This window comes from Leptosomus discolor, chromosome Z (assembly GCF_034619465.1).
Source record: "Leptosomus discolor isolate bLepDis1 chromosome Z, bLepDis1.hap2, whole genome shotgun sequence".
Lineage (NCBI taxonomy): Eukaryota > Metazoa > Chordata > Aves > Leptosomiformes > Leptosomidae > Leptosomus > Leptosomus discolor.
Window position 1 is genome coordinate 8,979,685 of NC_141419.1, and position 70,948 is coordinate 9,050,632.

The window sequence follows — 70,948 nt, forward strand, 5'->3', positions numbered from 1 at the left end:
ATCCAGAGGGCACAGGCCAGCTGGCCCCGTGGGCCATGGGCATCCCCTCCCTGGCCCCGCAGCCTGCTCAGCCCGGGCAGCCACCCTGCCCTGGGCTTCTTGGCAGGGAGTGGCAGGGAGGGAGGAGGACCACGGAGGCTACCCCTGGGGAGGTGTGGGTTTGGGGGCAGGGGCAGAGGGGAGGCAGCCAGCCCCAGGCAGGGCAGAGCAGGCCTCATCCAGGCACTCACAGCCAGGAACTTGTTGAAGGTCTGCTGCTTGGTGTCTTTCCAGTTGACCCGCATCAGCATCCTCAGCACTTTGCGGACAAGGCTGGGCTCAGAGACCAACATCCTCCACATGGTCCTGGCAGTGCTGCGGAGCCAGAGCACAGTGTCAGTGTCACCTCGGCCGCCCCCTGCCTTCTGCCTGGGCAGGCCACAGGAGCGCTGAGCTGCGGCGTGAAGCCGCTGATGGGCTACGTACCTGTCACAGTGCGGGGAAGTCTCCAGCAGGCTGGTGACCACCTTCTGAAGGGACAATTGGGCCACTTGGAGAAGGGCAGACTTCAAGATGTCCCGGAGCGGCTGCTGTCTGATGTGCTGCAGCTGCATATGGATGGTCTGCACGATCTCATCCATCTGGCAGAGGCAGGGGGGTGGAGCAGAGTGGAGCTCAGCTATGGCCCCAGCTGCCACCAAGAGCTGCTTCCCTCCCATCACTCTTTGCTGGCCTCAAAGGCCGCCCGTAGGGTGCTGCCCAGCCCTGGCAGGGGGAGCAGGCAGCGGGGAACAGCCCCCAGAGCATTCACGCCCAGGGCAGTCTGGCTGCACTCTGCCTACCTGGTCCACCTTCGAGCAGCTGCCTTTCAAGACGACCTCCAGCATGTGGGCAATTGGCTGGGCATCACAGACCTGCGGGTGCGCTAGGCCCTTCAAGACTGTGAGGACAAAGTTGCTCCTCTCGGTCTGGAGGAGGCAGTTCCCAAATGCCTGAGGGAGAGAGGGAGGGAAGACGTGTCACACGAGTGCCCTGGTAGCAGGGCACAGCTGAGCAGCTGGGGTGGCTCTGGAATGAAAAGCTGGGTGCGGGGGGGAAGGGGAGTGCTGGCCCCCTGCCCCAGGACAGCCAGCAGCGGGGGCCGGCAGCAGGGGCTGGCCTGGGGTGACTGCAGCCATTGGGGGTGTGGAGGGGGAGCTGTAGAGGCGGTGGGATCCTGCAGCCTGATCGGTGGGAGGCCGTGCCACCTCCCATGATGGCTGGTTCACTGGTGCATGAGAGTCTTCTGCCAGCCCCGTGGCCAAGACCCCCAGCAAGGGAGGAGCTCCTTACCATCTCCCTGTCAGCAGGCTCCGTGGGCCAGGAGGTGCTGTTGGTCTCCCAGCCCAGATGTGGCTTTGGATTCTGGCGTACTGCCTGCAAGGCTGGACAGAAGGGAAAACATGCAGTGAGCGGCGGGAATGATGGAGAGCTGGAGACAGCAGGCAAGGGTATCAGGGAGATCTCGGTGCCTGGCTCTCTGCTCTGTGGAGAGCTGGAGAAGTGCCACGGTGGCAAGGGGTCCATTTCCAGGGGGAGGAGGGGAAACCGCCTCTTTGGCTGCAAGTGGGCAGGAGAGATGGGTCTGGCTCTCTGCTCAGCAGGAGAGAAGCCCCAGGGTGCTGCTGCCACAGGCTCTCCAGGCCAAGGGTTGTTGGGATGGGCCCTGAGCCACCACTCCAAGGCGGGCTGCGTAGGCCCTGGGCTTGGCGCAGCACGGCTGCTCCCCTGCCCCAGCCTTGGAGGAGTTTGCTGCTCTTTCCTCTAGCAGAGGAGGGCGCCGAGGCAGGGCGGCCCCTCTCCTGGGCCCTTGGGGTTGGAAGGCCCCAGCATCTCTTACCTTGTCGCACCAGAATGAACTTGTGGAAGTTATGCAGCGCCTCTTCAGCTCTGCTTCTAATCTCCTGGTCCTCCTCAGCAAGTGAGAGGGTGAGGTGCCCCATCACCTGCCCCAGGAATGACAGAGGCTCTTCTTGGAAGAGGAAGAAGTATCTTTCTTGGAAGCGTGAGACCTGTGGTAGAGAGGAAGGAGCAGTAGCAGGGCTGGGCTGTGGCAGATGGGAGGAAAGCCCTAAGCTGCGAGAGCAGGCCCCAGGCTGAGTGCCATGTGAGCCAGAGCTCCAGAGGGCTCCACTCTGCGCTGCACCCCACAGAGACCCAGCCTGCGGCCGCCACGTCAGAACAAGGAACATGCTGCCTCCCAGTGAAGGGAGCCCTGGCAGGGTTTTGCCTCCCTTCCCTGTCTGCGAGGCAACAGAGTTCAGCCTGCCTCCCCTCCCTTACCTCCAGCATCCAAGCGGGCTGCAAGAACCGGCTGAGGCTGACGATCCTCTCCATAGCCCTCCTGCGCTGAGACACATCATGGGATGATGTGAAGGGCAGCAGGACCTGAGAAGGGAAAAGCTTCTGGTCTTCTGTGGAAACGAGGGCGGCTCTCAGAGTGGTGGCTTTGCCAAACGGCTGGCAGGGTTTACACAACGTGCCGCCAAGGCTTCCCCCACGCAGCATGAAGGCCTGGGACGGGGTCTGGCTGCCTTGGCGACGGTTGCCAATAGTGGGTGACCTGCTGCAGTCAGGCAGGTAGCCGGATCCCACCTTGCCCCCAGCCACCCCTGCCCCTTTCCCCACACTCCCCCCAAATCGGCCACGTCTCCCCTCTCCAGGAGGACAGGAACCTCCAGGGGGGCCTGCAGCAGGGGGGCTGAGCTACAGCCCATGGGGAGGCCAGAAGGAGAAAGCTTCAGGGCTGGGGTCCTCTGGCACCGTGGCCGTGTCCCAGCAGATCTGCGCCCTGCTGCCACCTGGGTAGGAGAGTGTGAACGAGGCGGGCGGCCAGGGCAGCAGCTCAGCAGTGACAGCTGCCAGAGCAGGGGCGCGGGAAGGGTACTCGGACTCCTTCCCCGACGTTGGTTCTGGGCTGGGGCATGCACCCTTCGGAAGGTCACAGCTCTTTAAGGCAAGGAAGAGAGCCCATGACCGAAGCCTGACCTGCAAGATACTGTGCACTCTCTGGATGCAGGAATTGGGCGACTCCATGTGCACCAGCACCTCCAGCACGCTGTCCAGAGTTTGCAGGATCTGGAAGGGGGTACAGCAGGTAAAACGCTTGTCCTGGCCCTTCTTCCTTGCAGGAAGCTGACTTGAATGCCTTCCACCTGAGGCGGGCCTCAGCTGCTCTCTGCTGCCCGGGAGAGGCCTCAGGCTCTCCCCTGGTCTTCTTCTCTTACCGTCTTCCAGCAGCCAAAGCCAACTAGGAAAATGTGCACAGGGACTGACTGGCAGGCTCTCCATACCTCACCCTGCGCTTACCTGTCCATTGAATGAAGCATGTGGGCTGTCCATCTCCTCTGCTGGCTTGAGAGAGAAGACGCTGCGGATGCAGCAGCAGAAGTGCTGGTCCAGCTGGCCTGCCATGTCTTTGCTGCAAGGAGAGAAGGTGGCGGTTGGATGCCAGGGCTTCCACATCTGTGAAGTAGGCCGGCCACAGATGTCGGGGCTGGCAGTCCCAGGGTGGTACATGTATGAGGCGGGGAAGGGATGCGCGGAAGCATCTCCTCACTCCCCGCTGCCGCTGAGCCAGGGATGGAGGCAGTCCTGGCTGCTGGAGCCTGATCCCCTTTCTGCCTCCTGCTTTTCCCTTCAGAGCCAGGGTCTGGGGCAGGTACCTCATTGCAGTGACGGCAAGCATGGCTTGCTGCCACATCACAGCATCCGCACCGGCAGAGAACTTCTGTCGTAGCTGGAGAGGGAGAGCATGGTTGGGATGGGGCACGGGAGCTGCCAGCTCCCACGGAGCCCTGTCGCACTCCTTGCCGTGCCCAGACACCTAAGTGTTGTCCTCAGCGCTGGGCCGGTGGTAGGCCAGCATTGCCCCCCTCCCTCAGCCCCACTGCGGGTCCCCTCACCTTTATTTTGTTCACCAGCTCACATGCTGATCTATAACTGGGCAGGTACCTGCCCTGCAGCCAGGCTCTGCAGAGCGAGCGGATGGAGGCCAGGAACCTCAGCTTCGAGGCCTCTTCCTGACAGTCGGGGAAGAAAAGAGGGAGAGAGGCAGGGTGAGGGGACAGAGTCACGGCCAGCAAGAGCAGGGGCTGGATGGACTGCAGCGATGGCACAGGGGGCCAGGAGGGGAGCAGCTCTGCACAGCCAGCAGCCCTCCAAGCACCCGGCGCGCCAGCAGCAGCCAGGGCAGCACCCAGATGGGAGCTGCAGGCAGAGCCTTGCTGACCAAGTGTGCAGTCGCCCTTTTGGTGCCATTGAGAAAGGCTGAGAAGTAGTCCTGGGCTTCCTCCTCCTCGCACTCCACCTGGCAGCTGGAGGCGGTGGCAGCTGCACCTGATGAAGAACAAGAGCAGGGAGAGCTGTAGGCAGGGCAGGAGGAAGAGGGAGGAGAGGGGCCCTCTCTCCAGCCCTGCGCCCACTGCCCTATGCACAGCAAGCCCCGGGCTAGGGTGCTGACCTCCCATCTCCTCCAGGATGCCGCTGGCAGCAGGGCAGGAAGAGTCCCAGCCCTGCAGCCCAGCTGCCTCCCGCCAGCCCAGCTGCCTCTCCCTGCCCGGCTCCGTGCCCTGAGGCAGGAGGTGGTCCCCTGGGGTCCTGTCGACACCCACTCATGCCAGGGATGCTGGGACCCTACCCTCATTCTCCTCCGCATGTACGACGAGGAAGCTGGGACCCTTGTCCTCCTCCAGATATATGGCAGCGATGCCGAGATCCATGTCCTCCTCTGCATGTATGACCGGGCTAGCAGAGCCTGAGTCCTCGCTGGCTGGCTTCTGTTGCCCGGGGTTTTCTGACTGCTGATGGTCCTCAGTGGCCAGCCCAGCCCTTTCATCGTCTGCCAGCCTGGGTGCATGGCTGCTGCCAGGGGAATCGCTCACCGTCCTGCGGGACAGAAGAAGGGGTGAGGATGGGGAGGGGGCAGCCTATGGCAAGTGTCCCCATGCCAGTGCTGGCTGGCTGAAGCAGGGAAGTGGTGGGGTAGAGGAGCTGGGCAGGGACAGTGAGGGGATTGCCTGCAGGATGCTGGCCCAGCCCCGTCCCCACATTCGTTCTTACCAGGGTGCAGATGGTGGAGACTTGAGACCCACCCTGGCCCCGGTAGTTTTGTGTTTCAGGGGCCGCAGGGAAAGTTGTTTTCTGCGTGCAGGGCCTCCTGCACGGGCTTCTGTGCGCTTCATATCCTCCGCTCAAGAGAGTCCAGAATGACTGTGGGGCTGCCTGGCGCTGGGCATTTCAAGGTGCCACAAGGCTGTGTCACAAAGGGCCTTTGTTTGCTGTAACCCGGGGTCTCCCAGGTTGCCTGACCCTGTCGCCAGCTCTGGCTGCAGCCTCCGGGCCCTTCCCCTGCCGCAGGTGGGACGCCCCAGCTCCGGCACTTGCCCTTCAGCTGGAGGCCTGAAATTGGCTGTGCACTCGATGGGCTTCCTCCTGCACCCTGCCACCACCCTGAAATCTGTCCTGGATCCCGCCACGGGCAGGGACACCTTGCACTAGATTGGGTTGCTCAGAGCTGCCCTTGAACGTTTCCACAACACCCACAGCTTCTCTGGGCAACCTGTTCTAGTAGCTCACCACCCTCAAGGTGAAGAATTTCTTCCTGATATCTAATCTAAATCTACCCTCTATTAGGGTCAAATCCCTTGCCCCTTGTCCTGTCACTTCTGAAAGGCTGAAAGTGATCCCTAATCTGCATCCACAGAGTGCCTCTTTTCATACATTTTGGATTCAAAAAGAGTGGGTTTGGACCAGGCAAGTCAAAAGAAAGTGGAAATGAAACTACAACTCTTCCTTCTCAGTCAAAAAGTGGAACAAAGTTGTAAGGTATTCTAGGAAGTCATGTGTTCCTGTTTCCATTATTTATTACAGCTTTACTGTTTTTTTTTTTCCTAACAATACGGACACAGAAAAGCTTGTTTGTGAGATACTCATCACAAAATAAATAGATCAGGTGCTCATGAATACCAATGAAGCCTGACTGCGGTGAACCAGGAGGTTGTACTGGACACCCAGCCACCTCCTTCCCTGTCTCCAGGCCTCTAGTTATGACTGCAGGTCCCTCTGCCCCTGTGCGAGAGGCCAGTGGCACTGCTGGCTGGGGTCGGACCACTGTGGTCTCTCTCTGCCGCTCCTTGTTCCTCGCTGTTCCCTTCCACAGCTCCTTCCTCCGTGCCTGTTCTCTCTGCTCTGGTGCGGGCCCAGTGCGGGCCATGTCCCTCAGAGCGTTCCTGGCACTGCAGTGAAGCCTCTGATGGCAGGGGTGGATCTCACAGCTGCACGTATGCCTAGCTAGAAGAACTCTTCACACAAGCATCTATGTTTCAAGAGGAGCTCAGCAGGCAGCGCAGTATCTGGGAATGTTTGATAAAGTGCCTTCGAGTCCATCACAGGCCTACATTACCTGAACGCAGATGTTCTACTTGTTAAACACACAGAACTAAAAAAACAGTTGGTGTGATAGATGTGTTTTTCTACTCCCCAGCTGCAAGTCACTTGAGCATGTTTACAATCCTCCTCGCCAATCTTACGTTATTCTCCCACACTGGACCTGTTGATCATCAGCATGGATGATCTAATTAGCGATGCCAAGATTGGCTGCAGTGATTGTGGCCTGGTGGAATCCAGTCTTGAGGGGTACGGGCCAGGTGAAGAGTAGAGTCAGAACCTGAGTTTTAGGAGAGCAAACTTTCAGTTGTTTAAGGAATTAGTGGGTGGGACCCTGTCCTGGTTTCAGCTGGGATAGAATTAATTTTCTCCCTGGTAGAGGGTTCGGTGCTGTGTTTTGGATTTAGTATGACAATAACGTTGATAACACACTGATGTTTTAGTTGTTGCTAATTAGTGCTTATCCTCAGTTAAGGATTTTGCCGTTTCCCATGCTCTGCCAGTGAGGAGGCGCCCAGGGAGCTGGGGGGAGCATGGCCAGGACAGCCAGCCTGACCTAGCCAAGGGGATATTCCATACTACAGAGCGTCATGCCCAGTGTATAAAGTGGGGAGGACTTGGCCGGGAGGGGTGGATCGCTGCTCGGGCATCGGTCAGCGGGTGGCGAGCAATTGCCTTGTGCATCGCTTGTCTTTCCCTGGGCTTTATTTCTCTCCTTTTGTTATACTCCTTTTTGTTTCTAGTATTATGATTGTATTTATTATTGTTATTATTGTATTTTATTTTCATTATTAAACTCTTCTTATCTCAACCCACAAGTTTTAGGGTTTTTTTCCCCGTTCCTCCTCCCCTGCCCGGGGAGGAGGAGTGAGCGAGTGGCTGTGTGGTTGTGCTGGTTTGCCTGGACAGAATCACAGCCCAGCCATGCTAGGCAGGCCATTGGCAGCTTGGAGCCAGCCAGGGCAGCTGACCTGAGTGAGCTACAGGCGTAGCCCATCCCATAATGTCATGGTCATTATAAAGGTGGAAGGTTTGCTGAGGAGAGAGAGCTCCTGTGGGGTCCCTGCAGGGTTCTGGCTGGGGTGGTTGCTGTTCCTCCTCCTCTGGCCTCTCCCTGCTCCTGAGGACTGCTCTCCTGTTGACTGTGATGACTGGATACTCATTTGGCTGAACACCTTTGTAGGTCTTGGTGCTGTTTCATTAAATCTGTTTTTGCTTCAACCCAAGGGGTCTCCTCTCCTTGTCCTGATGCCCCTTTCTGGCTGGTGAGGGGTTGCTGGGTGACAGGGCAACTGTCATAGTTTAGCACTGGATACCAGCTAAATGTAGACAACTGTGCTTAGTTGTTGGCTGGAGTTAAACCAGGACAGACCCCCAGGGAAACTCCCCTCATGGCCAGAGGAGCTGAAGAGGGCTGGCAGCTCTTTAAGGACATTCTCTTAGAGCACAAGTGCTCTCGCTTTGCACGTGTAAGAAATGGGGCGAGGAGGTCAGGAGACCAGCATGGCCCAGTAAGGACTTCCTGGTCCAACTAAAGGAAGAAATGCCCAGGCACTGGAAGCAGATATCCTGGGAAGAGTATAGGGATGCTGCCTGTTTGGGGTTAGGAAGGCCAAGGCACAGTTGCAAGCTGAATTTGTCAGCGGGATGCAAAGAACAGTAAGACTGGCTTCCACAGGTGAGTTGGCCAGAAAAGGAAGAATGTGCACCCCCCACAACCTCCCTCCCCTCAGAAATAGGGCAGGAGAGCTGGTGACAGCCCACGTGGAGGAGGCTGAGGTACTGAAAGATGGTTTTGCCCCAACAGCATTTGTGCTGAGTGGGGACAGAGGAAGAGAAGGGGAAAGAAAAGAAAAAGGGAGAAGTTGAGTCCCAGGTTTGTTCCCTGCCTGTCTGCTCACGCCACACAAATCCCACAGGACGGTCCTCACGGCCGTGAGAATGGCTGCCCTGGAGATTTTCTGATGGACGTGTACGGTGTAGATTTTATTACGGAGCTCGTTTACAATAAAATTGACTAATTGGATGTAAACGCACTGCCTTACCTCCGGTGTAGTATTCCACCAGATCCTGCTGTGTCCAAAGCCTGTTCACACACGGTGCTTGGCACAGCAGTCCTTAGCGTCGAGTCTTAACAGGAACGGTGCTGCATGTGAAGGACAAGATGAAGAAAAGAACTGTCTGTGATAGACTAGAACCCAGTGCTGTCAGCCGCTCCCAGTAGCCCCTTCCCGAGTCACGGCTATAGCCTCGAAGAGAACCAGCGCCGCCCCCAGACCCAAGGCCTCGCTCGCCTTTCGCTCCTCGGCGAAGGGACCGCCGCTACACCCCAGCACCTCTGACCCCCGTACCCCTCTCTACCCTCCGCCCTGGCGCTTACCGCGCACTCCACACACGTGGATGCGCCTCCTCGGCCCCCTCCCCGGGCGGCTCCAGCTCCCAGGCCGCGCCGCGGCCCCGTTACGAGCCCGCCGGGGGCGGGTTCCCCCGCCCGGGGAGGGGGGCGGTGAAGGCCGGGGCTGCCGGTCCCAGAGGGCCTGGCCGGGCTCCACTCCCCGCGCCTCAGCGCCAGGCCGGGACAGGGGAACGTTGTAGCTTTCGCTTTCGGTCTCTGGCGGCGGCGGCGCTGGTGGCAGCGGGGCCGGGGGCCGGCGGCAGGTAGCGGGCGGAGGGCGGCTGCGCCGCCGTGCCGCCTGCCCCAGGGCTGTGCCCGGTCGCGGGGAGTCCGGCGGTTTCTGCCCGCCGGGGGTTTCTTCTTCCCGCCGCCCTCAGGCCCGTCTCCCGCCGTGGCGGCGGGGCTGCTGAGCGTGGCCTTGGCTTTCGGCGGGGAGCGGGGCGGCGAGCGGTTCCCCCGGGACGCGGTGAGGCTCCTCCAGCACGTCGTCCCGCTGCGTTACCACCTCCTCATCCACCCGAACCTCACCACCCTGAGGTGACCTTCGCGGGCACCGCCGCCATAGAGGTCACGGTCACCCAGCAGACCGACGCCGTCGTCCTGCACGGCAAGAGGCTGCGCGTCACTGGGGCTGCCGTCGAGGCCGGGGGCGGCGGTGGGGCGTGGGCGGCGCGGGTGCTGGAGCACCAGGCCCTGGAGCAGGTGGCTCTCCTCGCCGCCGAGCCGCTGCAGGCCGGGCACAACTACACACTCAGCGTCCAGTACCTCTCAAACCTCTCTGAGTCCTTCCATGGCTTTTATAAAAGCACCTACAGGACCCCGGAGGGAGAACTCAGGTAATCGTCGACTCGCAGTCACAGAATCACAGAACGGTTTGGGTTGGAAGGGACCTTAAAGCTCATCCAGTTCCAACCCCCTGCCATGGGCAGGGACACCTTCCACCAGACCAGGTTGCTCCCAGCCCCGTCCAGCCTGGCCTTGAGCACTGCCAGGGAGGGGGCAGCCACAGCTTCTCTGGGCAGCCTGTGCCACTGCCTCACCACCCTCACAGGGAAGAATGTCTTCCTTGTGTCTAACCTAAATCTGCCCTTTTTCAGTTTGAAACCGTTACCCTTCATCCCATCACCGCGCTCCCTGACCAAAAGTCCCTCCCCACCTTTCCTGCAGCTCCCTTTCAGCACTGAAAGGCCGCTCTAAGGTCTCCCCAGAGCCTTTTCCAGGCTGAACAACCCCAACTCTCTCAGCCTGCCCTCACAGGGGAGCTGCTCCAGTCCCGTCAGCATCTTCGTAGCCTCCTCTGGACCCACTTGAGCAGGTCAATGCCTGTCTTGTGCTGGGGGCCCCAGAGGTGGATGCAGCACTGCAGGTGGGGTCTGACCAGAGCAGAGCAGAGGGGGAGAATCACCTCCCTCAACCTGGTACCTGTAGTTAATTTGTAAAGGTGAAATTGCTCCGTTTTCACATATTGGGGGGCGTGTGTGTGTGTGAACACTGCGCATAGGAAGGTATGTGACCAAAACCCTTGCTTTTTTTCCCCACTTAGAGTGCTTGCAGCAACACAGTTTGAGCCGACGGCTGCACGAATGGCCTTCCCGTGTTTTCATGAGCCGGCCTTCAAAGCCACGTTTTCCATTAAGATTAGGAGGGAACCGAAGCACGTTGCACTGTCCAATATGCCAATTGTAGGTGGATACTTTTAACGATGTGCTGTTGATTGACGATCTTTGAAACGGGAAAGCAAAGGAGAACAAGACGTCCTGGCAATTACTGTTAATGGCAACGGTGGTCTGAACCCTACCGCAGTCCTTTGGTGAGAGTGTGTGGTGCTGTTGCGGGTGGTCTTGCCTCAAGGTTGGAAAGGAATGAAGAAATAGATGCGTTGTGTGGGTTCCTGCTTCTCAGCAGAGGTGTGAGAATGGGCAGCACAATGTAGTCTCCTTAATCTTTATTTTACTCACAGAATGCTTTTCATGTTGATCTTTGATTTTAAGATTAATGATGAAATATGTATGAATAAATACACGATTCCTCTGTATTAACTTGTCAGATAGGCAGGACCTTCTCTGTTAAAAAAAAAGCAACCAACTTTGGACTTCAGAAAAACTTCTGAGTGAAAGGGCTGTACGTGTAATAGCTACAAATATTGTTGGCGATTATAGATACGTACACATCTATTGAGTGAACTAGGTCTGTACATTTGATCTTGCTTCGGGTACAAGAGATTTTTCATAATTTCTTCCGTACTTTCTGGTTTGCAAGGAAACTAACCCTTATAAATGAAGGAACAGCACCCTCCATGGCCCGCCCAAGTACCTTTCAAAAATGGAACATTTTGAAAGTTGGTAAAAAAAAATGAGTTCTTTTGTAGATAAATGGGTAAAATAATGAATAAGGAGTGGGCGCCGGTGTTACCATTGTGTGGCTAAACGTGTTCCAGGTGTGAGTGAGTTAGCTAAGGCTGCTGTAACCAAGAGGGGGAAACGGACACCTCCAACACGTGAGTCCTCTTACACCAAACTAGGTATCTGCGGTAACCGAGTTGCGATTTGGAGGAGTCCGTTTCTCTCGTGTGTGAGAACGGCTGCTGAGATTCGTACCAGTTCTCATCAGCCGAAGTTGTGTGAGGTGACTTGGATCGGTCTGCTGGCAGACACAACAGAGCCGAAGCACTGAACAGGGTTTTCATTTTTCTGGTTTTAGCAGTGTAGAAGTAATGGTTATGAGTTACTGCCCATACATACACACGTGCGTGCTTCCGTGCTCTGTGTGGAAGAGTGGGCATGGGGGTGACTTCTTTCCTGTCTTTCTTTGAAATGCAGTATCGTTGAAACGTAATGTACTGCCTTTAAAACGTGGTGTCTTTAAAACGTAGTACCTATAAACTGAGAAGAAACGCGACTGTTGGTGCTGGGGTCCTCACAGGTAGAGCCACTGGGTGGTGAGCTGTGCTCGGTTTTTAGGTGAAGTCTGTGAATCTGACTCCCTGGCTCGTTGAGGACCATTTTGGTACCACTGTCAAGATGAGCACGTATCTCGTGGCCTTTATTGTTTCGGATTTTAAATCCATCAGCAAAATAACTGATCATGGAGTTAAGGTAACTCTGCTTCATTTTCTGAGAGCTCTTTTGTATTTAAGTCTGTATGAACACATAATGGTTTACTTTTCAGTTAAGTCACTGGATATCTTGACTTTTTACAGGAACAAAAGGAGAGAAAGAAGTTGGTTTTGTAATTAGATTATTGGTTTCCCTTCAGAGCTTTATTAGTTTCTGAAGTTTTTGGTAACGGGCTTGCTTTCTATGCATTGGTAACATGGTTTGTTTCACATAAGGTCATACAATTAAAGGCAAATGAAATACAGTTTTCATGGAGAACGAGCACTCAAATAAAGCTGTGTCAGTTGAACGACTCTTAAGGTCTAGGGGTGGAAATTGCAGAAGTCTTTGTAGGGGCATAGTGGTTCCGGTGGCCAAGTTTTAGGACTCGTATCCCTGATTCTGATAACATTTTTCTGCAAATGTTTTAATAACTCCTGTATGAGAAGTGTTAGGTGTGTGCTCTGGTTTCCCTTTTTATGGTCATTCGATAAAGAACGACTTCTGTCAGCTTTTGGTGCTGGTACTGAAGTGCTGCTGCTCATCTGCTGTAGATTTCTGTGTACATGGTGCCAGACAAGGTCAACCAAGCCAGTTATGCGTTGGATGCGGCAGTGAAACTTTTAGACTTCTATGAGGATTAATTCAGCATTCCATATCCTTTACCTAAACAAGGTAAGTGTTAAATAACCTAATGTATTCGAGAACATTATTAAGCACAGAGAGTAAAACAGCACAAAATCAGTAATTTAGAGTATTAAGGCAGGGCCAGGCTGGGCTCACAGGCTTTTAAACTGACTGCTTTGCAGAACTTAAGGGCAGACTAAAAAGCTCCACTGGGAACTAAAAGTCCTTGTCTTTTGCCTAAAACTTTGTTTTAAAGTACGTTTTTGCTATGGTATTTAAGAGCATATGTGATACGTGTGCCTGTGTGGGAGTAGTCATAGAGTGGGAGGAGCGGGTGAGTGAGTTCTTTCTTGAGTAAAATGATACTAGTACAACTTTAATGGTTTTTGTCTAGATTTAGCAGCTATACCTGATTTTCAGTCTGACGCTATGGAAAACTGGGGACTGACCACGTACCAGGAATCTGCATTGTTGTATGACCCTGAAAAGTCCTCAGCGTCTTCTAAACTTTGGATTACTATGGTAATAGCCCACGAGCTGGCTCATCAGGTGAGATTCGGGGAAGAATAAGGAGTCTGAGTGGGCCTGCGGAGGGGTCGGGGTTGATGGGTGCTGCGTGGGTGGCAGGGGATCTTGGAGGTAGAAGCTGAAAAGAGCTGCTTTGGCTTGAGGGTGCTCGTTGGTGAATCACGGGGACCGTTGCTGGTGGAGGAGTCCTGGCAGGCTGCATGGACGCAGGGGGCTGCAAGCATCAGTGTCTTTGTTCAGTTCAGCAGCTCCAGTGCTGCGGGGCCTTTGCACCATTGCCAGCCCTTGAAATTAATTGCAGTGCACCAAAACAGAGGCAGGAAAGTTTGGAAGGGTTAGCTGTTTCCTGTGTGGCTCTCCTGCCAAACGTGGTTTCTTGGAAGGTGAGTGGAAGCCAGTGTTTTAGCATATTGCTATGAAAACCAGAAATGTAAGGGGAAGAGGCCGGAGCAAGCTGTATCACTAAAAGAAGGTCCCTTCGAGGTCAGTAGCATATTACAAATGCAGTTTCACCCAGGTCAGTACCAGCTTTTGTGATAAATTGCATATTTAATCTCAGAAGTGCCTTTTTTTTTTTTTTCTCCTGCAGTGGTTTGGCAACCTCGTTACCATGGAGTGGTGGAACGATCTGTGGTTGAATGAAGGGTTTGCGAAGTTCATGGAGCTCATCAGTCAACATTGCCCATCCAGAACTGAGAGTTGTGAGCAGCAGTTACTGTGTTTTTATTTTATAACTGCCTTCTAAATCCGCTAATTAGTCAGGATAAAGTTCAAGCAGATTTGTGCTGTGAATGACTTCTAAATTTCTGTTTGAGAGGATTATCTGATGTTAACTCTGAAGGGCAGGAATGTTGATTTAACTATATGTGAATATTTTCAGGGACTTATGATGGAAGTTAATGATTGCAGTGAAAATGTATTCTTTTTTAAAGACTTTCTAGACTTCCAAAAATGTAAAGAAATTATTTTCTCTTATTTCATCAAATAGGGTCAGACTTGAAAACACTAAAGTCCTTCTGCTAGCTTTAGCACAGGTCCAATAAATGAAATTTTCTACCAAAGTGAGATGAACAATGCATCTGGTCAGGATTTTGCCATAGCACTACAGAGTCATGATAACAGGGAAATTCACCTTCTTTTTTTTTTTTTTTAAATTTGTTTTATGGTTAGTGACCACTCTGTCATCAAACCGTTGGAATGTGCGGGTGTCTTTTTGGAGTTATTTCTAAGTTTCACTAGCTCAGCTATTTAGAATCATAGAAGAGGATCACAGAATGGTTTGGGTTGGAAAGGACCTTTAAAGGTCATTTAGTGAGCCTCCCTCTGCAGAGAGCAGGGACATCTTCCACTAGACCAGCCATTTCAGTTAGTTCAGGACGCTAGAACTCCTTTGGCTGTCTGTATTACTGTTTTGGGGCTTTTTATGCTCTGGAATAAAAAGAAAGTTGTTTTGCTTTCTTGGTATGATTTAAAGAACATGTGGAATGGACTGAAAAGTGAATGAATAGGGGCTCAGTGGTCACTGGGCAAAATTTATTAGTAATATTTGGTTTAGCCTCCTATTAGGAAGACTATTTCTTAGGGAGGTGTTTTGATGCCATGGAGGTGGATGCATGAAATTCGTCCCACCCTATCTCTACTCCTGTGGAAGATCCAGCTCAAATTTTAGAAATGTTTGATGGTGTTTCTTACAACAAGGTAAAATACAAAACTGCTGCTGATTCCCGTTGTTCTGCTTGTCCAATACAATTGCACTCCCCTGATTTCACCCCCACATATAAGATGTCTCAGGCACATGGTGTTAATGGTGTTATGACTTGAATAGTTCCTGGTCCAGAACGCCTGCGGGGATTCAAATGGAAGTTGCCATTTCTCAAACGAGGAAGCCTTTACTTCCGTCCGTTCTGTGTGAGTTTAGTCTTAAATCATTTTGTGGGTTTTTAACCCAAGGAACATTTTTTGCTGGAGCATTATGTGGTGCTGGCTTGTACAGTAATTAGGATATAATAACTTACTCCATCAGAGATATTTTTAAGAGTAGTGATCAGAACAAATCAAAGTACTGTGTCAATATACATAAAACCCAATTATTTTTTTGATCAGAGACCTACCAAAGTGAACTGTTACGTAGGTTAGTGGCATGCTGCAGTTTTCCTGAAACGAGCATCTTGCCAGCTAAGGAGTAGTTTTGTAAACACTTTGTCACTCTTTTTTTTCCAGGGATCTTGTGTATTAAATATGCTGAGGGACTACCTGACTGCTGATGTGTTTAAAGCTGGACTTGTGCAGTACCTGCAGAAATACAGCTACCAGAATACAAAAAGTGAAGACTTGTGGGACACCATGACAAATGCAAGCATTCCTTATCCTCTTGGTTTTCTTCAACTTCCGTAACTTCTCGTGAATAACGTGTCTCTAGTATATTACTGAAGACTCTGACCAGTACTAATGATTATGGCATCAAAGAGAGATGACCAAACCTTTTTTGTTTTTCCTTTCAGATTTGCCCTACAGTAGGTGCTGACCAGAACGAACTACAAGGTTTTTGCTGAAGAAGCCACCAGTCATCTTCAAGTGCCGTAAGCATCTGGGCTTTTACCTATCAGTATTTGGGAGTTTGACACGTACCTGTGTCCCCTCAGGTTACTACTCTGTTCTGTGGCATTGATTGGTGCGCCTTCCCAAAACATTCGGTGCCACTTGAGCATGGTTCTAGGGAGAGCGTAAGTTTCTTCAGTTCCGCTGGAAGTCTGGTTTTTCTGAGAGGGGGCAGAAATCCTACCCCAGTGCCCAGGGCTGACTGAAGACCAGCAGTACTTCAAGAGATGTCATTAACTATATGAAAGCATCCACAAGAAAAAGTGGCTGGAGATGTCATGACATCCAGTCTAAACATACCTATGTAGAGCTCACAAACACCCAGCAGCTTGTACGGAGTTCTTACGTGCCCGTCGCTGTTTCACTGTCCATGTACTCCCGCCTTCCTCCTTACATGTCTTCTCTTTCCCTTGCTAAAAACCAGCACTGGACTAAAGGAGAGACTCTTGATGTGAGGGTAATGATGGACACTTGGACGCTGCAAAAAGGCTTTCCCCTCGTAACTGTCACGGTGAGAGGGAAGAACGTCTACCTGCAGCAGGAGTGCTACGGGAAGGGAGCAGATTCTCCTTCATCCCCAGGGTAAACAAAAGGGGGAAATCTCAGCAGGCAAACCGAAATACTCTGCTATGGCCAACAGTCCTGCACGATAAGAGCTTTGACTGTTGTTTCCTGAGGACTGCTCCCTGAGCTGTGTGGTCTTGAGTCTTTCTCTGTGTAGCTCAGGATCAGTAGTACTCGTAGGCCCTGTTGGACGCTGCGTGCCTGCCCGAGGTGCCAGGAGCTGCAGAGCTGCAGTGGCTGGGAGGGCTGGGTGAGCCTGCACTGGAGATGTGCGGGTGGAACTGGGCTGGAAGGTTCATAGTGTCGCAGCTTCAGTGATGGTGATCCCCCGAGCAGCTACGTGAACGCTAGCTAGGTGCGTCTGGGCCTGCACGGCGCTCAGAGGCGCAAGTGCAGCCGCTGGTGTTACTGTGTGGGCCACGATGGTACTCGGCGGTTGGACTGGGGCAGGTTGGAGAAGCTTCTGCAAAGTTCTTGCATTAAACTAAGCACTTCTGTTTTGCAACAGGTACTTGCGGCACATTCTACTCACCTACCATACCAGTAAATCTGACACCCTTCAGAGATTTTTGATGACAACTAAAGCAGGTAATTTCTTTGACTGATTAGGTGATCAATTTATTCAAAGTTTGTTTGCAAGCCTCCGGTTTTGAAGGTTTTTTTGCAGAACAGGGAACTGCAGCTACTGATGCCAGAGGAGCAAATTTTTGTCAGCTCAGTAAAGTCACTACAATGATCTCTTAATACATTCAGAAACCATTTTACTGTGTTTCTTAAATAGCTGAAATGAGAGTAAGAGTATTATTTGGTATAGTGCTAGGAAGCGTTGGAATCACTGAGAAAAAAAGGAGTTACGTTTTTGTTTCCAGATGTCATTATCCTTCTGGAAGAGGTGGAGTGGGTTAAATTCAATGTGGACATGAACGGATATTACCTTGTACACTACGAAGGCGATGGATGGCATCGTCTCATTAACCTTTTGAAGGAGAACCATATTGTGACTAGCAGCAAGGACAGAGCAAGTCTCATTAACAACGTATTCCAGCTCGTGAGGTAAGGCCTTCTGCCCAAGTCCGAAAAAAACACCAACTCTGTGTTTATGAGTGTGTACCACTGAGGAAGGACGTGTTGATAGTGTATGTAGCGTTCATTATGTCTGTAAATAGATGGACAGCAGATTCTTTTCTTGCTTACAGCATATAAAACCAGGACTTCTCTTCACTGTAGTGGGTTTATTTAAGCCTATTTATTGAAACATGTAGTGTTCAGTGAAGACACGCTAACGGAAGGATGCCAGTGTGAAGTGGTGGACTGGGATAATGTCTTTGCACCTGGAAAGATACTGGTGCCACTCGTCAGCATAGAAGCAAGGCTATTACAGTCATAAAGATGTGATGCGATTATGCTCATGGTTAGTCTTAGCGCTGTGGATGAGTTAGACAAGGCTGTGTCTCAGAGGGGCTTTGCAAACCGTTGTGCACAGCCTGGCGCAGAGAAGGAATCAACAGAAATAATTCCTGGTCTGAGCTTGCGGCGTTCCAGCAAGAGGGTGGTGGGGAGAGCTTCAACATGGTTAAGGCTGTATGAATTTGAGGTGGCAGCTCACAAGGCAGTGTCAGCAGGGCTAGTCAAGACTTTTCTTTGGACGGCAGAAAAAAGGGCTTCCTACTTTGAAAAGGTGAGAGTGCAGAAAGATTGCTCAGTGTGTTCGAGGAGCTTAGAGAAGGAAGGAAGGAGGGACAATTAGGGATGCAAATTGGGTAAAACAGGGTTCGTTTTCTACATACTTGTGTTTTGAAGGAGAGGAGGCAGGTGAGTGAGGACAAAAGAAGAACGTGTGCAGGGAGCTGACATGGAAAGGAAGGAGAAAAAAGGTTTCGCAGAAGGATGAGAAAATGAACAGGGAGAGTGAGAAAAGTTTTCTCTGCTGTTGGAAGAAACCGCCAAGATGTATCCTGGCAGAGGCAGAAGGTGGTTTGCAAAGTCAGGTAAAGACAGCGAAGAAGCAGTTGGGACTGTAGCTTTGAGGTTTACTGTGGGCTCAATACCTCCATGTCGAGCTAGGAGAGCATTGCTAAGGAAATGATCTCAGTCTTTGGATTCCTTCTGTTGGTATGCGGTTTGAAGAGCAAAAGGAAAAGTGGGGAGAGAGCAAGAGGGAGAGGCTGTGCTGGGATAACCTTGGCACATGGGAGACGGGGGGAAAAGGTCGATCTTTCCAAATCGTTCTCTTGCAGTCCCTTTTGCAGTTTGAAGATTAAATGTTAGGTTTCATAGCTTATGTACCTCCTCAGCCGCATTTCACATCAAAGAGCAAAGCTAGAAGGGATTTGGAAATACCTTTAGGTCTTTCCTATTTGTATAGTCTTCCGAAAAACATTTGGTTTGGATTTTGCTTTTAATTGTAACTTGTTTTGTCCCCTCTCTTCTACTTCCTTAGGATAGAAAAACTGTCAATTTCCAAAGCTTTTGATTTAACTTTATACCTGAACATGAAAGACAAATCATGCCCGTACTCCAGGGTATGAATGAACTGATTCCTGTATACAGGCTCATGGAGCGGAGGGATATGGAAGGTACAGAAAAACAGTTAAAGGTAACGTTTTAAGTATCTAGAACTTTCTAACTCTGCCTGTACCCTGCAAAATGCACTCTAAAATTTATCTTATCTGTATTGCTACCTTATTTTAGGAGTATATAGTCAATCTGTTTAAGGACCTGGTTGACAAGCAGTCTTGGAGCGATGAGGGCTCGGTGTCAGAGAGATTCCTCAGGCACTTGCTCCTGCTGTTTTCATGCGTGCACCAGTACCAGCCCTGCGTGGACAAAGCCAAGGGGTATTTTACACAGTGGCAGAAATCCAATGGAACCTTGAGGTCTGTGCTGTAACTATTACTGTATTTTCTGATACTCTGTTTAATTACCCTGGAGTTAATTTATGAAAACAGCTAAACTTCAGTCCTTTCCGCATGCTGAAGTTGAGCCTTCGTAGCTTTGTATCTTACACTTGAGCTTCCCAGTGCCTTCCCAGTCCGGTGCGTAACACGTGCCCAAACTAGCACACGCATTGTGGCACCCCTCAACTTGGGTCTTTAAACTGTTCTGAGAAGTGAAAATAACGTGTGTTCCCTTATTTATATGTCTGAAGATCGACCTATACGCGCTGTAAAAATAGGTAACTGCTGTTCCTGAGCTTCACCTCATTTTTGTTTCTCGTCATGACATAAGAACTCCCTGGGACACGCTCCAAAATGTCTCTGAGCAATTGTTCTGGGCAGGCCAAACAAGACCACATTGGTAACTGACTTGCATAGCCATGAAAGGAATATACAAATATAAAGGGGAAAAAAAAAAAAAAAAAAGGAATGAGGAGTCCTGAATTTCTGGAAGTCGTTCCCAAGGCAGGAACACCGAGAATGTGTTTCCCAGCCACAGGGATCACTTTCTAATACCCCCGAGGGACCAGAGTTTTTTAATAAATTGTCTGCTATGCCAGCTGATGTGTGACGGTGACATGGTTGTGTTTCTACACGTGTTCCTAAATACGACGTGGAGACTAACTTGGAATTCAGCTTGTTGTAGCTGGCCGGCAGACGTGAAGACGGCGGTGTATGCTGTTGGAGCGCAGACACCTGAAGGCTGGGATTTCCTCCTTAGCAAATACAGACTGGATGCGTTCAGCGTAGAGAGATTGGAGATCGAATTAGCTCTCAGCCTCAGCAGGAGTAAGGACAAACTTCAGTGGTAAGTAGTCACACAGGAGCAGAAATGTGTTTGGGGAAAACTTATGGACATTGGAACAGGAAGCAGAATTACTCAGAGTCTTGTTTCATAGCTTTTGAAGTTCGTGATGGATAAAACTTGACAAGAGTTAATACAGTTGGAGGAAGCAGCTGGACCTTTTCATTTCTGTGTTTTGGTGTTGGGAGTGAACGCATTCAGAGTTTGCAGTAGCAAATGAGGACAAAATACAATACAACAGCTATGCAGATACCTTATCCTTGCTTGGCAGATGCTTGTTCATGTATCTTTGTAGTTGCTTTGATTATAGGTACATGTGCTGTGCATTTCTTAGAAAAATGTGAGGTTTTCTGCCTTTAAGAGAGCTGAGTGTCACTGAGGTTTTCAAGTGTGTGCTTCAAACCGTGCATTCTGTGAACCGACCTCTGCCATTTGATGGGGGTGACGGCATGGGATGCATATTTAGCTGTGTTCCAATGTCACCGGAGACGTACCTCAGCTGCTTCACAATGTGGCTGTTTACGCTGTGCGTTGCACTGCTGTTGGGACACCTTAGTCATGAGCGGCATAGGCAGGCCTGGCTTTTCCATGGACACTTGGTGTTGAACGAACAGAGCGAGGTTCCTATTAATTTGGAAATCTTGAGTTGGCGCAAACCATAGCGTCGTTCTTACCCTTTATATTGAGAATGCAGGTCTGCCAAGTAACTGTGGTTGTGAAACAGGAAAGATGGACGAGGCCGAGGAGTCCGTTGTGAAAGGTTGGAAGTCACCAAGCAGAAATGATGTGTCAGGACCTTTATAAATGTGAACTCTCAACTGTAGTACCAAATACTAAGGGAACAGTAACTTGGTCAGCTTCGTCTACTGGTCTAAACAACTTCCACTCCTGTTACTAATTCGCAGGTTAATGGATGAAGGTCTGCGGGGTGACATCATAAGAACTCAGGATCTTCCACATATTATTGCGTACGTTGCCAAAAACCCATCTGGCTATCATCTAGCTTGGATGTTTTTAAAAGAAAATTGGGAGAAAGTTGTAGAAAAGTAAGGAACTTAAGTTGTTTTACTACTCTCTCTACCCAGTTGTACTTTAAAACTCCACTTTCAAAAAACCCAGATGTTTTCTGAGTATGGGTGATATTTTTTTGCCAGATTTGAACTTGGTTCGAATTCCATAGAGTTCATTGTCACCGGAGTGATGAGTCAGTACTCGACGAGGCCACAGCTTGCACAGGTAAGCCATTCAGATTCTGGTTTTAAAAAACAGTTGTAATAGAACTGAAGTGAAAATGTGGATTAAGTCTTAACACGGTAAAAGCATGACCAGTTACGAACATCATGTCCCTGAAAAAAGATTACAGTGGTGGGGAGTTACATTAGTGAAGGGAGAGCATCAAGTCAGCAGCAAGGAGAAGGATGTTCTTCATTTAAGCAGTGGGCTGGGATGCAGAGCAGGAATGTTGGTCTGCCAAAGCATTCATGGTTTACCTGCCTCTGTTAGTATTTTCTACCCACTCTGGACAATAGCGAGGGAAAAAAAAAGAAGTAGGTCTTCTCTCTGAGCAGGCAGAAGAAAAATGCTGAAGGACAGTGAGAAATACACCACAGCGATACATCTTTCTGGGGAAAATTCTCCGTGCTCCTGGAAGTCATACGTGAGAATCATTTTGTCTGCTTGTTCCACAACCTCTGTCGATGGTGGAAAACCCAGACTGGTCAATGCACAGGTTTAGTTACTCTTGAGAAGCTGCTGCTTTTGTTGCCAGTTTAAAATTTTCTGCTTTAGGGCAAACCACAGCCCTAAGTAATGCCACTTTATTAAACATGAAGTGAAAGAACACGAGGAGCTGTACGCTGCTTTCTGCTTAGTTCTCGGTCTTTGTTTTACGTCTGAGAGGACTCCTGGAGTGTGCCCATAGCAGCATCTCGGCCAGTGGCACGGACGTTTCTGTGTCCGACCCAGCAACGTGGCTGCACCTCCCTGGGGGACCCGTGGGACTTGGGTATGAGTCTCTGAACACCAAGTCAGTACAAGGATGAGAGAGGAAATCCAGGAACTCCCTTCCTTGTACTCTGCTTGTATCTCTCTTGTACTTTGCACAGGTGTTTGCGTCTTGTGTTGCACTCATTGAGGTAAATGATCAGAAAATAATGTATTTAACTTATATGACATGTACAGTCACTGCATCTTTTGAAAGTATCTGCCTGCCATTAACACCAACTCAAGCTGGAGGTTGTACTGTTTCCACAATGAGCCTTGTGATTAGGAGTGCCTCCTTTAACAAAAAAAAAGGGAAAGAAAAAAAGCCAGGAAGGCAGCTGCCGACACTTGCCGCAGCCACAGGGGATGCGGTGGGCTCAAGGTGTGGAAGCAGCATCCAGGTTTCCAGCGGCTCCATTCTCAAGGGCTTCAAGGAGACCAGTGGCTTCCCAAGCACTGGGGGAGTCAGAGGGTTTGGGTTTTTTTAGAAAACTGAAGGGAGGCACAGACCTCCCTGTGTACGGAAAGCTTCCGAAAATATTTTGCCATGAACTGCTCCTCCTCCAAACGGGTTGAACAAGGGGCTTGCAGGCAAAGGGAGATGACTCCTGCCAAGTTACTGTAAAACCAGCTGCCGGGTCCAGCCTCTCTCCCAGCCCGTTGCCAGTATCAGCAGGAACACCCGTTTCGGCTCGCAGACTGGGACATTAACCTGACTTTGGGCAAAGGCCTGTTGGGAAGCACAGCAGCCTCAGCCGGAGCAGGGGGTGCTCAGTCTCCCCGGTGGCAGCCACACTGAGACACTACTGTCCTGCCCATGGCTGCCACAGCGTAAATGGCTGTGAGGGTTCGGTGAATGAGCAGGAACCAGACAGACCCCACACGCGATGTGACGGCTCCTTAAAGTGCACTTCTTATAATATAATTGGATGTGTAACCTTCCTCAGCTTGTGAGACCCAGCCGCTAAGAAAGTTTTTTCCAAAACTGCTCTTGGGGAGGGAGGAAAAGGGGCTGGAAGACCCAGGGCCAGGTTCAAGTATCACAAATGTCTCCCTGCTCTTCCTGTGCACCTGAGAGACATCGCTGCCTCTTCGTCAACTGTTCTTTCCCTTTTTTGTCAACAGGTGAAAGAAATCTTCAGTTCTCTGGGGGAAAAAAGCGCACGGCTTCGGTGTGTCCAGCAAGCTATTGAAACCATTGAAGACAATATCCAGTGGATGGACAGAAATTTTGAGGAAGTCAAAACATGGCTGCAAAACAACCATCTGTACATTAAGGCACCTTGCTTGTATTTGCCAGAAATAACTGAAAAGCTGTGAAAACTCAGGCTGGAGGGGCAGCTCAGTTGTATTGATCAGTTGCGGTGGAAGGAGCTGTAGGGCAGTCTAGCACCGCTGCTCGGCATTTTCCTCTTTCGTGGCTGTGGTTTGCTGGGGACAGAATGACACCAGCCATTGCTCCCTCACCAGGTGACACCTTTAAAAGGAACGTTGTAGGCTGAACTACAGCATGGGGGAGGCCGACTGGTAGAAATCTGAAATAAATCGCTTCTGAGGAAGGGAGACGAACAGTCAAGGGAACCCACCCGCCTGCGAGCGCCGAGCCATCTCATGCCTTGTCCGAGGCCGAGGTGCACTAATGCTCTGGAGCAAAGCCGTCTTCGCAGTGCCTTTATCCTTACGGTTTGTGTTGCCAGGAAAGTAACTTACAAACATGCACCTCAGATCAAGTGTCACACAATTAACAGTCCCTACTGTAATTAAAATTGCATCTGTCGAAGTCAATGAGGAGGAGGAGGAGGGTGCCTGTGCGAGCTCTGGGGTAGCCCATCAGGGCTGGAGGTCGTTGTGGAGGTGGCTTGAGGCTGGGGCTGAGCCCCTGCTGATGTCCTGCCCCCAAAGCTGACCCTCTCCTGGGAACTCTGCCCTTTTGCTGCCAATGTGAATCCCTGGGGCCGGCAGGTTCCATATCATTTATTTCCTCTGTGGTTTTGATCTGTCTCAGTTTCCTCCACCAATACGCTGAAGCAGCCAGAAACTTTAACAAAGACTCGAAAAATGCATAACCTGGAACTAATGGTAAGCTTTGGGCTGTGCCTTGCTCTTCTCTCACCTGGAAATCAAACCGGCCTCGTTAGCCTTCAGAAAGGCTGCTGCGTTCTGCTGTCGAGGGCAAAAAGCTCCAACAGAGGGGGGCAGAAAATAAAGTTTCCTTCCGCTCACCCCTATGCTTGTGCTGTGTAACTGGTGATGGGAAACAGGAATTCTGAATAGGCTGTGCACCATGTGCGCCACATTTCATGGCAATTCGGGAATTGCTGACTGTTGCTTGCTTTAAAGTGTTTTCAGAGCTGAAAAGGTGATTTAATGAAAAATAAAACTTGTTTACATGATTCTAGATGAACTTTGCATGTTCACTTCTTTTGCTGTTAGGAGCAGTGATTTGCCTTGCTGTTCTCTGCTTTTAACGGCTTCACCTTCAGTTTCTCAACTTTGGGGAAAATTAAGCAGATTCCTACCACAGCCCTCTTCTTGCCTCTTTTTAATTGTGGAAGCATCAATTAGGCAGCGTGTATCCAAACACCCCGCGGGCCTCGCTACAGGACAAAGCCTGATACGCCTGTAATAAAGAATGGCTAACTAGCTTTTAGAAAACTGGCTTACATAAAAGTGCTGCTGACCAGCCCTTAGAGATAGGGAGGGAGGCCGATTTGTACTAACCCTTATGCATATATCCATTGCGGACTGACTAACAAACACTTCAAAGATAAGAATGAAGCAGAATCCGCCAAGCGAAGGACACCAGGTGGAATCTTCCAATTAGACTGTGGGGCTCAAGGAACACAAAGGGCTGAGCAGGAGAGATCGGGAGGGCAGCTAGCAAGAGCTGGTCCTGCAGTTTGGAAAAGACCCAGGATGGTACAGGGCATGCGCCACAGCACAAGTTCAAAAGTTCAACCCTGAGGAAGACTCGGACCTTCATCCCCAACGACCACCAAAGACCCCCAACGGGGGCGTAACTTGGGCGGACTGAGGCGGGACTATGGGAGGAACTTATGTTAATGAAATAATTAGAATAAACCAACCTTTTCTCAGAAATGTAATGAATAAACATGAAAGCTTAAATACAAGGCAAGAATCCTAACGCTTGGGCGCGCACATATAGAAGGAGCTATCCCCCGTGCTGCCCGGTGCCGCAAAAAAGAATCCCTGCTTAGTAACACTGAGTTGTTATTGAGTTTTCTCAGATTCACGCCATTTACCTCAACGTGGGAACTCCCATCGGTTGAGCTCTACGAGTGGACACCAACGAACATTTTGGACTTGAATGCGTGTGAGGGCAGTGTGCCCGAAGCGGGCAAGACTGACCTGCCAGCCTGCGGCACCCTGAGCGCCCACGGGCATGGCGGTGCTGGGCTGGGCAGGGCTCGCCTCTGTCACTGGAAGTGTTTCTTGTGTTGGCTCAGAACGACTGTTAACCCTCTCTCTGTGGCGCCTCTCAACAACGTTTGTAACTGGAATTCTTTCAGCAAAATAATCACATTTCTAAAAACTCTTCTGCTTCTGGCTTCATCTTTCAGCTGCTTTCCTACATGGTGGGACTCACTCCGCAAGTTAAATGTGGTTCCAGTTAACTGCAACAGAGCTTTGAAAACCAAAGGAGAGGGGCAAAACCCTGTGTCTCGCACTTGGTTAGATTGTGAGGGACTTCACAAAGCATCACTGACAAGTATTTTGGAGGGTTTTCTTAAAAACACATTCAGTTTTACTATGCCAGTGTTTGGTTTTTTTTAAATTATTCCTGGGGTTTCTTTTGCCTTACAATACCTGTTCAGGCAACCGTGGTAACAGAAGTCAGGAACCTCATCGTGTGGTCTTAAAAACTTTATTAGTGTGACACAGGTTCTTGGTACTGACTGCAAAGTACAGTCAGAAGTCTAAATATCCCCAACTTGACTCTCCGGGCTGTCTCTGCCCGCAACGCTCCCCACTGGAGGCAGGTTATTAGCACACACACTGGTCTGCCCTCCCTCTGCACCCAAACGGGGAAGTGGTACGTGAGGATGGGTGTGCAAAAAAATGTCCTGCAGGCGATGAAGACAGAGGAAAAGACACGGAGGCACCCGGCAGACCTGAGTCGCGACAGCCCTGTCTGCAGCGGAGGTACGAGAGGCGTCTGCTCGTGCCTGTTCTCTGGCGGAGCAGGCGAACACGACGACAGCACCGGCTCCCGCCCTATTTCTGCGTTCCCTTCCAAAGTGCGAGGGACAGAGGCAAGGACTAGGAACAGTGCAAAATGGAATTTTAAAAAGGCTGCCTGTCGACCTGAACGTCTCTTTGATCTCTGCTAAGGCAGTGTACCTCCTTATTTCCTCTTCTGTGGTAACGGTGTCCCTGTTACGCTACAATTTGTATTTGTTCAGTCCAGGAGACTCCCTAAATTACGAGATAACAGTACAGATACGATTGGAAATAAAAACCTTATCTGGTGTGTTCTTGTTTTAACTACAGTTAAGGCAGCATCCAAAATAGCTGTTTTATTACTAGATGCATGTGACGAAGCACTTTATCCCCAGTTTCTTTCTTTAGCTACCCACAGCTTACCCATGGTTTCCTACCAGCAGCTGGCTTGAGGAATGACTGCCCAGCCAGGCTGAGGATAACTAAAGCTCATTATATTCCAGAATACTGAACGCGTTCCCTGCGACGTTAAAAATGCTAGCACATACAAAATCTTCTGAGATTTACAGGCACTATGCGGAGATTATGTGCAAAAGTCTGCAGATTTTTTTTTTGGCATTGCTGTTCATTTATGAAATATATTTCTTGCAAATATAAAGCATTCTTTCTCTCTGAAAACTGAAGAAAATTACAAAAAAAAGTCAAAGTATATGAGTATGATAAAATGAATGGCTAAGGGAAAAAAACCCAAACCACCTAAACTACTGCTGGGAAAAAAGAAAATATGAAAAAAGTCCAGCAAGTATCACTGTACAAAACCCACCCAGAATAACCACATGCTTTTTGCATCAGCTTTTGTTCTTCAGGAATAATTATCTGCCAACAGAAGGAAGATGTTTCACATGGTGCGCCAAGACCCTGGGAGGAAGAAAAAGGAAAAAAAAATTAACAGTGATTATCCTCTTTAACTTGGAAAAAAAAAAAAAATTCACAAAATAAATCTGTGAAGACTCATCGGAAACCTAAGTCCCTAGTGACAGCAAAGGACCCAGGGAGTCCTGGCTTCAACGAGACGGGGTCTCACTTTACAGCTGCAGACAGGCAGTGACGATGCTCCCCTGTGAAGGCAGCCGCCAAACCTTCACGCTGCGCGTCGGTGCTCTCAGAGGAGCCAGGGCTGGCTCCGCAGAGGCTCCTCCATGGGCTCTTTACAGGGCCAGAACGCCGACCCTCCTGGCTGGTGTGTGGGTGGACGTGCCCCAGCGTCTCCTCCATGCCCCAGGAAACCCTGCAGCCCTTGTGTCCAGCACCCAGGGGCGGTGAATGACGGAAGGTTCCAACCCCTTACTCCTTCGCTAAGGGTGCGATCAAGCAGAGCACAAGATGTACAGGGTGGCAGTGGAACACCACCCGCACAGGACGAGGCTGTATTTGCGGCAGGAGAGCCGAGAGCAGAACACCGAGACCTGCCGTCCCTCTGGCTTAGCCCAAGGCTTTTTATGTCGGCTCTGGAGCCTGCTCTGGAATTAGCCTCGTGCAGAAACAACGGCAGAAGCTCGCTGCCCTACAGGTAAAAACAACCCGTTGAGATGTGCTTGGTCCTCACTGCTCTGCGAAAGGGTCTTACTAGGGAGGCAGCAGCACAAGTGCCCTGGAGCCCTCGGTCACATGAACCCAAGGGAATTCAGCTACGAGAAGTGATTCTGTACAAACTGCACAAAGGGCGTGGAAAAAAAACGAGGGCTTTTCTGCCCATGGAAAAAAAATGAGGGCTTTTCTGCCCAGGGACCCTGAAGTTCAAAGTCATTCCAAGTGTTGTGTCTAACAGTGTCTCCAAGCAATGACACCAGACTGTCAGCAAAACTTTGCTTTAGGAGCACTGGCTGTGAGTCGCCTTCGTGGTAGTTCAGAGGAGAGGGAGGAAGAAATCTCACCCAAGAATGTTAACGTTTAGCTCGTTTTCTGCTTCTCAGATTGGCTGCTGGAGGACCGTCCCTTTGCCTAAGGAGCAAGAGAAGCATGAGGCAGTAAGAAACTGTGAACTAAGCTAAGGTCTGAAACAAAAACAGTGACAGGCACTCATCAGGAGTCACAGTTCAGACAAGTACGATCTGCACTTGAAATACAGAGTTTAGCAACAGCATGTGTCCCTTCTGTTGTGTGGGCGTGTTTTCACTTCCCCCATCACTCACCCTGTTGCAGATAGAGAGGGCTGCAGCTGACCTCGTCATATTCTAGTTCTCAGCATCCTTTTACCCATGCTAGTGATGCAGTCACAACTCAGAATACCAAAAAACACATCCTTCTGAAGGGGAGTGAAAGATCCCCCCAGTTTTATATCAAGAATTCAAAGACAGTTCTGTTGTTCCACAAAGGTACGTGTGCCAATCTCACAATAAAGGAAAATCCCATCACTTGAAACATGAACCACGGAATTTCCAGACCAGATGTTACCATCTGATTCAGGCGTCTACCTGCATGTGTCCTCTGAGGGACAACACAGCGGGGAAAGCTTCACCCTTAACTAAACCCATTTTCTGTATTTCTGGATGACAAAAGCCAATCAACTTTTTTTTTTTTTTTTTTTTTTTTAATATAGAACCAACTGCCTCCCTTTTCCCACCAGATTGATTCTGCGTACTTGTTTAGGAATGTACGTAGGTTTTCATCTTTTTTTTTCAAAATAAACTACGATAATAACTTGAGAAACAGATCTGCAGTTGAAGCAGCACATTCTAATCACTCTCAGAACGCTGTTATTCAAAACTGTCAAGGGAAGAGAGAAGTGATGGGGATCCCAGGCAGCTACAGGCATGTGAAGTGTGGCTCACATCAGCAAAGACAGGAATGAAGCCCGTAGAGCATGCGCTGGGCTGCCCCCTGCAGAAGACCACACTCCCTCTGAAAGAGACGTAATTTAGCCCCCCTTTATTGAAAACTTCCCTTGAAACAGACAGGTACTTTCCTCCTATGCATACGCTTACAAAAAGGATCAAGTTCAACCTACTGATGTAAAATTCTCCCCAAAGTAATATCCACATAATGCGAATCCAGAATGCAGCGGCACACCTTTTGTGTTTATAGTGTACGGTAGCCACGACTGCCCATACTAGAAAGCGGATGTTCCTACCGTTTTAGGGTCTTTGGGTTTTCCTTTGTCCTTTGGGGTTGGCTTAGTGGTGGTGGTTTCCTCTCCACTTTTGGCCTACACTCCAAAGAAAAAAGTGTAATTACAGTTACAAACAGAACAGAGTCACTGGTGGCTCATCCTTTGCGATAACATGGTATTTTCAATGCAGTTGGTAAGGTGGGAGGGAGCTCGATGCAGGACGTAGTCACTGCCCTCACTCCACAGCCAGCCGCGATCCAGAGCCTTGTTTAATATTGGCAAGACCAGGGCACCAGAAAGCACACACAGATTGAAAAAGCTGGTATACACGGGCAGATGTTGTGTTTAGCACAAAGCAGTAACGTTGCAGCAGAAGCCTTCACTCCACAGCTCACAACCAAATGAAACAGCATCTAAAACACCAACAGTTGGTCTTACGCCGTCTGAGGATTCGGCGTCAAGGTAAGCACGGGGCGGGGGGGAAGCGCTGCAGCGGCCTGGAGAGCTGTTTGGAAACACAGATGTTTTCTCCCAGGAATTACGCCTGATTCGAACTTTAGTGTCAAAGCTGCTGCTCCGCTGCCCCCCAGGAGAGGAACAAACACAGCATAAAAGCACAGATAATCCGAATCCACATCTGAAGTATGGACAAACCCACAGTTTGCCCTCAGTAACGGGATGCCCCTGCAGTCCAAGCTGAAGGAAGCTCATGCACAGTTTAACTTGGAGCTGGTTATGCTTCCACAGCTGTGCCTGTCCAAGGGACTTAGTTTCTGACTGCTAACACATCGGTTTGTTCAAAGATCAAAGGCCTTGTAAATCCAAGCTTTGTTTGTCGTTTCTCCTTGCAGGACGCAGGTCACTACTGCAGGAAAACAGCAGGGACAGGCTGGCAGGAGTCAGCAGCAGATGACAGACAACTTTACCCAGTACAAAAACGATTCACCGTTCAAAACCAATGTGTACCGTTCCCTCTGCCTGCTGGGGAGGGACCAGGGCGTAGGACAGAGCACGTCACATTACAGAAACACAGGATGGTTTGGGCTGGAAGGGACCTTTAAAGTCCATCTAGCCCAACCCCCTGCAGTGCGCAGGGACAGCTTCACCTGGATCAGGGTGCTCAGAGCCCCGTCCAACCCGACCTGGAGCGCTTCCACCCCCTCCCTCAACCTGCTGGCCACGCTGCCCTTGATGCAGCCCAGGATGCGATTGGCTTTCTGCGCTGCGAGCGCACATTGATGGCTCACATGCAGCTTTTCGTCCACCCGCACCCCCAAGTCCTCTCGGCAGGGCTGCTCTCCACCCCTTCATCCCCCAGCCTGTCCTGATACCGGGGATCACACCAACCCCTGGGCAGGACCCTGTACTTGACCTTGCATACGGATTTAGTTACCATCAAGCCTCCCTTCTTCTTAGCGCATGCTGGTGGGTAAGAGAGCAAATGGCAGACAAGAGGGAGTTACTGGTTCCCAACTCGTTTGAGCACTCACAGGAAACAAAAGGAGTCCACAACTTTCGCACTGATACCCACTGGCTGCCCCAGAGCGCCCTCGGGCTCCTCTGCCAAGGAAGCATGTGCCTGCAGAGGCACGGCAGACGTCTCGAAGACGTACAAGACCTCTCCCTCCATCCAAGCTCAAGGTAGCAAACGCCGGGTTAAGAGCAAGCAAGAAGGATGTCTGACAGTGACTCTTCTCATATGTGGACCAAACCTCAGTGCCCTTCTTCACACTCTCTTCTGGCACAACCACCCTTTCTCAAAGACCATCCTCATGCTGGTGACCTCCAGATTTATGCAGCATCCAAGACCATCCTCATGCTGGTGACTTATGCAGCATCCACCACTAGTTCATTTCACAGAGCCTCGCGTGGGCAGCACTTTGCTGGGAAAAGCCTGACAGCTGTTTGTCAGCTGTGTTTGAGATGATTATAGGGCAAATAAACGCTCCATTTCTCATCACAAGACCTCTCCAGCCTGCTCCTACTTCATCTTTCTTGTCAGCTTTACTTTTTTCACTATCACATCTAAAACTCTGTTCTGCTCCTACCACTTCTCTCTGCAAAACCCTCTTGAATTGTTTCTCCATTTCAGCCTACAGCTACTGCTAGGTAGTGCATGCAGTCGTGGAAGGAAGATTTCTTTGCCTCTGTTTTTTGGACACTCCAATCTGTACAAAAGCTGTTACGGCAATTCTCTGCTCAAATTCTCCAAGCCTGTCTTACCTCTCTGAACAACTCCAAATACCACAAAACTTCCTTCTTCCATATATTTACCACGCAGCATGAGGCACCAAACTTCCATTCCACCACATCTGGACAGCATCTTCCAAACAAACAGGCTCTAAACTGAAACCGAGCTACTGCAAGGAAAAGCGAGGAACTTCCACAGAGAAGTGAGACACTGTTTATTTTACAAGCTGTTAGCAGAAAATGTCCTACCTTTGAGTGCTGTGGCATGGCAGGAGCCTTTGCACAAGTATCGAAGTCACCTGATAGGGCATCGATAGCTGCAGAGTCATCTGTAGGCTTCTGCAATAATTTTAATTCTGAGGTCACACAATATGCAGTACTTCCCACAGTCAGATTAATGTTTCAAGAATTTACGTCCGCTTTAATTATCCCTTTCCTAAAAAACCCCACTCCTGAGCTCTACACACGTTAGAACACAGACATCTGTTTGAGGTTTCTATGAGAACAATTTCTTTGCATACTGGACCTGAACATTCGCAGTGTGGTTGTACACAAAAACCACATTTGTCGTGAAGAGTTACCCTTCACAAAAGTTCCACTGTCCACGCTACCACCTACAGCATTCAACAGCACTTACGAGAATTTGCAGTGAATCCTGTCTCCAGTCCACAATGACTCTACTTCGGAAAAAAGATCAGTGCATGCAGCACGAAACAAACACAGAACAGAAATACCGTAAATGTTACCTTTGGTTCTTTGTGTTTCACATCATCCTTTGCCTTCGGCTTTACTGGTTTACCCTCAGGAAGAAGAAAGATTACACCCTCACTTTGAACTGCTCAGATTAGTTTTGAGATACAAGTAGTGATGCATGACATCAGGATTTTACAGGTTATCAAGAAATTTGTGCCGCTCTGAACTGATTTCTTTATTTCTCATGCATTCAAAGTCTATTTCACAATGTGTTTTCGTGGTCTGTTACTCTGACTATGGCTGTGACACCTTCCTTCTATCCTTGCAGTACTACTGCAAAAACAGTTTCCTGATCCACACGGATCAAACCACTGTCAGAGCAGCCACGTGCTCCAGTTTTACAGGGCTCCGGGCATAGCACCAAGGCAACACCCGCACGTACTCCTTGTCCCCAGCCTTGGAACAGAACTACTTGGAAGGAGCAACCGTTACGACCCACAGCCCGCAACTATCTCCTGTTTAAAACCAGACTACAAAGCCAAGCTCTTTAAAGGGAGACACCCTATTTTTTCACCTGTTTTTCTGGAGCACCTAAAACACTGAGCCAGTGTAACTGGAATCCATACTGCTAAATCTTCTTTTTCCCTTTGTTTTTTGAATTAAATGCATGCAAGGATATACAGAGATACTCTAAGAATAGAGATTTACATGTTTAACCCTAATACACAAATATCATACACACACTTACTCAGCTTCCCCGTTCTCCCCGTAATTCCACAGAGGAAAGGCTGGCTCACACGCACAAATTCTGATGGTGCCAACAAAAACTATCAAAGCTTTTCCTTACCTGCTCGCCTGACTCCAGAAGTTTTAGATAGTCAGGGGGGATAGTATCATCTCTTTCTCCAAGTTTGTCTCTGTGTTCAGATTTAGCCTTTTCCTAAAAGCATGTAATTTTTTCACAACTTTAGTACTTATGTTAGAAATATTAACAAAAGTAAGCCAGAGTGCTCACTGAACTCAGGACAGATGTCCTTTTTGAACTAAAAATTCTAATACTACCAGAAAAAAAATCACCTGTTTATTTCACTATGAAGTGTGCTTCATGCCTGAAAGTTTTAAAATCACTAGCTTTCAGTAAGTGTACACATTTAATAAGCTAAACTTACATGACACAGCAGCAGCAGCCCAACATAAAAAGAAAAGTTACGTCAGCTTTCAGTTCTGCTTTTCAACCACATGACTAAAAGGAGTCATTCCATGCTTCTGCACCGAATCTCATCCCTGCCCTGTAGCTTTAACACAGAACTGACGCTCCTGCAATGCCCCACCTGTGAATGCATGTCCAGCAGGGCCCAGGGCACTTACCCACCTCCCCCCAGACTGATGAAGGGTGCCCTACACTTCTCGTCAGACTTTGGAGCCGGAGTCAGTTTCAAATCTGGGGGCTAGAAGGCAGAGCACCACAAGCTCCCCAGCACCACATCAAGGAGGGAAGCATTCCTTCTACTACGTGACTTCTCGCAAACGTACCCGAAACACGCCAAACAAAACATCTGGTTTAGACACCAATAGGTTTTTAAGCATATTATTGAAGAGTATTTTTGTATTTGTTAACGCAGACATTTTAAGGATCTCTTCTTTTTTTGGAATATTTCTAATATAAGCATGTTCCTTGCCTTTGTAAAGAACAGCACATGAAGAAAGCTGAGCTCCTGCAGCTCCACTGAAGGACTGGGGCTGCTGAGATCTTGCAGATCAAGCGTTCACTCTCTCGCTACGGCAAAGGACGACGCTACCCACACCGTATAGGCCTGTTCCTGAAGGCAGCGAACAAGTCCGCACCGGAGCCGGGTCTGAGATTAGAACTCTCCTTCTAGACTCCAGCCTAAACTTATTCATGGTCAGCCTACGCTAATGTCCCTTACCCTTCCCCGGCCATGCCCCTTACCTTAAGTATTTCAGTTTAGGATTTACTATTACTGCAAGTATAATGCAGAAATGAACCCGTTTTCTTATTAGCAGAAAGGTCTTAATACAATTATATGAGCAAAGAGTGAAGGAAGACAAAACGAGCAGAAAGAAGCAAGTTAAAAATCGGGACTGATTAAGTGAACACATCCGCTGATGACCTCGGTATTTGTGGGGTAATAAAAGTCAGTTTGACAAAAAGGAGGCTACAAAATTACTTTTAGAAATAGAGGCCAGAGAAGACACCTGAAAAATTAGAATAATGACAATAAAAGGCACTGAAGTAAAATTATTGCAAATTTCCTGTAATATTTCAACACTTGCCTCCAAGTGGCTGAAGCATACTAACTAATTCAACATTTTCCACAAAACACAAAAGTAATCCAGCTGATTGAAGGGTGGCTGGTACACCTACATGTAGTACAACGTAAGAGTATGTTGGGTTTTTTTTCTTCCTAGTAACTTTACTCCTACACCTGAAAAAGACATGCAGATACTCCTGTGAGCACACAGAAAGTATTGCAGTATACCATTTAAAAAAAAAATCTCTAAAAAGTAAGGTAAGTATCTTGGATTTGGGGAGTTTTTTTGTTTAGTTTATTTTTTTCTTTCCCCAGACTGCACAAGTTTCAGAATGTCTTTTGTTACCTTTACTTTATCCACAACGGGTTTGTTCTCATCAGGGTCGGGTTCCCTCTGCCCCAGGGAATCGGACAGGAGATCCAAGGCCTCATCCATCTCTTTTGCTCCCTGTCAAAGTACAAACACATTTGGGAAAGCAAATCTGCTGTAAAAATAATTTAATTCATCAAGCTAATTTAAGTACTGACTAATGAACTGCAAACTTCAGTGAACAATGAACCATCAGCTCTCCCTTTATAATTACAATGTAGTGCAATAGCTGGGGAAAAAAAATACAGAATGTTTAGACCTTCAGAAAACATAATTCCAAGAAGAGGTTATGGAATTTACTTTAACGGCTTTCTTTTGTTACACATAAGCCTAAGCCTAAGCCTAACTGATCTAATGAGAACAGTTCTATGAAAAAATTGAGGTTTGCTAGTTGCCATTTGTTTTGCAAACATCATTATCACTGCAGATTAGCTGCTAAGGAAGCATCAATCTGAATTAAAACTTAAAACATTTTTATCTTTACAGTATGCACGGTCTTTTGCTTATTCACACCCGTTTTATTCAAACACCGGTTAGGAAAAAAAACCCCTTAAAACCAGCTACAACCCGGGCGGGAGGAGCTTTACACTCCCCTTTGAAATCAGGCTGGAAACACAAGCTGCCGCTGCACGGACCGAAATGGAGAAGGAACGAGCCACCCAACACCAGGACTGGGGGAAGTCAACCCGGCGCGACCAGGAGGTCACGGCGCTGCCTGTTCCTCCACTAACCTTGAACTCCTCCTTTTCCAGGCTCCAGAGGTGACTTTGCCTCTATGGTAAGGACTACCCCATTACGGTTTTAAATGCTCTCATTACCTAACCAGGAAAAGAAAGGCGGGGTTTGGCTAAGGGCCCCAGCCCCAAAAGGTAACCACCCGCATCGACCACGCGGGGGATGTCCCCAGCAGCTCTGGAGGAACCAGCACAGGACTGGACACCTCTATGTCCAAGTGCCGGGGAGCAGTTTTCAAAGGCAGGCTGAAATACGACAGTGTGCAGAGCTCGGGCAAAACGGACAGACCAGTCTTTGCAGTCGGCTGGACAGGAGCTGTCCAGAAACTCACTTTTTTTTATCCAGAGGGAACATTTTCTTTCCCTCCAACAGCCGGTATTACCAATAAAGGATTTAACTTTACAACAGTCTACTGGTAAAACTGGCCGGATCGTGCTCCCATCTCTCTTCATCAGTGAGTTCTTAGAGGCAAGTATCTACAAAGGGGTTGCTTACTGAGGTAGAAGCTGGAGGAGCTGTTGAGTGCACAGAAGAAACTGTAGCAGCAGAGATAACGTCCGAGGAATCTGCGGGCTTTTCACCCTCCTTGGTTTTCTGCAACAAGACACAGCATCATTACTAACAGTCTTCTGAAACAAGACACGGTATCACTGCTAACACACAGACAACTGAGAGAAAAATACGTGTCAAATTCCATGCATCTAAAATGCAATGTGCACACACAATAAAGTCCTGTTTCCACGACTTCATTTTCTAGAAGCTCTACTTATTTCAGGTTGAAACCCCAAGCTGAGAAGCACTGTGCAACTGTGCTGCACCTCAGTTTGCTGACGTTCAACCTCCTGTCTCAACTGCTGGGTTAAACCTCGGCAGAGCTTAAGTCAGAGGCAGGTTTAATGGGACTTTGCAGCAGCTGAGATTTCACCAAGCCCATCCATATTCCCAAGTAACACGTTTGAAATTCTCAACTGCAAAGCACTACTTACGCAAGCAACGGCTAAAAAGATGTAACAACTAAACTATCTTGTTTTTTTCTTGCTACCAAGGTCCTGCTCTCCTATTAATTTATGGCAAAAAATATTTTAAATGTTCAGTTACTGAGTTTTATTTAAGAAAGTTTACATAAACTTTAAGGCAAACAAATAAAATCTCAAGATCCTTGCAACAATTTGAAACTGAAAGATTTTCAGAAATCAAACGGACTCACCTTTATTACAGTTGCTGTAGGTAATGGTGCAGATGGCAATGGAGAACAGGAAAATCCTTCTGTCAAACCCTCTAAAACATCATTTTCACTCATAGGCTATCATTAAAAAATAAAACAAAAAGAGGCTTTTAAGCCTTTTCGTCTATTAAAAGGTGAGCAGGTAACACCGTCTATCTCCATTTCTAAACTGAAGACTGGTAATAAACCTTACTGACATTTAGGTAAGTAATTAATGAATAAAACATTTATCTGAATTTTTTTTTTTTTTACCTGAGACTTTTCTTCCGGTTTTGGCAAGAGTGGTTTTCCATCTTTATCCTATAAAAGAAAAATCCCCTTATATTAAAGCAAGCACTCTTTAAATGATCACGCAATACAAGCACCCTGAGAGCGTTCACTGAACGACAGGTAGCATCACACAAGAAATCGACCTAACTCGTAACTCTACCATCCACTGCTGTTACTCAAGGTGTCATTTAAGAAACCCAGGTCCTGTAACTTGAAAACATCTGAGGGCTGGAAAGTGACTCAGTGTGCGAGATCCTGAGCTTCCCGACTTTGTGTTTCAATTTCCATGGGAACAGCACAACTAATAAACAAAAACCAACTTCCAGACTGGTAACAACAGTCCTGGATGCAGAGCCCAGAAAGGCTGGATCCCTCCACAGGTGTGCTGTCGTGTGCAAGCCTCGGCTGTACCCAGGCAACCCATTTATGTCAAACGAGTCGTGTGGTGATGTTTGTACAAGTACCACCTTGAAACACTGAGTTTTTTTAACAGCTTTGATGAATCACGATTTATTACGTTCTACAATGCTAAAAGCTAATGAAAGACTCCAGTGCACTAATCTCAGTGAAAATTATCCATGTGCAGGTACGTACATCTGAACCACTTCTGTGCCCATGCAGGCATCTAATGATAGATGTCAGGTATTCAGGAACTACAAACCAGAATTCTCACATACTACAAAAATGGCTGAACTAAACATCAACATTTCAAAATGAAATGGAGTTTCAGTTTCATCTGCATATTCTGAGGAAAGTAAGACTAAGACAACACATTAAATGAGTTACTTTAGCTTCTGTTAATCTGTACTCTGGAGGAATAGTTTCTTCGTCTTCACCCAGTTTTTTGCGTTGCTCCTGTCTGGTTTTCTCCTATGAAGGCAAAATAAAAATAACATTAAGAAAACCAAATAAATATATCGCAACAGAAATGCATATGAGCAATCTTGCAATGTCTTCAGACTACTGTTTCAAACGAGTCTTTCTAATTCAATCCAACCACCAGATAAAAATCTCATGAAAATTAAAAGAAAGCCTTTTCTCTTGAAAAAGCCTTCATTTCTCTGCCTGCTTCTTCCTGTGTGTGTATCAGAAGTAGCTCCACCTACTTCAGCGAAGATCAACAGAGTTCAGTAAACAGACAAGCACGGACCAATAACAAAACAGCCTCTGACTCTTAACTCTTGACTTTTTCTGAAATCCGTTCAACGTCTCTCTGGGCAGCACGCAAAGGCATGCTGAACAGAGAAATCGGTAGCTACCCTCAGAATGGACTACCCCCCCCATACAAGTTCAGCTCAGAAAAGGTGGTAAGGCCAACTTTGGGAACTTCCATTTGACAGAGTTCCAGCCCACCGGAAGAGCTCTCCTGACCTTTCCATTTTTGGCTCCAGTCAAGACCACCTGGCCCATGACTTGGGGTGGGAAATGGGGGCATTCGGACTGTGACTATGAACAGCATTCCCTCAGAAAGAATACCCGTATTTCAGGGACTGACTTCAGGCTGCCAGTTAAAATAACAAGACCAGTGATGAAACCCAAAGCTTTATGCACCATTCCTAACTTAAACAACACATCATAAATTTGGTTCCTTTTGAAAAAAGGACCATACTCTTTGCTTAACTCTGCTTTGGTTCAGCAGTAAGACACTAAGCAAACGCAGTTTTCAGAGGCTGAGGGAACTACTGTAGCGTAAAAGGCAAAATTATTGAGGAAGTGTACTCACTCAGTGTTGAAATCCCACTAGTATTTCCTAAGCAGAATACAGCTGGTTTCACAAGTAAATTTTGGTTTTTGAAAAAGTACAAAATTATCTCTAAATTATTTCCAGCCTGAGGAAGTACAGTAATGCTGAAGATAACTTCATCAACAGTCTATTTTTTGAGGTCTGATTGTTTCTCTACCTTAACTTTGTCCACAGCAGGTTTCCCTTCATCTGGATCGGGCTCCCTCTTTCCTAGGCTACTGGACAAGGCTTCCAGTGCTTCATCTGCCACGTGACCAACCTGTAAGGGTATCGACACAGCAAAACCAATCCTTAGTGTGGAGTTCAGCTGCAGCTGAAGAAACCCATTCACATACTAGCCCCCCAGCCACACATTGCTTAAAGTAAAAATGGAGAAGTAGACTAACAAACTGTAATGCTTCTCTCCCTAATTGTCTTCACATACTTGGGATCTGCTGAGTTCAAGGCACAAGTAAGCTCGGACAGAGGTTGCTCTGTCAACAGGCTTCTGTCCCTTCCAAAGACTTACGGCTAAAATGTTCCACAGGGGGGTTTTGTTTGTTCTGTTTTTTAATAGAAGCATATATATTCTGAGGAGAGACGCACGAATGTGAGCCATTAACGCGATCTTCCAAAATGTTCAGTAGGACAATTATGATTTTTTTTCAGAACTGGTCTTTTCTGCAGCACCTACTGAGTTCAAAACCAGCATCCCTTTTAGAGCATTAAGAGTCAGAGCAGACCACAAGCACTGTCAGTTTGTCTTCCTCTATCAAGAAGGTCACCGACCTTCCCCGTTCAGTTTGTGCTTGACTTGATTTTTTTGGAAAGCACTCAGCCTTTGTGGCTCCCCTCTACGAAGGAAGAACATGCAATACTCAAAAAAGCAGCTTAACACGCTATACCATCGCATACGTGAAGCACCGAGTTTTGCTTTAGCTCCACCTGAGACTACTCACTGAAGACACAGCTGATGGCGCTGAAGACTGCACAGTGCAAGCTGTGGCACGAGGGACTACTTCATCCCCAGTAGTTTTTGCAGACACAGGATCGGAAGGCTTCTGAAACCCAACAATTACACTGCATTTTACTGAACATGCACAGAAACCCAAAATGTACCTGTTAAGTGGCTTTTTCTCTTTCCCCGATACAGTACAAAACAAGAAAGAAAACCCTAAAATTAAAGGTAGAAGCCCCTCAATTAAGGACTAAGTGCCAATACTGCATGTTCCACTGAATGCAACAGGTGGGGAAAAAAAACAGAAACAAAAGAAAATACTTTTCTTGAAAGAATATTTGCATTATCCAGTCTTAGCAAAACTATCAGCGTCAGCATCTTCAGCGAACTAGAAAGACATACTTTGGACGTGCTGCTGGGCTTCAATGGTTTGGATTGTACTGCAGGCTGTGCAGGGCAGGCAAAGTCTTTTGAAAATTCATCAACAAGATCAGATTCACTCAAAGGCTGCAAAAAAGACACATGAGGTACAGGTAACTCAGCCTGGTTTTAATTTATTTTTTCAAGAATTATATTTCAACTACTCAGAAAGCAGGAAAACTTTTGTAGCCTGCACCAATATAACCTTTCACATTTATGTGCAACAAAACAGCATAATTTCACTGTACCTGAAATTAAGAAAATCACTTTTCAGAGTGAGTCAGTTGCTTTGTTATCAGAAGTCAATATAACACAGTGAAACATTATGTTCAATACTGTTTACAAGGCGACTGGAAAACACAATCTCCTCATTAGAAATACAAAGAATGACAATGTTTATGAGATAGTATTTACTGTAGCAGCACTGTGTTGCTGTAATACTTCAAGTATAAATCACATATAGGGGTTGGAAAGCAGCACCATTAGATTATGATTCTCCCATTTCAATTTTTTTTTCTTTTTTTTTTTTTTTTGCAGCAGCAGTAGAGCTCCCTCAGAGGCAATGTCACCTGGAAGCTGACTGCTGACACTTAGCGGTTTTCACTGCGCATGGTTTAGGGAAAAGTGAACAAACTGCAGTTTCAGTTCCCTGCTGTGTGGCCTGTTATAACCTGTTGATACTACGTGATCCAGTACTATGTGATCTATATGCTTCTGTGATCTATTACTAATGCTCCCGGGATCCTTCAAACTACTGTTTACACCTGAATGTGTAAATCTTTGCTAGCAGTGATCGCCGTTCACTTGCTTTCCAGAACTTAGTTGGTTAGGGCTCATTGGACAAACTCATAGTATCTAAAATGACATCTGTAAAGGACAGTCTCCCCCAGCGGCCCCCCGCTCCCCCCCCCCTTTTCTTCCTTTGTGGATCAGTGCCCCTAAGTCTTTATAAAATGTCTCATCTCATAAGGCCCCACTTTTCATCACATCTGAATTCCTCTTTCAACCACTAAATCACAGAAGCACTCAGGCAGTAGCAACTTTTTTTCACAAAAGTAATGCCACTGCATGTGCTTAAGGGTATGCAGAGTAGAAGCCCAAAGTAATAAAGCCCTAGTTGAAATCATGAAGGAAGAAGAAACTTGCATGCACCAGGGATGAAAGAAGAACTGTGACTGATTAAAGGTTTTTCAGCTATTGACATAACTTTTTGTTTTGCTGGTTTGGGCTTCACAGATCTAAATTACTGGCAATGATACCACAGGAACACTGGCAAACACGTCTTGCCCAAAGTCGCCTTCTTCAAATTACAAGTAGTGAGGTAGTGCCGAGAAAAATACCGCAACATATGGCTGTGATATCCCTGCGATTCACTTACAGAACAACTATTCAACTGTATTGGTGTCTCTGACTGACACAGGTGGAAGAGCATAGAAATACTTACTCTTCTCCTACCCACTTAATTCTTTTGGCATGAGACCTTGTGATTCTGAGCTGATCTTCTACTTCAGTTTTCCGCTGGGCTTTAGTCAAACTATGAACCAACCCCCCTCAGCTCATGCCACCTTGCTCTCCTGGAGCTTTTCTTTTCCTGCGTGCCTTCCCCGGTGCTCCCTGTGAACAGGAAGGCTTGTCTCCCAGCAAGAGTGCCTGGTTCCCTCAGAGCGTAGCTGCTCTCTCTTTTTTTTTCCTTACGCCATCCTTGGCCAGTGTTCCTCCTGTGCAGCTCTCATACATCACCCACTCAAGATGGTTGCAAGTCTAAGACCTGACACGCACATTTTCAGAGACATGAAGTCTTTTCAAGGCTGCCTTTGCGTTCCTCCATACTTCAAGCTTGAATAATACAAAGGACTTCACATTTCTGCTAAAAAGGCACAGTTATTCTCGCTAAGATTGGTCCTGACCTCCAGGTGAATTTCAAAACAACGGAGGCTTCCTGTACTTTCCCAGTTTTGGCAGCACTCCCCAGCTCACAGTACTTCCACAGTGAAGCCCTCAGTTTCTTCAGTGCACACTTCCTTTGCTTTTCCTAATTTTTGCTTTCTCCCTGTGCATTTTAAATTAACCTTTGTGACTCTTCCTTGCAATCTTTTCGTCCTGTCTTGAGCTTTCTAGGCCATGGCAGGTATTTTTGCAAAGTCCAAGTTGTTCTTTGCAATTAGGTAAACCTCCATAGCAGCTTTTTCCTTCTTTCCAGTCATGTTCCCTTATATTTGATGACTAATCAGAGGAAACTGTCAAGAAACCAAGACCCTCCTGCCTCGCCTCTCTCTGTTCTCCAACAGCTCCAACAGACTTCTACAGAATACCTTGCACTAACTCCCCATACAGCTTTTCTTTGTGCCAGCAGTCATTCCTGTAATTCTCTCCTATCTTAGCAATCTCTAAACCTTCTTCTTACTATAAGCGCCTTGTTCACAGCCAGTGAATTTCAACAGAACCAACTTTCACTCGACACTTCAGATCAGCAGGTTTTGTGCAAGAAAGTAAATGCACAAGCAGACCAAGAGACTTACATAACGGCACAGAGAGAAGTGATGACAGAGAGGGAGAAAACAGGGTATCTATTCACACTCCTACACATTGTCAGTTTTCTAACCTTAGGTTTTTCTTCAGGCTTTGGCAATATTGGTTTTCCATCTTTATCCTAAAAGAAAAGTAAGTATTATTGGATATTTTCCCATTGTTATACTCCATAATCACCAGCAAAATAATACAAAATAAATTATACGCACAAGATGAAATCAGTGACACAGTAACAGGAATGCCCCTAAACAGGGGGAATTCTTCCATTGGCCAGATAAAAGAAGCAAATGTGATGTCTGCACAATACAAATGGGCCAAGAGACCAAGAAGTGTCCACTCCCATCAGTATCAATATCCAGCAGGAATTAATTCCATAGTAAACCAGCAGGAATTCATTCAGTAGTAAAACAAGCTTTGAGTGCGAAAGGCAAACTTTTGCACTTGAACAAAGAGCGGGTTAAACCCCAGGTGTGTAGCCAGGCAGTCTTGAAATCCCTAAAAAGAGGGGTAAAACTGCTCCTTCCACAGCAGAATGTTAACATTCAGCTCCAGCAAGGCCAGTTCATGTAGCAAACCCGCTAATACCAGTTATACTAATAACCACCGTAAAAACTTTCAATTCTAAATATTATGGACAACACGTTTTAGTTCAATTGCTGTTTTGCTTAACCTTGAACAAATTTCCATCGCTTGAACTGACAATATGAAAAAACGAGTGCAAGTTTCATACCATTTTACAATAGTGTTTCAAGGTCACATTACAAGGTGATACCTAAGAGCACTTCTGTAAAGGGATGGATTTTACAACACTGAGGTTTAATACCAGAAACAATTACACCACTCTTGGAGAAGGAATGTGTGACCTGGGCAGATCAGATCTTTGCTCAGAATGCCAAAAAACCCAGCTATGGCCACAAAGGAAGGCAAGGAAACTAGAGATACAGAAATCACCAACAGCAGAAAGCCACTGATTAAATACTAGTTTTGCTTGTTTTCCCCATGTTCTTTCCCACTCTGTGACCAAAGGAAGTGCCAGATGCACTGCCCTATTTACAAAGCAATGGAGATATGAAAAACTTACCAACTCTGGTGTTAATCTGTATTCTGGAGGTATTGTATCATCACGCTCTCCAGCCTTTTCTTCTTTTTTCTCTTTAGCTTTTGCCTTAAAAAGAAAGAACAAAAAAAATCACTTAAAGAGATTAAAATAAAATCTCAAAGTACACTCAACTTTATTATCAAGATTCTTCAGCCTACTGTTTGAAGAAGTACTAGCATCAGATAAAATCATTCCATATATCAAGGTACTGAAAGTCCTCAATTTATTCCTATCAAATTTCTGTAGTAAAATCATCATGTTTAAGAATCAATGCCATATGTGAATGTGGCTATATTATTTTGAATTCTAAAAAACCTCAGACACTATTCAGAACTGCAACTTCGTGGCAGGTACTTTTAGAATTTTTGGGGTGTACAAAATCCTCAGGTTTCCTTGGATTTCATCACTGACTATGCAAGCTGTAATTCTCTATCTTTTTCCATCATGGCTACTGCAACACAGCTTTTAACCCTCTGGACCTCCTTCATGAAGCAGTTGCATCCACTGTTATCTGAAGGCCCAGACTGATTGAACCTGCAAGACAATATGCTCTTTTTTGTCACAACTGAGCTCCAAAACCTTTGCTCAGGAACAAATGATATTCTGCTATTTCCCTGTCACTTGTTTGCTTTGAGTTGTAAGGGGAAAATAGCTGGTATTAGTAGGGTTATAGAGAGAGTATGCAAAACTAAACTAAAAAGTCAAAGTTTAACATGCAAACACAGGATTACTGCTAAAATCTAACTGTTGAAGAAAAACAAAAGTCTTAGAAGACACAGTGAAGGGCAAGATACAAATTAGATAATAGGGTCTGATGGAAAAGGGAGTATATGCACTAAACCCTCCAAAAGTTAATTAAAAATCAAATAGCAAATATGTGCAAAACAAAAGCTTGCTATAAATCGTACTCAGCTCTTGGGGAAAAAAACAGAGCAACTATAGCTAACACAGGAAAAGCTGTATGTACGCATGCTTGTGTAGCCAAATGAAATGCTTACCATTTTCCAGACCATCTCACTACATTCTTTTCTACCTGTATCCACTTGGGCTTTCTTCACTTCTTAATTTTCTTAATAACATACAACTCAGGCATTCCTTAGGCCTTTGATATGAAAGTCGCTTTGCAGTATCTGACAAAAGGGACTTGGGATTCCAGGGGAGAGTCTGAAAGCTGCTGTAAAAAAGGAGTAAGATCATACCTCTGACACCTCTTCAACAGGGGTAAGATCTTCTTCAGGTTCAGGTTCCGGTCCGCCAAGAGTATCAAGAAGAGCTTCCACTGCATCATCCTTTACTTCCTGTATTTAAGAAAATATGCAAACGATTTCATTATTTCTTTAAATTGACACAGGTTTTACCTTACAGATCTTTTCTGCTGTATATGAAGCAAACAGCCAGCACCAGACTGGTCATTTCTGTTTGGCTTTACCTGATTTCCTTAACATCACATTGCAGGATATGGAAATTACATGATAAGATTCATACAGTCTAATCAGAGCACATCTCCTCTTAAGGAGAAGGGAAAAGAAAAAAAAAAAAGAAAGCAAAAAAACCCCACAGTATCAGACAACACAATTGCCATATGGTTTGTCACGGCAAACCCAGAAAGTGTAAGTTCACACTTGCTTCTACAGAGGAAAAAATAAAAAGTTTGTAAAACATAGAAAATTACATTATATCCATTTTACACACACTCACACAGCTAAGAAAGCATGTACGTATTCTGTTCTATTGCCTCTAGCTGGAAGAATTGGTTACTTTGCAGAAGAACCCAGAAGGAAAATCATCTGACCCACTAAGGCGAGATCTTTAAGGTACAGTAGAGTCTGAGCAATGGCAATTCCTGTTATTCCTACACTTTCTAAGATAAACAGGATTTACATCTGGAGATGAGGATGATGAGCATCTTTATGAGATCAGACACACATAAAGTATGGCATGGGCTTGTAAATTTTAATTTTAAGTTAACTGGTCAAAGAATGACTATGTATACCTCTCTTGATTTTGTTTTCTTCTCCTTAGGAGGAGCTGAGGTCTTGACTGAACTTGCTGCTAGTGCTTGCACGATTTCTCCTTCCTTACTTGGCTTCCAAGAGAGAGATGATATTACAGGCAAATTTACAAAAATAGAAAGAAGGGGGAAATTGTCAAGATCACTTTAAAGTGAAATATTACGATAATAATGGCAATGTTTCATTGCAATAAAGGCACGCAATGGTAAGAAAAATACCAATACCTCTGTCAGACTTGTCTTCTTTTCTTCAACAGAAGCAGTACTACAGCTAAAGTCAGATGACAGGGCCTCTGCAAGCTCATCATCTGTCATTGGTTTCTGAGCAAAAAATTGCAAACTAGGTTAGGATTATTAAAGTTCAAATATAAATGCTATCAAACTTGGTTTAAAATCTGAATGTGCTCCCTGCTTACTCACACAGTGACCTCACAAGCACATGATGCTGTCACAGAATAACCAAGTATACTTCCCCTCACTGGCTGATTCGTTTTTCAAATAAGCTTTTATTTTTACACACTAAACTTAGAAACAGCAAAATTAAGCTGGCTTACAGAATTCTCTTGCTAAGTATAGAAATTCAAGTAACCTTGGCTAAAGACACTATGAAGAGACTCCTGGATGCACAGCTACTATTTCTTCCCTTGGTTATCACTACACCAAATATCTTTATGAGCATTTATTTGACTTGTTTCAGCTTCGGTCAGTGTTCTGAAAATTCCTACTTTATTAAAAACATCTGTGCCAAGTTCTGTTTAGTTTTATCAGTATCTATGTTATCTGGCATCCCACAGCCCTCTCCCACTTCCTGGGATTTTTGGAACACAGGCAACATTTAAATTTTCCTAGGAATCCAATGATAATTGGGTTATTTTCACCTTCCAACACAAAAACATAAGCCTTACTTCATCTCGTTCATCTGCTTTGGCTGGGACTCCATCTTTGCCATCCCCTTTGCTCTAAAACGAGAATTTTGTAGTAATTTTGTAGTAAACAGGAAGCAAAAACATATAGTATGAAAGAAAACTTGCATGAAAAAATGTATTTTTTTAAACTCACTAACCTTCAACAATTTAACATACTCTGGAGGGAGACTACCTTCCCGTTTACCCATTTCTTCCAAGTATCTTGAAGATATATCTTCCTGTGAAAAGAATGCACACATTGATGTTTTTGTACTCCTGCTTATTCCTGACGTAGAGCTATCTACAGTGATACTTCCGGAAAGAAAACGCGAGTGCTGGCTAGATCAGAGGACCAGTCTTGGACCATGAATATATAATGTCTTTCAGAACCTCCTGTCACACACATGCCTCTCACCGAGCTTCAACAGTGCACATCATCTAGCAAAACTCTGCACCTCCATTGCTAGATTCCTTCTGCATTAACATAAGCCACCTCAGAGTCTCGGACCATGGAGTGTACTGCTGTACCTAGGCCAAATTTTAAATATTTATAAATTCCAAAATTTTTATCACAGCTGAGTACTGCACTGAGCAACTGACCTTGGAACCTTAATCCTTCTTATGTTAATCTCCCATTATAACTCAGAAAGGTATGCATTCTTCCCCAAATTCTCAATGTTTTTCTCAAGGAATCTCATAGGTTGTTTACGCTCTCTTATACCTCCATCACTGCCCCTTGTAAACCCACTGGAGATATGCTTGGAAGTCAGTTCTTTGCTGACACTTTACAGCTTTCTACTGCAATACTCACGTAAGTATCATTTCTGAATTGCTGCAGACAACGCTAAAATGCAACTGTGCAAACTCTATTTAACTTCTTAGAGGATCAAAGCAACAAACACTGGATCTATGTAGTAGTGAGCAATTACAGATATAAAGATATATAAAGATTTTAGAGATAAATCTTCTAAGAAATAAAAATGAAAACTGTAAAATACCGTAACTTCCGGACCAGTGTAAACAGGACTTGTAGGCACATCTTCTTCAGGTCCACCTAAGGTATCTATCAGGCTATCTAGTGCCGACTCATCCATAGCAGGCTAAAAAATAATAGAAGTTATCATTATAGAAGTTACCAGGCTGTACAAAGAGAAAAAAAAAAAAATCTGAGTCACCTGGTGAATCTGTAGAAAACTCCTGGAAACCAAACCAAGAGCTTTCTTTCAGTAGGTTCTGCACTTGCCAAATTTTACAGTGAGAACTGTTTTTAATTTTGTTCCCGAACATCAGTCACAAGATCATTTCTGTTTATATACACATGCATATACATACAAACATAACTGAAGATATAGAGTAATTAATTTTATGCTAGTTGTGGTAAAAGTGATTCTATGTAAGTCCTATTTGACAAAACACAAACCACACACTACTGGTTTGTTACCTACGTGAAGCGTTTCAGAGAAACACTGAGATATTTTTACGAAGGAGGCATTTGTCTGGGACTGTCTTTACCAACCTCAACACTTGACTTGTCAGCTGCAGCAGCCACACTTGCACTGGCTGCACCTGCACCAGCTGCTACAGACATCTTCTCAGACTTAGGCTGGAGAAGCAACACAAAAATGAAGAGACGGCTTTATTATATGGTCCTACGTTAAAAATTCTAGAGAAAAAACAAAGTAAAACAGAGATGTTCTACTCAGGCATGCATATATTGTCCCTCTTCACCTACAGGCCAAATGAAAACGGTAAGCTGGTTCTGCCTGCTGGCGGAGTGGTGTGGAAATTGAGTTGCTGCAGCTTGCATGATACTGAGCCCAGCCTAAAACACCAAACTCTGAGGCTGCGCTCATTTTTTTGCACTCAGCAACTGGCTAATGCACCTGCACAGTGTGCAGATGCCTGGGCAGCGTGTGCTACCATCTACCTGCAATAGTATGGGGACATACTCTGTTTCCAGTGTGATTTTGCTGGGAGAAAGAAAGCATGCTATTTTAAGTACTCCACCTCTTTCTTTTACTTGGCCACTAAAATAAATCCGCAGTGCAGAAAGACTATGAGGACCCTTCCAAGTCTCTTTTGAAAGCTTTCATTTAGACCTGGTAGTTCTCAGTACACCATTAACACCTGCAGCAAATACTGTTCAACCAGGTAGGGTGAAAACTGCTCCAAGGAGTTAGGTGCAGGTGAAACACCAACACAAGATGCAGACTTCTGCGTTACTGACAGCCTCATTTACCGCAAAAAAAGTGGTAAATGTAGTAGAGCTGCAGGAGTCCTTCTTGTTACCCTGGCCTTGCCACCCACACACATGCAGACCAGAAGACCAAAAGATCTAGATCCTTATTACCACACACTTCTGCTCCAGCTTTTTCTCCACTTGCCCCTCTGAAATGACCCCTCCCCAGCTTCTTCCCCAACCTTTCTCTTCCCCCTTTTTTTTTTTTTTTTCAGAGTCTTGCAGTCAGAGCGTGCAGGCTGCCCTACTGCAAATGTGTAAGCTGCTGCCCTGCTGCATTTGGAGCCAACACTGCTACTACAAACATGCCTGTCAGTCCACAGGTGAAGGAGTCCCTGATGGCAATGCTCATACCAACAAGGCATTTCACCAGGCAGTCCCTTCTGTTCACCTTCAGTAGGGATCAGGCAAGGGAAGAGACTGACAAAGAACCAATTACACCCATGTAGGTGCAAGGAACTCACAAAAAGCTTCTCTGAATGGCAGAGGAGCCCCAAACACATAACACATGGGAACAGGTCTACAAGTGTGATAATCCTAATGTCCCTTCCTGGTCTACAGAGCCACAGTGTGTTGGACAATGAAAACGGATTGTACAAAGGGGACAATGAAAGGTGGATGCACATCAGGATCACCGAACAACTAGCACAAACTACCAATACCACCTGGCTGGGCAGCTGTTATCTGCAGCTAATCCTTATCCATTAATGCTGTCATGTGTCAGCTGGAAGTGGTATATTCAGGATGTTGTTTAAGTTAATTAGTGGGTAAAGCGAGAAGTTTTACTTCCCAGATTTTAAAGCAGCACACAGAGGTTTCTCATACACACCTCTAAACTCAAAACAGCTTTTGAGCTTTTCTACATTGTGATTTTTGGGGGACCAGTCTCACTTTACAATATTCAGCGTAAGAACCCATCTTGACGTGGATTTCTAACCCCTACAATAACATAAATAATAAAGACTGGATTGCTACTTCTACTATACCTTTGCTGTCTCTACGGAGGTTGCCTGTGGAGGCTGGTCAGCTTGAGTCGTAGTTACTTTTCCTGTATTATTTGGTTTAGAAGTTGCTGTCACAGAAGGCGAGGTTTGGCTTTTTGCCTGCGCAAAGATAAACTATTACCATTAGACCGGGAAATACTTCTGGGCTGGCTTTGGTTGGTTTGTTTTTTTGATTTATTGTTTTTAAACAAAAGAAAGAAGAAGAAAAATACCACAAAAAGCCTTCATTAAAAGAAAAAAGAGAGAAAGAGAGAGAGAAAAAAACTACACAACTTACACCATTGGATTCCTTTTGCCTCTCTTCAGCCGGATGTTTATGTTGAGAGTCTGTTGGCTGTCATGAAATAAAAAATTGAGATCATTTACCCTTACCACCCTTCAATGCTCTGGAACACCATCTACACCAGTCCAAATAAGCGGAAGACACATTTAAAGATGATTAACAGAACACTTCTCAAGCTGTGGTGAAGCAATAAAGCACCCTGACTGTCCCCCCAAAGCACTGCATTTCCACACCCGTCAGCTCCCAACCCTTTTGCACACAGGTATGTTCCTAATCACACGGCAGTTTCATGTGGCACAGTAGTGGCACAGATTTCAGGCTCTTTTTTCAAAGTTAGCCAAAGTCCAAAGTACAACAGCTTGTCAAAGGTGAAAGGTAAGTATTTACCTCGGTTGACTGCGCATTTTTTCCAGATTCTGTTTTGGTAGCTGGTGTGGACTGAAATACAAGCAACATATATTCAGACAGAGATTAATATGCTTGGCTATTTCTAAGGGGTCAGATTACCCAAAAAAGAATACCAGATGGGTTCACGCTCGTGAGCACCCGTGCTACCTAACTAACACACAGTACTAGGTCTCGAAGTTTACAACATCGTGGCACAGATCTCCACTCCAGTGATCTAAGACCACTCGAATGTAGGAAACACACATGTACACAAACACACAGTCCTCACAGGAAGGATCAAAAAGGGGGGGGGGGGAGAAGATATTCAACAAATGTAATGAACAGTTTGGTTTATATCTGAAAATTTTCTGCAGCTGTGCCACAAAACCGATTCCTGTGACTAACCTCAAGTCAATGTACAGTAAGCAATAAATTACTACTAGTAGAAACACCTAAGAACAAACACTGAAAAATTAAAGAATAGTTCTATCTGATAAGAAGAAAGAAAAAAGAAAATGTCAGCCTCCTCACCATGTTTTTCTTACTATTTTTTCTCGCTCTGGCTACTTCAGCTGTGCTACCATTAACACACAAAGAGCCAATGTGGCTACAGGGAAGTCACCGGGAGAGGCCATGGCACAGGCTGTGGCCTGTTGTGCCAGCAGCAGAAGCTCTGGCCACAGGGAGCACACAGGCCCAGGGCAGCATGGATTGCTCTGTGAGGAACAGTACGGGCTGCACCGAGCACACCCGGGAGATGTGGACCCTGAAGCCTGAGCCCTCTCCCCCCTTGGGGCTTCCTCTGGAGCCAGCGGGGGACACCAGCATCGTGTCTCCTTGCACTCTGACCACCTGCAGCAGGCAAGTTCCGAACTCAACTGGGAAACAAGGGGCCACAGACAGAAGCCTTCCTCATCCCCTCTATCCTACCAATACACCAAGCATATTTAGAGTTACTAAGAGGCAAATAATAAGGACTTTTTTCCAAAGAGCCTATTAAAAGTCAGTTAATAACCAAATATAAAAATCTATTAGGTGGTAATTTAAATTTTTTCATTGCTTTGCAATGTTTCCATTTCAGCTGCCAAACATTAATTTGATATATCCAGCTTCTGTTTTCTAGCTGACCACACAGAGAAATTTGCTAGATTTGTTTACCATTTGTTATGCAAGTATTCACACCCACACACTGAACCACAGGCCCTTGGCTGGGAAATCCTGAACATGCATAACAACGTATATGCCCAAGCATAAGCTTGGCAAAGGTCTCAAAGCTTACACTTTGAGACCTTTACTGCTACACTGCAGTAAAGAACACAACACCAAGCGCAAGTAAGTTACAACAGGTGAAATACTGATAGAGGGGGAGGACAAAAATTTCCCAAAGTCCAAAATGGGGAAAAAATTTAAAACAAAATAAAATAATAATTTAAAAAATCGTTTAACCTCTCAGATTCCCCTCGTTGGATATTCTCTTGATGTCTAACCTGATTAAAACTCAGTACTTCTTAGAATCAGTCATACTTTATAGGCTCCCACTTATACATCCTTGTTACATGGCTACCGTATGGTTAGCTCAAAGACACACACCCCCATTTGTGTACCTGTACATTAATAATCCTGTACTGAAAAAGTAATCCTAATTTTTCACAGTTTTTAAGCTAAAAAAAAGGTGGACTCTTTGCTTTAGTTGTTACATAAACATGTCCAATCAGACATGAGATGTCCTTCGGCAGCAAAGCTGCAAAGCAACGTAACAGAAGCGCAAGCATGAGGTTCAAGAAACATAGGGTTTGACTTTGCCTGCTGTGGGACTGCTACCTGCTCAGGACTTTAAGTACCCTGCTGTTAGAGCACAAACTCAGGTCTTCCTTATGTGCTTTTCAGAAGAAAAGTAAACACACCTTTTTTGCAGGACAATAAAATATATGTACTTGCATTTCTTTCAACCCCCGACAGCTGTACAGAACACAAATTCAAATTCTCAGCCTGCCAAACCAGTTATTAGCAACTGCACGCCTTTTTTTTTTTTTTTTTCAGTTGGAAATATTATTTTACCAAATACTTAATGTCAGGGTAGGCGTTATTCATTATTTTTGTAGATATTTTAAAATGTGCAGAATTGCTCATACTATAAATTTATCTATGATGACGCTGAAGACTATACGGACTCACACAGGCAATGCTTTGATTCAAGACTGACAGACACACGAAGATGCTACAGCCACCCTAAAACATATGACCATGAACACATACATGCCTCCCGCCACACACAGACACAGCTATTTAGATATACTTTTAGCAATAACAAAGTTCAAATCCCATAAAGGAAAACTATTACCAGGCAATTCAAACCAACAATTTTAGTACAAGACATTCAAAGGCAACTGTTCAGTCACCCTTTAAACAGGGCCAGTTGTGAGCTGTCACAGCCTGAAGCCACAGGATCAGTTCACAGCTGAGCTCCTACAGAAAAAAAAAGATATTCCAGCTCCCCTCCTGCCTGCTTCCACTTGCCCTGCACCAGTATCAGAGAGGCCACATTTAAACAGACTCAGGAAACTGAAAAATAGCCTGGAAAAGGAAAATACTTATTAACTAGCTCCCCAGTTTAGAGTGCAGTTGCACAAATGCGTGTGGAGGGATGCAAGCCGAACAGGGCACGTTTTTCTCGGCGGCAGTGGCAGCATCCTGCTTCTTTCCTCCAGCAAAAGCCACAGGGTGCCTGCTCTCCACCCCGGTCCTCCAGCCTCCCCACCTAACCCGCAGGGCTTCGCCTACAGAACAAGAAGTTCCACATTCCTCCCTCTGCGGCAGCAGCTCACAGCCTTCTCAGAGGGGCATAACGCTGGGGGTTGATTTGAGACAAAGGGTTCACACACACAGAACTGCAAGCTAAAGAAGGGCCCAGAGGACGTTTAAGAGTAGCTGCACACTAGAGAGACTCTAAGACAGACACGAGACGTGGTTGCAGCAGGCAGTCAGGAAGGAGTTGTGAATTTGCAAGAAATTCAGGACTAGAAATGAAAGTGACTCAGAAACCTTCTTTCTTTTCAAAGAAGTCTGCTTTCAAAATGCAGATGACTTGCTTAATCCAGCAGGAGGAAGACATTAATAATGCAACAGACATTAGAAGAAAACATTAATTGTCTTACAGATGCAAACACAGGACATTATTTCAAAGGTATTTGTGTTTACCAGTCTCACAGTGTTCTAAGTATGCCTCTGCTCCTCTGTTTTTGTCTCATCTTGCAAACACCAGTTTTAAAGATCTGATTAGAAATTTACTACGTTCTTCTGAGAGTTACTTCAAATTTCAAGTAGAGAAAGACCATAATAGACAGCTGTCTGGGTTAAACCATATGGGGAACAGCATGAACATGATACCAGTGAGTCTGCTCGCAAATGTAACCGGAAGATGAAACTAGAGACTTGCAGACACCTTCACTTATGAGTAATGAGGATCGTGCACAAATGGAAGAGGTTTCATTGTCATCCAGCTCACTGCTACTGGCCTAAGTCTTATATGTGTGCAGGGAGGAAAAGGGTGTTAAGAGGTTGAGGGGAATGTAATGGCTAACTTCAAGTACAAAGAAGATGGAGCTAGACTGTCTTCAGAGCTGCACGCTAAAATGACAAGAGCCAACAGCTACAAGTTGCGGCAAGGACCTTCCCATCTGATAAAAGGGGAAAAAAATCACCACAGTGAGGGCGACTGAACACCAGAACCGGCAGGTATTCAAAGTTTGTCTGGCAAGGCCTGGAGCAGTGTGATCTGCCTGCAGAGCTGGCTCTGCCTGTGCGGGAGGGCTGGACCAAGTGAACTCTAGAGCCTCTGCTAACCTCGCTGCTGTCGGGGTTCCTCCAGTCCTACCGACACATGGTGCATGCAGGCAGCCGTGACTCTCACCACTGCCCAAGTCCCTGCTGGTCTAGTTCAGCATTTTGTGGTTTTGGTGGTTTCAATGGTACGATTATGGAAAATGGAAGGGGGAGAGAATCATTAATTATTTGCTTGAATAATACACGTAAATTCTCTTAGGCAACAGAGGCAGGGAGGATTATGACTCTCTTCTAACAAGCAAAGTACGTGACTGATGACACAGCTTCGACGCTACACAGGTTCTAGTCATAAGACAAGACAGAACAAGCGCAAAGGACAAAGGCAAGGAAGCTGTCAGACAAAGATACGAGATTAATGAGCAGATGAAATTGTACCTACACTAAAAGCCGAAACTTGTCCTGAATTCTTTGAATATGTGAAAAATTACCATGAGGTAAACAACCCTGTAATTACACTGGGGGGAGCTATATACGTGTCACAAAGTGTGGCTGAACTGAAATTAAAAATTTTAATTAACATTTTTTTACTGCTGTCATAAAATCCTCCAAGTGCTTTGTATGGCATTTTTTAGATATTTTCGAAGAGGAAACTAAGCTGCACCCAAGAAATAAGCTAAATACAGTTACTCGGTATCACAGTATTGAAAAAGAAATTCTATTCCTTCATATATTTGTGCTTCATTGGAAGCATGAGTTTTTTAGGAATGTGTACCTTTGTTTCAGATGGCTTCATAGTTCGTGTTTTTGATGCATCCACAGAGGACGACTGCTTCTGAGAGAAAAAAAAAGATAATTTAATTTCACCTCTGCTATACTTATTTATATTAAGCAAGCATAAGCAACCTGAATTCATTTGATATCCAGCTAAAAATCAAGAATAGGTTATTACTGAAAATTAGAGTTACCATTTCAGATCTTCTGTCCTGACTGTATTTCTATAATACGCATATGTAGGATTTCGACAGCGTGAGGCCCACAGATCTTCTCACAATATTTTTTTTCTCTGATGTGTACTAAAGGCAAGTTTCACGTCAAGTGTCAAAATCAAATCCTGCTCTCACACTGAAGCATACATATATGCTTACTGTGCAGGGTTCATCCACATTTCTTTTTTTCTGTTTAACAAAAATTATACTTTTGGATTTACTAGTTTGTCATACAAAATATTTAATACTAAACTATCAAACTCAAATATGTTGAGATAAGAAGGAATAATTAATCTGTATGTAATACACACGCAAGTGCTTTTACATATCATGCGACCCTTCTGGAAAAGGTGCAAACGACATGGTCTGTTTTCCCAGCTTCAGTGATGTTAATCTGTGAACAGCACGTTTTAATTCTGCTGTGACTGTATCAAAGAACGAAGTGAATATTCTAATTGTCTCATCAATACTTTATGCAGATGTAATACTACCTCTCTAGTCCTGCTTCATGTGCCTCTGCTCAAAGCTGTAGTTGCCACATATTCATAGTTTACATTTAAATGAATAAGTTACCAAGTCTTCTAGATTTTCTCTTCACCGTTTACCACGCCACTTGCTGTATGAAAACACGCATTGTCTGAATGAACTCAGAAGCCATTATTACTATTCCATACCTAGGATGACTTCTTACTTCCATGCAGAAAATTTTCTCGCTTCTGTAACTTTTCATAGTACAAGCATTTCTCAGCAGTAAGACAGAAGTTGTACAGAATTTAAACAGTACACTATGATGATGACAGCATGCTCTCCCCGCCAGTGTATCTGGCATCTTGCACACCTTAGCAAGAGGTCTGAAGACTCTAAATATAGAGAGGAATTGCAATTGTCACACTAGAGAGATGTAAGCAAGTAATACCTGCTTACATGTATGCACATACCGACTACATAACAGATGGGAACTTTTGTACAGGTGGAGACATACAGGAACGTACAAAGCCTCCTACATCGGGACAGGGAACAAGTCTTTTTAAACAACGTTTTTATATATTTCCACTACCACCATCAGGTAATCTGCAGGCAGCACCACATTTTTCTTAATTCACTCTTTAAGAGTTTTTTCTTTCCATTTCTTTCTTCTCCATGAAATTAACCTGAATTCCTTCTACATGACTAACAAATACGTATCTATTCCTCACCTTCGTATTACTCACCCTAGTCCCTGTTCATTTAATAAAGACACATTTATCTGAGCCCTTCTCCCTTCCTCCCCTGAGAAAACTCCTACCAAGCCGTTTTCTTACAATACAGCAAAAAATACTTCCCAAGTTCCAGCACAGCACCACCACCACAACCTGCAGAGATCAGTGAAAACCTCCCCCAAAAAAACAGCTGTCTTTTCTTTCTACCCTGTCCAGCTGGGTGGCAGTAACTAGCAGAAACTAAGAGGTGAGTAGTTCAAACACTCGTGGAGGAAGAAGAGTAGTTTGGGGACAGAAAACAGTTTGATGCATGGCTGCTGATCAGGAGCTGAGGAGAATGCCACGCTGTCCTCCCAGTGAATACTCGGGATTGATTCAGGGAAATCAAACCCTGTGCCGGGGAGGCGGCGGGGGGCAGTGGGCACCCTCCTGCTGACCACTCTGTGCATGCAGGTAGTGTTGCACCACCGCGACCTTCTGCGCCTTGCTTCATTTTACAGCACCGTTTGCCCGAATTCTGCAACATTCAAGGCCTCCTGTGTTCCACCATCCCCCCCAAAAGAGCCACTACAAGGACGACGGGGGTCCTTGAACTTCCAAGCCCAGGTCCACAACCACGCTAAGCCTCACAGACCGACAAGGGCAAGAAACCACCAGGGTCCAACCCCTTGTTTGGTGGCCACCATGCCGCCCGCTGCCAGCCTGGCACCAGGGGACCACCCCACACTGCAGGTTCTTCTGGATTTCCTCTCGTGGGGGCTGCAGCCAGCCATGCCCTGCCACGAACCGGCTGCGTTTGCTGCAGCCCGACAGTCAGACTGTGGCAGGGGGGAAGCAACGGATGGACACGTGTCAGGCGTGGAGGTAAATATTAAAACGCTGCCTAGCAACTGGCATAATATCAGCCTGACACAGAGCTCCGGCAGTGGCAGCTGGGCGGGCAGGCACACCCTGCTTGCACCCAGGGGTGGCAATCCCCCGCTGTGGCCTGGGCCAAACGCCCCCTCACAACATGGTGATGCTGCCAAGCAGAAAAGCGAGAAGGAGGAGAAGAAGGAGGAGAGTTTGGCTCGGCCGGGAGGTTGGGGCTCAGCAGAGGAAGGGCGGGCAGGAGCTAAAGCAGAGAGTCAAGTTGCCGTTGTGTTGTTAGGGATGTGCTGGATGGCAGAGCCAGCAGTGGACGGAAAAACGACCGTGACTGACACTGACGCCTGTTCCTCCTGTGGCTGCATCCCCGTGGGTCCTGCCCGGGCAGAGGTGCAGTTGTTGGGCCCCGGTACCGACCCACAGGGAAGGTCCCCAGCCAGTGAGAGGGCAGCCAGGGGTCCCGGCTGGCGGGGTGGCTGCTGCACGGCTCCTCAGAGTTGGAAGAGGAGGCAAACTCCAGGGTAAAGCATCCAGGAGCATGGGAGTTCACCTGGAGATGCTCCCTGCGGAGGAACGCACCGACGGCAGGAGACCACCACCACAGCAGGGGCTCAAAAGACAGAGAAGAGGTCACAGGTTAACACTGATTAAGTGAAGACTGGTACCTGTTAATTACCCCAGCCTGCTAGCAGACCTGCTGGGTGACAGGCTGCATGAGGGCTGCAGGGCCACAGCCTCTGCTCTCACCAGCCCGCCCAGCAGGAAGAACAGACACAGACAGACAGACAGACACAGCGACTGACCAACAGACCGCAGATGCTCCTGGCTGAGAGTTAGAGGACAGCTTTGCAGGAAGGGCTGATGAAGAGACCCGGGATCTAATTTGGTAAGAGAAGGAATAGGCTTAGAAACTCATTTGTCAAATTAGCAGGACAGTCTTTGTGCCAATGTTGAAGGAGAACAGTCACAAAAGCCAAAGAGTGGGTTAGTAAAACAAAACAAAACAGCCTACCAAAACCTGATGATCTAGTCTCACTGTGTGTACCTCAGAAATCTGGAAGTAAAAGGGAAAGCGCAACAGGAGAAGAAAAAGAAAGTAAAGGTGAAAAACATCAATTATATGTCTCGTATGAGGAGCGGCTGAAGGAACTGGGGCTGTTCAGCCTGGAGAAGAGGAGGCTGAGGGGAGACCTCATCGCTCTCTGCACCTGCCTGAAAGGAGGTTGTAGCGAGGCAGGGGTCAGTCTGTTCTCCCTGGTAACAAGAAGAAATGGCCTTAAGCTGCACCAGGGGAGGTTCAGGCTGGATATTAGGAGGAATTTCTTTACTGAAGCAGTTGTCAGGGATTGGAACAGGCTGCCCAGGGAGGTGGTAGAGTCACCATCCCTGGAAGTGTTTAAGAGATGGGTAGATGTTGTACTTAGGGACATGGTTTAGTGGTGTTGGTAGAGCCAGGACAAAGGTTGGACTCGACGATCTTGAAGGTCTGTTCCAACCAAAACTGTTCTATGATTCTATGATTCTAAAAGAAAGTAATTTTAACTGTTCAGAGAACTGGATGCAAATGCCCTTTGCAAAAAGAAAACAGCAGGTGAAGAAATCTATGGAGGTCTCTGTTCCAGAAAGCTGAATATCATTGAAGCCAACCCATATGCACTGTAGCAAGAGCCATCATCAGCCAAAACTATAAATTTTGGAAATTCATGGAGAAGATTCATCAGACTGAGGAAGGCCATTGCCCACCCTTAGAAAGGAGCACAACACACCCATCAGCTACCTTTGAAAACAGAAGAGATGCCAAAAATATTTACCAAGCAACCAGTACAGAAACACTTAGAAGATAACAAGAGAATAGTAAGAATCAACAGATTTGTCAAGAAAAAGCATGTAAAGGCAGTGCAACACTCAGTAGACTCAAAAATGGAAATAAATTTGGTGGATACGAACAAACGAACCTCCAGAGGAGGTCGTGCTGTCACTACAACTTCTTGCTGTACTCAAGGTGACATTTTCTCGAATGAAACAGGGACGTTAGTGTGTAACACCAGGCTGCAAGTTTGCTTTCAGCCAGCTTCCAGCCTGAATATTTCAAGGAGTTCCTGAAGCAATGTCTTGACAGGCAGGTGGTAAGTTGAAGGAGATCAGATGCAACAACACAAAACCCCAAACTCTAGGCAGGCATCAATTCTGACAAAAACACGCAAGTCTGAGATACTTTTGACAAAAACAACCAAGGAAAGAGGAATCAGAGATAAAATCTGTTACCATGACAACATAAATATAAAAACAAAATATGGGGGAAAAAAATCCATCTTTCTGGCTTGAGCTTCTCTAGGTCAAGTGCTAGGACAGTTTTGGCCATTACACTGAAGTACATACAAATACAGAAAGATCTGAGGACAGGTTTGGGGGAAAAAAAAAAAAAAAAAAAAAGAAGTATCTATGAAGGACTTTGTGACTGGAAATGAAAGCAAGTTGGCACCTGATGTTTTGTCCTCTGGTCAGGGAGCCAAGAAAATGGGAAAGAAGAAAATGGCTTACTCTATATCAAAGAATCTCTCGAGTCAGACCTTAAAGATTTTCCTTCCTGAGAGAAGAGTCACTCTGTGGCAGAGGCCGCCTAGATGAACCAGCCCTGGCAGCCTTTGGGCCAGCTTATACAGATATTTTCTGAGCGATCTAGCTGTACTCAGTCGAGCACAGAGGACTGAAGAGTACACTCTTCTGAGCTCACACACCTTACATATGAATGAGATGGGACTGCTTCTCAGGCTTAAAGCTAACATCAACTTTTTTATTTCAGTATTACTAACTTACAGGGTCACTTCAACATAGCAGCATAATGCAAGGCAAAACGTAACGTACCTGACTACAAATGGTTGCTTCTTTACATGCATGGCTCTATTACTAAGCTTTAATTAACAGTGTTTGTCAGATTTGGGCAACAAATGCTCTTTAGAGGAACTATTGTGAAAAATAATGGGTTACTTCACTTAAGTGTGAGCTGTTACAGGTTAAATCTCTCACGTGCTGTGATGGCAAGAGGTAATGACTATGCAACTCTCACATCCCCAGACATGCAAAGGCTGTCACAGCAGGCAGGAGATAGGCCAGAAATGGCTATGAGGGGCCACTCCATCATCTCTCAGCGCACTTCCTAACACCAGAGCAACACAGTCTTCCAAATACATTTGTGCTGAAGAATCAATACTGTGATTTGTGGCATAAACAAAATTCCACTGATTTTCCATTAAACCAAGTGAAGTTGCAAGACATAATCTGGGCCAATATCTGTGTGTGTACATGTACAAACATACATATACACAATATAAACAATAAACAATACAAATACATACATAAAATATATATAAACATATACATAATCCCAGAACCGTTTGGGTCGGAAGGGACCTCAAAGATCATCCAGTTCCACCCCCTCTGCCATGGGCAGGGACACCTCCCACTAGACCAGGCTGCTCCAAGCCCCATCCTGGGGTAGAGGGGGAGAATCCCCTTCCTCGACCTGCCGGCCACGCTGCTCTGGATGCAGCCTGGGATATGAGCTGGGCTGCGAGCACATGTTGCCGAGTCATTTTGAGCTTCTTGTCAACTAAAACCCCCAAGTCCTTCTCCTCAGGGCTGCTCTCAATCCACAGCCAAAGCCAAAGCTACACAGCAGCTAGGATATGCAGTGATTTAAAACCAAGAAAAAATGTAGCACAGATACTATCTCTTTATATACATTTATTATTACAGTATCTATAATAGCTGAGTTAAAATTATAAATTTGCGTGCTCCTGTGTCATTTTCCATCCCAAGTAATTCTGGAAATACCCTATTATTTTGTAATTACTGTTCTTATACATAGTTCAGCTATTAAGTTGTTAAGAAAAACAACACTTTCTTAAGAGAAAGATAAAAAAACTCCACACAACCAAGAGAACAATATTTTTTACAAGATTTCAGGCTCTCAGTTAATTTTATGGAGGTTTAATATTAAAAGCTTAATAAAATGGAATAGCAGGATATAGGTTTCCATTTAGTACCCATATATTATCCAGACTATACATTTACACATAATACTCCTACTATACTGTATTGGGTTGGCATGGCAAGGTTTTGGCAGCAGTGGTGGTTACAGGGGTGGCTCCTGTGAGCAGCTGCTAGAAGTTTCCCCATGTCTGGCAGAGCCAATGCCAGCTGGATGGACCCGCTGCTGGCCAAGGCCAAGCCCATCAGTGACGGTGGTAGCGCCTCGGGGATAACAGATTTAAGAAAGAAAAAAGTGATGGCAAAGCAGTAATTGCAGTGAGAGAGAGGAGTGAGAATATGGGAGAGAAACATTCTGCACACACCAGGGTCAGTGAAGAAGGAGGGGGAGGAGATGCCTCAAGCGCCGGAGCAGCGATTCCCCTGCACCCTGTGGTGAGGACCATGGTGAGGCAGGCTGTTCCTGCAGCCCGTGGACAGGGGAGCAGATAGCTGCCTACACCCCATGGAGGACCCCAAACTGGAGTAGGTGGATACCTGAAGGAAGCTGTGACCCCGTGGGAAGCCTGCACCGGAGCAGGCTCCTGGCAGGACCTGTGGCCCGTGGAGAGAGAGAAGCCCACGCTGGAGCAGGTTTGCTGCTAGTGACCCCGTGAGGGGGGCTCACGCTGGAGCAGTTGGTTCCTGAAGGACTGCACACCATGAAGGAGACCCACGTTGGAGCAGTTCATGAAGGACTTGAACCTGTGGGAAGACTTACGCTGGAGAAGTCATGGAGGACTTTCTCCCATGAGGGGGACCCCACAATGGAGCAGGGGAAGCATATGAGGAGTCTTCCCCCTGAGGAGGAAGGAGCTGCAGAAACAACAGTATGATGAACTGACCCCAACCCCCATTCCCTGTTCCCTGCGCTGCTCAGGGGGTGGAGGGAGAGAAATTGGGAACAAAGTCAAGCCTGGGAAAGAAGGGAGGGGTGGGGGGAAGGCGTTTTAAGATTTGGTTTTATTTCTCACTACTCCTCTCTGAGTTGATTGGTAATAAATTACATTTTTTTCCCAAGTCAAGTCTGTTTTGCCCCTGACGATAAATGCTGCGTGATCTCCCTGTCCTTACCTCAACACCCAAGCCTGCTGTTACACTTTTCTCTCCCCTGTCCAGCTGAGGAGGGGAAGTGATAGAGTGGCTTTGGTGGGCACCTGGAGTCCAGCCAGGGTCAACCCACTACATACATATGCCGCTATGTTGTCCTGTTGTGATGTATTTCTTTGTAGAAGTAATCAGCATGATTTCTTTTCTAAACAATTTACATTGCAATTTCTAAGGACGGACTTTGCCACATGTGACTACTGGCATGCCTCTTTCTTTTCTAAAGCCTATTATCGTTGCTGAAATTCACAAACACTGCATGTTGCAAACAAAGCCTGCTGCCCATGCCAGCTACTGGAGGTGTGGGGAAATCCTTGGAGGACAGTTACCTTTCATGTAGCTAAATTCTAATACAGTCGAAAATTCTGTGATTGTGTTGTTACTGTGATGCCACTGAGCTCGTTACAGCCCTGACTCAGCAAAGCCCTCCAGCTTGGCACTGGCTGCCATAAAGCAAACCAAACCAAAGAGGATTTGGGATGTAAGCATGGCAATTCATTTGAATAGGCAGCTGGTTGAATTCATGATTTTGGGTTCAATTCTTCAGTATACATGGTTTTAAATACCCATCTTAAAACAAAACAAAACAACCCATCTCTAGGGAAGCCTCCTGTGCTTTTAACACCCATAAACTCAGCTGGTGTGAATATAACCTAATAACATGTAAAAACTATTACTATTACTGTAGCGTAAATTTCCACAACTTGACAAAGATAACAACAAAAGTAATTTTAGAGATAAACTGACTCGCCCTTAGAGCTAAGATACTTAGAAATGGATATGCTCTGTCCAAATACGCTCTCACAGTTCAGAGCAAACGTGAAGAATAAACTGAAGCAGAGCTAAAGCACATTCATCTGCAGAGGACAGACAAACCTCAACAGGTAAGTCTGCCAGGCATTGAAATGAAACGGCACTGAGACTCCTGGCATGGATGCTGCTGGGAAAGGGCCAGCGTGCCAGAAGGTGAGGGGGTAGAGGAGCATGCACGAAACTCAACCATCAGGAGCGCCTCACCAGGACATTCCTGCCTCAAGTGCCAGCCTAGGAGCACGGACTTGCCATCTGACAGTCTTCAAATGCCAAACTGCTCATAAATGACAGTAAAACTAATAACAAGTAGGAGAATTACGTTGGTGCTTCTTTTCCAGATCAGAAAGTCAGCTGTAATAAAACCCAAACACCACTGGTAACACAGGACCACATCTCTCTGCAAAACTCAATTCAAAAGATGATCTCACTACTGTGGAAAAGATTAACCCTGAAATGTTATTCTTCTACAATTTTCTCACCGTCCAGAACAAGTATTTGCAACAAATATTAAATTATTCCCAGGAGCAAGATCAACCACCATTTAGAGATGCTAGAAGACCATATAGGAAATAAACCCATTTTCTCATGAAACAAACCCACAAGTTTTTTAAAGAGACTGGTCTGAACCAACAAACTGAAAAGCTGATTAGCTCATGAAGCATTTTCACAGCCTCAAGTGCTGCTCAAGTTATTGACAATTGCAGCACATTGAGCCAGATGAATTCTGTAACACAGACTCACAGTTTTCTTCTATTTTGATTACAAAAATAAAAATTTTGCCACTTTGGCACAGAAAGGAAACTTGGCAATATTTAATCACCAAGCTTTATGTATCAGCTCAAGCTGATTAACCATACTACTAAAATTCAAACTAATAGTTTTTTAAGCAATATTTTTTGAGACAACCTACTTGCATTTGAATTTGGTGACACTAAATCAAGTGTTACATCACAGTGCAGGACAAGGCTTCATACCACCTAGAAGCTAACTGATCTGCCACCTTTAGGTTAGACATCTCTTTTAAGATTTCTGGGTTTCAGCAATCTACGTCAAGTCCAAAGCTTAATACTGGTATGTTTGGTTTTCATTATTTTAGTAACTATCAAGTCCCTGCTAAGACTCTGAAACAGCTTTATGCCTGAACAAAAGACAATGAAGGGCAGTCAATGATAATTGACTTTAAATAATTTTTGTCCCATTTGACTCTTTTCTTAAACTTCCAACACCTCAGTTTATGCTTACTTATATGCAGGAAGTTAGGGATGTGCAGAAAAAATCAGAACCATCCCACAGCCAATGCTAAGAAGGGCTATGCATTCATTTGTAACCACCTCCTACTGTGTCTAATACTTCCACAGGTTTTTATGTTTGGTTGCTTACTTTGCTCGGAAGCAGAGGAAAAGGGTTTGCTAGTTGGTCACAGAGCATGCACAGTGCCTAAACATGAAGAACTTTTACACACACACAGTTCGATTTGTCACCAGAAGAAATTATTTAGACTTAAGTATGTAGCATGGCTAGCTAGTGCTCTATAACCTTTGTGACACAAGAGCAATCCCTATTTAATGCCTTTTCACGACTACTGGAAGTGATCTGGAAAGAAAACCGGTATAAGCTGAGCAGGGTAACAGACTTCATCTGCGGCCTTCAGATTCTGCATGTGTGCAAATAGATCACCACTTTAATGTCACAGGCTAAACACTCCCGGTTTCTTTCAAATGGAGTTAAAAGCAAAGACTGCAAGAAAGCTGTGGGTTTATATCCAGGTTATACCTCTCCAGCATCAAATGGAGGCTTTGTTTCACTGGAAAAGTTTTTCAGCTCACAGCATCCCAAAAATAAAGCATTTTATTTTCAAACTTACTTTGCATTGCTGAAGATGTTCATTTTATTGTAATTTTGATGAAAAGTGATCTCAGTATTTCCACTTCATCACAGAATGCGTTACCTAACTTGAAACTTCCCTTAGCTATGCACAGAGAAATACTCAGAAAAGCCAGGTAAAACTCCTCACTGGGCATACAAAAGTGTCATGAAAAGAGTTCTGACAACAATAATTTGTTTTAAATTCCCCATTCTTACTTCTTAAAACATGCTCTTCAATTACCTCCTTTTGGAAACTTCCTGTTTCCACCACAATAAAGTCTACAAGTTGGCACATACCGAAATTTCATTTTCATTCAGTCATATTTGAATATTAGAAGCAGCGCACCAGCACCATCACCACTCTTCTCAGGTTCCCACTCCGCACAGCAGAGCACTACAGTAACGTACAAGCTGGTCACTGTAGCAGAGCTCTCCTTTTTTGCAGGTAGCTCAAAACCCCTCTTTCCAGTTCACGTCCTGCAGAAGGTTAGCATTTAGCTGGAATTAATAACAGCTAACTGTTTCCATTTCTGCATGTTGTTTTAAGCACCAGAACGTTCCAAAGCTATCTGCAGCAGCAAACTGCAAGCTGATAAGAAAACACCAGGAAAACACATGATTAGGTGCCAGCCACATGCCACACACAGCTGCTGAGCTCAACTAGGATTTGTGTCACTTGGTCTACAGTGTCACTGAGGGACAGCATACAAAGCCCTTCTACGATAGCTGCAATAGAAACGGGGCATTACAAAACGAACCAGTTCTTTAAAGAGGGGTTTAAAAAGATGGGTATGTTACATAAAAGGGGACGTCACCCTAAGACGGAAGATCTCTGAGGTTATGAGCTCAGTTATTTTTATTACAATAATCAAATTAGGGAATACTCAAAACGCGCAGCTGGCAGTCACAAGAGCTAGTGAGTGACGCTCTGAGTTAGAAACTGAATTTTTCACCCCCAGGATGCAGAAACAGAACATTATACACGAAGCCACATGAACTGATACACACATTGTCACAATGATGTTTGCTACCAAAATGCATGGAAAGTAAGGCAGGAGGTTAAACAAAAATCACCAAGTCAAGGGATTTTAATAGAATCTTGGTTCTAAAACATAATTTAAGGATAACACTGCATAACCTTTGGTTGTTGTGTTGGGTTTTGTTCTTAGATCATTTTAGAAAAACTCAACATTGTTTTACTATTCCCACTTAAAAAGAGAGATTGGGGCATTTCTTGCTTCAGGATTGGCTCTTAACTTGGCATCCCTCAAAACTGCTCCAGAAGGGCCCTCTGCATGCTCTTGAGGAATAAGCACATCATTGTTCAACTGAAAAATATAAAATCTCCACCTTTGGGAGGCCTTGTCCTGCCTCACAGAGGCCTCCTTCCTGGGGACCGAAAACACGATTTTTCTAGTCAGTTCAAGCCCTTCCACTAAGCAAGGCATAATGACAGGCACAGAGGTGACTTCTTCCAGAACCAGTAAGGTTTCTGAGCCTTAAAGAGTTCCTGAGTAGCTCACAAGGCCACTGACCTCCCTGTCTGCCTACGAGGTTCTTCCTTTGGCAGAAGAGACTCTGGAGAAAGTCCCAAGCTTCTGTGAGTGCAGATTCTCCTCCCTCAGGAAAACAAACAGCAGAAACAACGAGAATGAATGCACTGGAGACCAACTCACTGAAAAAGCAGTTCCTTCGCTTTCTGGAGAGAATGGTTTCTCCTCTACCCCCATTCCCAGTTCTCTAAGAGCCATTGCCTTCAGGCCAGCACAGCTTTGCCTAGATTTCAAACTGGGAGTGTCTGCTTAAGGTGCAAAGCTCCAGAACTAGAGCTGTGAGCAATACTGGCTGAGGAACTCGTCCCTGAAACTCCATGATCAGGAACAGAATAGTCTGCGAGCTCTACATACCCCATGTATCTAATCACTCCCATAAAAAACCCAAACCAAAACAAAGCACTGTTTTACACAAGAGCCTGACAGTAGGAAATATCTTAGTCTAGAAAAGAAAATGTCTTCTGTAGAAGCAGTTATTATCCAGTATGTTTTACGTCAATTTAAAAAAATACAGCACTGAGAAAAGTAGTTGTCAAAAAAAGATAACAGAACTGCATCTGCAATGTTCAAGAAGTCTGTGTTGTTTAAGACACTATTTTCACTTTCTCCAAAGAAGAAAAGAAGAGTAAGTATATTAGTAACAATAATCAAATAGTGGCATAGCCTGAGCAACATCTATCTCATTTCTACTAGTACAGAAAGAACAATACTGTACAATTTATTGAAAAGTATTTTTTAACAAACTCTTGGTTTGAGTGATTGATACTCAAGCACAACTTAACCAAGAAGTTGCTCTCACAGATCCCCACACCCTGACTATGCAATATTCTGTATGTGCCATAGGCATACAAAGCACTGCATTTGTATGCCAAAAAAATTACATGGGATTTTGAAGCAAGAACAGTGTGGGCTGTGGGCAACAGCTAGGAAAAAAAAACAACACCCCAAAACAAAAGTATAAATACAGAACAACTTAGACACTACTATAAAAGTCTGCTCTTCCTCATCCCTCTCTTCTTCAAGACTGCTTATGTCACGTAAACCACTTGTTGTCTCATGTGTAAAACACGCAGTCTTACACAGTGTCTAAAAAGACTGTTCCCAACACTAAAACAATTTAAAAAGCCAACTCACTACACACAGCTAGCACTGGAACGCTTCAAGGCTGCCGATGACAGGAAGCCCTGGGAGTCAAGCAGCAGCTTGTGTTATTTCAGCTCATAAAATTCCCGGAAGAGAGAGGGAGGAAAAAAAAACAAAACAAACCTGCAGCACAACGAGCCCAAAGCACAGGCGGCAGGAAAGCAAAGCCAGCATGAACAGCTAACTTACTGGGTACACGTGTGCCTCCTGTTCCCAGCAGGAATGCCAGGATATGGCTGTTTCTCGCCGCAGCAGGCTGCGGTTTCGTTTTTCAGGAGGTGCTGGCGAAGCCCTCGGCGAGCCGGTGTGCCGAGCAGCCTGCTCCCCACCCAGCGGGCACGGCCGCCCCACCTTCTGCACGGCGTGCCTGGGGAGGGAACCCCAACCAGCAGGTTCAGTTGCTGACAGTGCGGTGAACGCGGCGAGGCGGAGGCGTGGGTGGGAGCTCTGCCCTCCGCGCCGCCGCGCCTCGTTGCCTTCGGCGCGAAGCGACGATGAGCAAACCCCATGTCCCGCTTCTGAGGTCGCTTCTGGATGTGGCTTGACCCACCAGGGCTGAGGGCACAGAGGGTCATGCGCCTGCCAGGATGGCGCAACTCAGGGACAGAGCTGCTTTTAGCTTTCAAAAAGCAGTATTTGTCTTCTACCTTCTGGGTTAGTAGCACTGGCGCTCAGCGAAGGAACCTACTCATTTACCCCTAACAAGACTTTAGAAATTTATGGTACACAGCCCTACCTAAATTTGGACTGATTATCCAGGCTCCCTGATAAATGTTGTTAATCAAAACAAATTGAGATGGTTGGACCAGTTAGGGCCACTGAAGCTTGACTGGTTGGGACTATTTTTAATCATTAAAAATCCAAGTAATTTTTCTATTAATTTAGAAGTTAAAAGGTGCTTGAAATACCAATAGTGACCTGCTGCTGAATTTTTAATTATTCTTTTTTTTTTTCCCTACAGAATCAAATTCTCAATACCTGTAGTACGTGAGGGCTTGTTGGTATGGGTTTTTTTAAAGAAAAAGCCCCCATGCCACTAACAAAATCCTTCAACCATCTTTTTTCATAATAGCCTCTATGCCATCCTTTATCCCAACAGAAGAAGAAATAAAAGTCAGCCCTAGAAGTGAAGTACAAAGGGGAAAATGCCTGAGGATACGACACAGCCTGACAAGGAAAATAGCCCATTTCTCAGTGAAACACAGAATTTTCTTTGTGAAATGGCTGTATTATTTTGACCATTGCACAACTTTACAAGTTGAGACGTTCACAGTGGTCTCCAGATCAGACGCTTCTTTTACAGCACTACCTTTCAAACACAAAGATGACCTTGGGTGATGGACACCACATCCCACAGCATTACACAAAGTCAGCTCTTCTACATAGGAGGCACCTTCTGTATTCCTACAGCTTCTATTTTTTAGCGTTTTGGTCTATTTTTAGCATGCCTCTGCTACCAAGAACATCAGCACTGTTCTCCACACAGACACAGTTCTTGTGATTTTCACGTGCAGGGCTACGTGCTGGCAACAGCTCTGAGGGCAGCTTGCAAGATCAGCCCCATGATTTGCCATGGTTTTGCTGCAAAACACCTATAAATTGAGGATCTGTGCACCATGATACACACCTGTTCTAAGTGGAACGTGAAAAGGAAGTTCATAGCCCATTTAAATATTTTTCTGAATAATCTCAAAATTTAAAGATAGCCTTTCCAACCTTCACAACATGACTGGTAACACAGGAATAAATTTATGCATTTTCATGGACATTCCAAATCAGTACATTCCCTTTCAGATGCCTTCTATTCAAAATGCCTTCCTTCACAATAAGGTGTCTGCACAAAGCTCAAAAACAAAAATTCAGTGACAAATAAGCAAGGTATGTAATGGGAAAAAACCATCCCAGCAAATATACTGACCGATATCAATTTTCATGGTAATCTAGATAAACCTGTGACAGAATTTCCAGTCTGCTGCAAAAATAGTAGTGACTTCAGTCGAACTTATTTAGTAATCAATCTTTTTTTCCTTGTAGTTTTCCTGCTTGTTGCACAAGAAGGCAGATTGACTCCCCCTTTAAAACAGTGTTATTTTGGACGCCAGCTGAAAGTAACTAAGCTTAAATGTCTTAAATCATTAAGATCAAGAAGCTTCCTCTGAAAATATTCAAGATCAGTCAACTCAAATAAAAATAATTCTCACTGAACTTCCACTGCTGTTGAATTCTTCCAGCACTGCTTCAGTAAGTTGTCCATGAAAGTAATCTGGATAAAGACTCTAACTTCGCTAAGTTATAGCAGCCAGCAACAAAAAGAAAGCAATTACTCATTAAGAACTTATTGAGAGCAAGGCCAAAAATCTGCCACATAAAAAGCAGCAAAACTTCATTTGGTATCAATAGAATTACCATATAAGAACACCAAGATGCAAGAAAGATAGCTGAGTCCAGCTGTGTTGAAACATTAGTGCCTCCTATTAATAGCTATGATCGAACACTGAGCTAGAAACCAGCTTTCCTGGCGGCTATGGGACTGGCAAAAACAGTTTAAAAGGCTGTAAAAGAAAACACAGCAGTGCTGGTACGGTCCCTTCTGCAGAGGAAGGAGGTTAGTTCAGTTTTTCCTCTTCACTGCTGCCTGCTAATAATGGCAGTGATGACCTCCTGCTTTGCATGCCTTGGCAGTCAATGTATACGTGGAAGAGGCTGCTACAGAGCAACCAGTAAATATTCCCGATATCATAACCTAACTTTTCGCTCCTCCACTGCAAGGCATGTGCTTAGCGAAAACAGCGTTGTACAAAACAACAGTCAAACAGGACCTGACATCAAAAAGGAAAGAAAGGCTTATGATAGATAGAAAGAAGTCAGAACATCTGTTTCAGTCAAATATCTTTAAATTATTCATTCAAATTTGAGTCATGCAGAAACCAGGCACATCAAGGTTGCCGACTAAACCTCCTAGGTGCCCTTAACACAAAAGCCACACAGATGTACAAGAGAGGAGACAAGAGAGGCAGCCCTTATTCCTTACACCACACCCGCACACACGCAGCCGAACAAA

At 45.9% G+C, this 70,948-nt stretch overlaps 2 protein-coding genes across 5 annotated transcripts; one reads left to right on the forward strand and one right to left on the reverse strand.

The window, feature by feature from the left end:
* The first annotated feature begins 6,583 nt into the window (after positions 1 to 6,583).
* ERAP1 (endoplasmic reticulum aminopeptidase 1) lies at positions 6,584 to 23,256 on the forward strand. The gene is given in 22 exon segments (XM_086480029.1): positions 6,584 to 6,654; positions 8,978 to 9,335; positions 9,338 to 9,636; positions 10,344 to 10,482; positions 11,761 to 11,895; positions 12,450 to 12,570; positions 12,917 to 13,071; positions 13,640 to 13,716; positions 13,718 to 13,751; positions 14,617 to 14,748; positions 15,271 to 15,402; positions 15,552 to 15,629; positions 16,073 to 16,230; positions 16,721 to 16,800; positions 17,082 to 17,265; positions 18,653 to 18,699; positions 18,702 to 18,808; positions 18,904 to 19,088; positions 19,795 to 19,956; positions 20,859 to 20,999; positions 21,108 to 21,189; positions 23,062 to 23,256. Coding segments are annotated over 22 exon segments (3,072 nt in total).
* Positions 23,257 to 25,806: 2,550 nt separating this feature from the next.
* Positions 25,807 to 55,145, reverse strand: CAST (calpastatin). 4 transcript variants are annotated; one of them, XM_086479485.1, is made up of 27 exons: positions 55,097 to 55,145; positions 50,542 to 50,592; positions 50,149 to 50,205; positions 49,854 to 49,970; positions 48,145 to 48,231; positions 47,627 to 47,728; positions 46,787 to 46,867; positions 46,629 to 46,682; positions 45,949 to 46,044; positions 45,706 to 45,798; positions 44,912 to 45,010; positions 43,695 to 43,778; positions 42,687 to 42,734; positions 40,067 to 40,171; positions 39,666 to 39,767; positions 38,885 to 38,986; positions 37,770 to 37,853; positions 36,966 to 37,013; positions 36,696 to 36,791; positions 35,984 to 36,082; positions 34,730 to 34,831; positions 32,958 to 33,050; positions 32,164 to 32,217; positions 31,667 to 31,756; positions 29,249 to 29,323; positions 28,053 to 28,119; positions 25,807 to 27,036 (listed from the first exon to the last, which is right to left on the reverse strand). In XM_086479485.1, exons 1-26 carry the CDS (start codon positions 55,115 to 55,117, stop codon positions 28,069 to 28,071), a joined length of 2,091 nt encoding a protein of 696 aa, XP_086335611.1. In that variant the 5' UTR covers positions 55,118 to 55,145; the 3' UTR covers positions 25,807 to 27,036; positions 28,053 to 28,068. The 4 variants fall into 4 exon arrangements, with proteins under 4 accessions (XP_086335611.1, XP_009947858.2, XP_086335612.1 ...); XM_009949556.2 differs by having other exon boundaries at positions 29,249 to 29,328; XM_086479486.1 differs by lacking the exon at positions 48,145 to 48,231 and having other exon boundaries at positions 29,249 to 29,328.
* Positions 55,146 to 70,948: the final 15,803 nt, after the last annotated feature.

Bases quoted from the DNA above. Each gene is read 5' to 3' on its own strand.
- CAST (XM_009949556.2), bottom strand. From the start codon at position 55,117: ATGAAGCCATCTGAAACAAAG. The intron at 34,832-35,983 runs GTAAGCAACCCC...GTACTTTGACAG, and splicing joins CTCCTCCAGCTTCTACCTCA to GGAGCAAAAGAGATGGATGA. The intron at 29,329-31,666 runs GTAGGACATTTT...TTTTCTTTGGAG, and splicing joins CCATGCCACAGCACTCAAAG to TGTAGGCCAAAAGTGGAGAG.